Source organism: Scleropages formosus, chromosome 3 (genome assembly GCF_900964775.1).
Source record: "Scleropages formosus chromosome 3, fSclFor1.1, whole genome shotgun sequence".
In the NCBI taxonomy this organism is placed as follows: Eukaryota; Metazoa; Chordata; class Actinopteri; order Osteoglossiformes; family Osteoglossidae; genus Scleropages; species Scleropages formosus.
Genome location: NC_041808.1, coordinates 40,766,229 through 40,836,344, shown reverse-complemented (window position 1 = coordinate 40,836,344; position 70,116 = coordinate 40,766,229). Strand labels below are relative to the sequence as shown.

Genomic DNA, 70,116 nt, shown 5'->3' with positions numbered 1-70,116 from the left:
CCCAGCAACACAGGGCAAAGGGCTGGAGAGGGAGGGGACACACCCAGGACAGGACACCAGTCCATCACAAGGCATTCCAAGCGGGATTCGAAGCCCAGACCCACCCGAGAGCAGGACCTAGTCTAAACCACTGCACCATAGCAGTCCCCCCCTGCTTGAAATCACAAAAAATTAAGCGAATGACTTGAAAAGTCCCTCATTTTTCAAACACACTGAAGTAGAGTGTGAGTGGAAACAGCTGGTAGTGTAGTGGCTCATGCTGCTGCCTTTGCACCTGAAAGTTACAGGTTTGAATCCCCCCTCCTGCTGTAGTACCTATGTACAACGTATTTACCCTAAAAATTGCTCTAGTAAAATTACTCAGCTGTATAAATCAGTAAATAATTGTTGATACTTTAACAGTGTAAGTTGATTTGGAAAAAGCTAAATCAATAATTGTAAATGCATGGAATGCAACAGCTTATGTTGAGTGATGAATTTAACCTGTCACTTTTTTAAATAATTATTTTTAACCTATCATTTTTCTTTTTTACCCAGAACTCACATTTACACTTATTGTTTACAATTTTTGTTATCTGATGTCTTTCTCCAAAGCAACTTTCTGCGTTCCACCCATTCACGGCGGCAGCTCTAGCCCCTATGTTACGGTACCTACTAGTTCCAGTGTAACTGCTAGTGAGGATTTGACCAAAAACGTCCCGTGTTCTTACCCACTAGGCTGTATATGAGGCTTTCAATTAATGAATAATTCTTTAACTCTTGTTAGCCATTAAACAACTACATAGGCTTCTTAAAGTATTTATAAGGCTAAATAAAGCATTTTTACTATATAATTTTCACAAATAAAGGAAACATTTTGTTAACAGATGTACCTCTAACAGTTTCCAGTTTTTAGGTTTAGTCAACAACCATACTGAGCTCTCGACGAGCACATTCCATGTGAATCATGTTTTCAATTAGATCCCAATCAGGACCGAGCGCAACGAGCGCAGCCGGAGCGAAACCGGCGTAGCCCGCTCACCGGACCTCCGAAATGAGGGCTGCCCCCCTCTGCGCTAATTTAGACCCCTCGGGACTGAACCACCTCATTAGCAGTCCAGATCCAGCTAAACACTGTTTCAGTAAAGTGTGCAGTTGAAACACTCTGACTTCCTTCCTAAAATGTGAATGTGAATCATAAATTCATTCTATGACACCAGTTGGATTCCTTGTGCTGTGAGGCCATCGGTTTTGCAATGGAATTGTCTAACCTGCACTGCTTCTCACTGTGAATGGGTAAAGCAGACAACCAGGCACCTGGGCGGCACAGCAAGTAGCGCTGCTGTCTCACAGTGTGTGGGTGGTGCAAGACGACATGGGTTTGATCCCCACTCAGTCTGTGTGGAATTTCCATGCTCTCCAGGTGCTCTGGTTTCCTCCCACAGTCTAAAGACATGCTTTTTCAGGTTCACCCATAGATGTTCCACTGATGTATGGATAAGTGACCCAGTTTAAGTAGTGTATCTAGCAGTGTAAGTCACCTTGGTGAATAAGGTGTGTAGGCTAGTAACACTACACAGAGTTCATTGGAAGTTGCTTTCGAGAAAAGCGTCTGCTAAATAAAAGTAGTTATTCACACATTTAGTGAAGTCCATCAGCCCTAGAGTAAATAACTATAAAAAACTTTTCTTCAGCCTTGTGCATTGCATACAGTGGCCAACTGACCATCAAAGTAAAGAAGTTCTTCTCTCTCATGTCCAACTTAGTCATATCAGGGTCAAGAAGCTGTATTAATAGAAGTTAATGTCGGCTACAGACAGAAGACAACGTTTCCGCTATTACAACAGACTGCCGGCTGCTCTTGGCTTCCCACTCCTCACTACAGTGAAACTAGCAATTTTGTTACGCTGTCTTTTCATTGACTGCAATCAATGATACATACAATTTGAGTCAAAAGTTTAGACACACCTACTCACGGAAGGATCTTTCTTTTAATCTTTCCTATATTTAGAATTGTAGTGAAGACATCAAAACTTTGAAATAAAACATATGGAGTTATCACTCTCTCACACACACACACACACACACACACACACACACACACACACACACACACAAATGTGTGCAACTGCTTGTCCAGAGCAGGGTCACGGCAATCCAGAGCCTAACCCAGCAACACAGGGCACAAGGCTTAAGGGGGAGACACAACCTGAACGGGACGCCAGTCCATTGCAAGGCACCCCGAGCAGGACTCGAACCCCAGACCCGCCACAGAGCAGGCCTCGGCCAAACCAGCTGCACCACTGCACCACCACAACCCCCTATCAAATGTAATTATGCAATGACCAAAAAATGTGTTAAACAAATCAATGTAAAATATAATCACTCTAAAATATCTTATATCCTTCAAAGCATTCTTGATGACACTTTCGATATTCTCTCAACCAGCTACACGAGGAGCCACCTGGGATGCTCTTCAAACAGTCTCAATGAAGATCCCACACAAGCTGAGCACTTTACTCTTCAGTCCAGCTCATTCCCAACACACACACACACACACACACACACACACACACACACACACACGCACTTTCTGAACCGCTTGTCCCATACGGGGTCGCGGGGAACCGGAGCCTAACCCGGCAACACAGGGCGTAAGGCCGGAGGGGGAGGGGACACACCTAGGACGGGACGCCAGTCCGTCACAAGGCACCCCAAGTGGGACTCAAACCCCAGACCCACCGGAGAGCAGGACCAAGTCCAACCCACTGCACCACCGTGCCCCCCCACTTCATTCCAAATAAATAGGCATAATTTTTGGCTGGTACTATAGGTGCATTGACTTTCCGGTCATTCTCTTCTTTTCCAGAATACCTATCACAATTCTCCAGTGACAGCAACTGCGAATGTCTACACTGGCAACCAGTGCAACCGGTTTGTGTTACGAGTTTAAACAAAAGTTTAAACTTAAATATTTTCCTGCTCAGATGAATGTTAGAAAATTAACCGTACACTGAAAGAAGAAGTTTGAAAAAAAAAAAATCCTCAAATTGCAGTACTGGTGCAGCAGTGTTAGTCTGTGTCACATCATGAAAAACAAGCTAAGCATATACATTTGGAACAGTTTGGACCTTAATTTCCATCTTTTTTTGGAAAAAAAAAAAAAAACAACTTTTCTTTAAAAACTCATATTTTGCATTTGTGTTTTTGGCAAGCACCTGTTGTTTCCAAAGCTCTCCCCTTCTCTCACAAAACGCATCAGCTCAGTTGGATGTGATGATGGGAGGAAATATGTTGTTAAAATGCTTTAAATGGTTATGATTTGCAGATATTTAATGTATCTTTACAAACATGTTCCTTTTTTCTTCATTCCTCTTGCTATATTATTAAAAAACACTTAGGATTTACTCTTTCCTCTTACGCTGTCCCTGACTCTAATTTTGATCCCTCCAGCCCTGGCTTTACTGTCAAACACTTATGGTGAACAGCCTCCGCCTTGTCAGCTGGAGCCCCAGAAGCGCAAATACAGAATCCCAGGACCCAGTCTCCAACCATTCTCCTCCATTCTTCTCCAGTCCAGTCTCATGCATTCTCCACTATCTCCTCCTTTCCAGTCTCTTCATTCTCCTCTATTCTCCTCCATCCCCTCCAGTCCAGTCTCCTACATTCTCCTCTATTCTCCTCCATCCCCTCCAGTTCAGTCTCCTACATTCTCCTCCAGTCCAGTCTCCTCCATTCTCCTCCAGTCCAGTCTCCTACATTCTCCTCTATTCTCCTCCATCCCCTCCAGTGCAGTCTCCTCCAGTCTCCTCCATTCTCCTCCATCCCCTCCAGTTCAGTCTCCTACATTCTCCTCCAGTCCAGTCTCCTCTATTCTCCTCCATCTCCTCCAGTCCAGTCTCCTACATTTTCCTCCATCTCCTCCAGTCCAGTCTCCTCCATCCCCTCCAGTGCAGTCTCCTCCATTCTCCTCCAGTCCAGTCTCCTACATTCTCCTCTATTCTCCTCCATCCCCTCCAGTGCAGTCTCCTCCAGTCTCCTCTATTCTCCTCCATCCCTCCAGTGCAGTCTCCTCCATTCTCCCTCCATCCCCTCCAGTTCAGTCTCCTACATTCTCCTCCAGTCCAGTCTCCTCTATTCTCCTCCATCCCTCCAGTCCAGTCTCCTACATTCTCCTCCAATCCAGTCTCCTCCATTCTCCTCTACTTCGCGGACGCCTCGCTCTTTTATCGTTACATTCCCTCCCCTGTCTTTAGAAGTTGACCAACGGAATGCATATGCCGCACGCAAGAAAAAAAAAAGAATCCCTGAAAAACCGAGTAAGTCCGCTCGTTCTTCAGCTGTCCAAAAAAGTGACCGCGTTCTCGGGTACTTGGGCGAAATAGCCCCACTTTTTTTGCCGTTTCACCCTAGGCGCACCTACCACCAGGACTTCGATCCATTAGCGTGGCGCAGCGGGATGATCCGTAAACAGGGTGAGTCATTCCGAACTTAGACCAGGCAGGTTCGTTTTTACCTCCTCCACGTCACTCCGGAGGATCCCCCGAGCGACCAGACAATTCTCAGCTCATTCACGTCGATCCGCCCGTCTTTATTCAGGTCCAGCTGCTCGAAGAGTTCGGCCCATCTCTTCTCCCGGTCGGGATCGACAGCTCCGTTGTCCTGACAACGAGCCCGGCTCCAGGCGCGCAACAGCCGAGCCCTGCCTTCACCCCATGTGGATCGGGGCCAGTAGCACTTGCTCTTGCCTCGAAAACGTAGCGATGCCGCATAAAATGTTACCGTGTCTTCAGCATCCGATCCGTGTCGGGAACGAGCTCCAGTCTAAGTGCACGAGAAAGGAATCGCGGGGAGCAGAACCGGCCCGAGCCGAACCAAGTCGAAAGGGGCACCTTTGAGACCGGGGAGCCGCGGAGTTTCGCGGAATCGTGTCTCCACTGCCCTCGCAGCCCGATCCCGGTGTCACACTGAGGATGAGCCACTTCGTCTCGGGCATCTCAGGACCTGAGCAGCCGAGACCTTACATCTGTACCGTTAATCCCCGCATCCGTTTGTGTGCCCGCCGTGGACAAATCCACAGAGCTAATTCCTCAGCCTCCCCGTGTGACACGCAGCGCTCGATGCACGCGGAGAGTGGAGCACCGTCGCGGACGCGCTTTTACCGCATTTCAGCACAACACCCTCTCTCGGAGCGACTGCGCCGGCGAGGTTGGCGCTTTTTTCCCGAAATGCTGACTGTCGGCGGAGCTCGTCGGGCTGAAGCCCGTGTTGGGTGTAACCTAAGTAAATAAAGGGCGAATGTGATGTTCTCCCGCATCCGATCGAGTCCCTGTGCGATCGGATCATCAATATCGAGCCCCTGGCAACAACTTCTTCGACACGTACCAACCTCCTCCCCTGGATTTTCTGCATCGGAAAGCTGTATTAATTCTCAACGAGGCACAAATTATTAACCTTAAATGAACAATGCGGTAGTTCACATTATCAAGCACTAAACTAAGCAGCAAAAACCAGCTGGTGTTTCAAACACTTGAGTCGGAATGACAAACTGTAGTTACACGTAGCTAAAGGAATGTCTGTATACAGTGTCTCCCAGTGCCACCTTTTAGTTTTCTTTGTGCTCTTCGGGGATTTATAACCGTCCGCGCAGCTGTTTTTCGTTTGGGGGCAAAATTTTCATTAGCTAAAATATTCATAATGTCTGCTACAGTTATAAATGGGACATCCAACACCCGGGGCACCTGGAATTTCACGTCAAATTAAACCAATTCCCACTGAAATGAGTATTAAAAACGGGCACAGAGAGACGTTCTTCCTGAGTAACTTCTGTGTCGGTCACCGGTAAACCGGACGGACTCAACCGGAGCGCGGTAAACGGTTTGCCCCACAACGTCTCGCGAGGTAACCTCCGGCGCGCGCCGTCGCATTCGACGAAGAGGAAGGGCGCGCGCTGCGCTGCGCTAACGCGGCTCGTCAGGAGACCGCAGCGACTGTTTATTATTGTTCTTTAAAATTTGACTAAATGCGTCACGTGACGAATTACATGAGAAAGCGATATTGAAACGGAGGCCAGTGCCGAGTTATGAAATGTGTGGCGCTCCGATTAAAAGCACTGCGCGCATTTGTCGGATTGCAGACGGTGACTGTGACGCGCGTTCCCGCTCGATTCTTACTGGATATTAATAGTAGCGGCGCGCGACGCGTTTCTCTTCCCTCTGACGCCCGTTGGCAGGACGGTGGAAAGAGCGCAGTCAGCAGTGACGGGATACGGGGATTATTGTGAGACGCTGAGCTCCGGCTGGACCGTTTGCGCTCATCCCGGAGTACACTAGTGTATCTCACCCCTTCCTCGCACTCTTCCTCATAAAGGTCCACACCAAAGTTCAGTCATTCACATTTATTTTATTCAAAACAGTGCCTTTCTTTTTACATTTAAATGTGGAAAGTAATTCCTCAGGAATATCTCCATCTGTGGTGATGGAGAACTCACAACAGAGGGTGTAAATATTATGCCAACGCTGGGAGACACCCTTTGCTTCCCTGACAGAAGAGGTGTCCCCAAACTCGAAAAAGCTGGCGCTGTGCTGCTCCCGAAAGCCTCTGGAGCCAGCAGGCTGAGACACCAAGGATACAGTGATGCTTGAAAGTTTGCAAACCATTATTTTTGTATTAAAAATTATTCAAATAAACTTATAAAATGATAAATGGTTATGACTGACACACCTGATTCCACACACCTACTTGCTTTAACCAATAAAACTTGGGTTTCACCTATTTTTGCACCCGCACCGCTTAAATTTTTCTGCTACACAAAGATTTCCTCTAGAGCAACTTATGGAATTGGCCATTACACACCTGTTGGGTCACATAAAAAACACCGATTCTCATTAAATAACCATTTTGTGGTAAAACTGAGGGACGCAAGGGTTCCCATACTTTCAAGCAGCACTTTGCTTCGCCGAAGTTACTTTGTTTCGGCTGCACGGATGCGTAGGCAGCGAGCTGCAGGAGCAGTGCTGGTGGACCGTACAGCTCCGACTCTTGCAGCAGTGGATGACGCCACACAAACACAAGGATTCGTAAGTTCGCCTTCCCAAGATTCCACCGAACAGCCTGCCCCAGGGAGTGGAGGGCCACACAAGTGTCATGCAAAGCCTTCCATACACCCTGCATGCTTTCTACACGTTTGTACTTACTTTCCTTTTATCATCGCTGTAAATGCAGTTACTCCCTCTATGTCGTTGACCGCGTGTCCAAGTCAGGGTCACGGTGGTCCGGAGTCTATCCTGAAATCACACAACACAAGGTTAAGCAGGGTACGCCCAGGATGTGAAGACGCTCGATTGCAGGGTAGCCACACACACACACACACACACACACACACACACACACACACACACACACACGCATTACAGGCAATTTTAGAGTCACCAGTACATGTGGACACACTGGACACACTCAATAGATCTGGTCAGTAGGGCTCTGATGTGACAACACCAATGCTGTTTCGATTGTGTTGCTCATCACCCCTCATCTTGTCAGGAGCTTTGTGTACAAAGCCTGAATTTTAAACATGTAGTGATGCCTGTTTGGCCATGTTCAAAGAACATGTACTAGAGGAAAAAAAAACTTAGTCCTTTATGTGACTCCCTTATTGAGAATCACAGTTTCACACATCATTATCTTAATGAAGACACTTTGGTAAACCACCTCAAGGGGTTTTACCGCACAACGTTTCCAGCGACCTTCATAAACGACACGCGTGTTAAGCACCACACTTTGTGCTGCTGTCCTGACAAATTCTCATATCTGCCTTTTTCCTTTTTACATAACTGAGATGCTTCTGCTCCCATTTTTGTAGAGGTTAAAATGCAGAAACTTATAAAGCTCAGTCTGAATGTGATGCACATTTGTACATCATTTTAAAAAAAATCACCAAGCAGCGGCTCTCATACTTTGGTCATATCATGCGAGCTAATTCTTTGGAAACAACATTAATGCTCGGCATAGGCAGTAGGTGTCACGTCCACGCCCACAACACAAGCGACAACACCTGACTCTGCGCTAGCTCCTGATTAATCGCTCACCCTATAAAGACCCTCTTCAGCTCCTGTACCATTATGGAATCTCGTTTGGGACAACCGCCCTTCCTCGCGTTACTTTGCACACACGCTTACTCTATTCTCTGTTCACGATATCCGGTTTTTGACTCCTTGCTTTGTTTTCTGACCATGTCCATGGATCCTCGTTCCTGTCCTGTTTGCCGATCGACCGACCCTTTGCCTGTCCCTTGTTTTTAGAACTTGCCTCTTCCCTCAACTTCAGACAAACAACACTGCATTGGGTTCAGCCGTCCCGGCTCCCTGTGTTCCGCATGACAGCGGGTTGAGAAGAAGAGGACGTCAAAGAACGCACTGGCTGAACAAAATCAAGGCCGACATGAACATGCCCATGAAAGAATTGAAAGAAGTGGTCAAAGATCATAAAGCATGGAGAATGATGAAGTGACCGAAAGTCGGCCTCAGCTGAACGGTTAAATCGTCATCACGTCATTTTAACATGTGAAAATTAATTTGATTGTCTTACCTCCTGAATTTTGGCACACTATATACCCATCCCAAGGGGAAAGCAGTCTCAGGATACTGGGTTCGAGATCATTAGGCAGACTTATGATCCATTGTGCTTAAGGACACACACAGCCACCGAACAGAGCAGGCAGGCCTTTGCCCTTAGTTACAGCCAGTGCCGTGTTCCCCGGTCAGAGAGGGCAGGTCTGACAGAATGGGCGATGTGTGGAATTGCTCATCTTGTCATTCATGAGTCCAGGCTGTGGACCAGCAGTCCAGCTGACTTAGTTGTTGGGGACTAATAAGCACTTTTCAGTCTTGCCTTCTGTCAGTCTGATAGTCAGTGGGGGCAGCCATGTGTCTGTGTGTGTGCGCTCATTATTCAGTAAAGCACAAATCATTAGGTAAGACTGTCCATACACACCGAGGATGCTGTCAGTCTCCGGGTGCCTCGGTGTATCCACACGTAAAGCAGACTTGAGATCTTCACATGCAAGCAAATTCAGTTCCACCGTCATAAGTAATCATGTAACTTCAGTCCTGATCCCTCATATTTTAATAATTCATCATAGACATTGAGATTCATTTCCAGTTATTTGAATTCTGAGTGCAAGATTTGGTCTACGCATATGGAAAAAGAAACAATAAGTAAATCATTAATGAAAAAGGATAAGTCTGCTTTTCCAGCTCTGTGCCTCCTGTGAACAGAATGTACTAGAAGGGAAGTCAAATAACCTCTTTTAAATAAAATTAGAAGCAGCCCATACATCTCTCATCATTGTTCCTTTTTGCCAGTATAATATGTGCGTAAGAATAATATTACACAACCCTAACCCGGCAACACAGGGCACAAGGAGGAGGAGGGGACACACCCTGGATGAGACACCAGTCCGCCACAAAGCACCCCAAGCAGGACTTGAACCCCAGTCCCACCACAGAGCAGGCTCAAGCCAAACCTGCTGCACCACCATGCCCCCCCGCTAGAATAATATTATTTTTCAAAGTTCTCAATACTCTGCTTCACTTCCAACACGCTTGGAAGAATTCTCAGTTGTTTAGGCCAATTTGCCAGAGTTAGTGTGACAATGCCTCTGAAGCTGGAGCCACCGTTGATGTGACTGTAAACTTGTGAAGTGTGAAAAAACCTGTCCTTCAATTATTTAAAAAAAGAAGTTAAACAAGATGTAATGGAAAAAACTCAAAAGGGTAAGGCAGTACGGCCGTGCCATTGATGACCTGGCCTTTCCCTGCCATTGTTTGTCTTCTAATCGATTTCAAGCACATAAAAAAGGTGGTCAAAGCCATTAAGGTGGCTTATGATATTGTAACGACCCGCGTCACTGATTTTATGTAAATAATTGCATTGTGGGAAATCTGTAAATAATGTCTGTAACCGCTGGGGCCACTTCGTGGGGAAATGGTGGGTTGACTGTGTCTACCACTGTGTTGGGAGAGAGCCTAGGAGTGCTAAGGCAGGCTAGGAAGCTTGATTGTAAGCACAGGTCCTGGAGGAAATGGGGTCCTTGGACCGAGAGCATCATTTCCCTTGTGCCGGTGTTCAAATAAACTGTTTGTTATGAATGCTACCGCCGCGTCCTCCTTCGCCCCATCCAAACCCACGGCGCTCCGCGCCACAATATCTATCATTAGATATTTTGTTTATTTGTTGCCTTTAGCAGAAGCAGTCTGAAAAGAAATGGGTCACACAAGGGATTTTAAGGGTGGTAGAGGCATGCAGGTGAGCAAATTTACGGTATTGACTTACGTTGTACATCTCTGTTAGTGCTCCTCAGGGGAGACAGTTTGCTGAGGTGTGCGTTATTGACATTCTCATGGTATCTGGGCCTGAGGCACTGGATCGGTGGAAGAAGGAGTCAGGAACGGAAGCATGTGTCCACTCAGGCAACACAACTTTTATCCTATAGCACACAAATATAGTCACTCATGATGTACTGTGGTATTGTCATTGCAGGCCGAGAGAACCGGGACGGCAGGACCCAAGTGCGGAGTCGTTCGCCTGTAAGGCAAGTTCTCAGTGTTGGGGACAGGCGAATCGTTGGTCGATTGGCGGTCGGGGTCAGAGTGGGAATCCATGGGTGAGGTCAGGAGACAAAGCGAAGTAGAGTCGGTCGGCGCTGAAACGATGATCTGTGGACATAGTCGAGCAACAAAGCGAGGGGTCAAAAACCGGAGAACGTGAACTGTGAACTGGAGATGCGTATGAACGAGAAGTCACAAGGAAGGGCGGTTGTCCCTGACGAGATTCCGCAAAGGTATGGGAGCTGAGGAGGGTCTTTTAAAGGGTGAGCGGTTAATCAGGTGCTGGAGCAGTCAGGTGTTGTTGGATGAGTTGTGGGCTTGGACGTGACAGGTATAGCCTCTTTCACATTATATCATATTACATTTTCAAAGCAAGAAATTCATCAAAGAATCCCAGGTTGGGTGTCCACGCTCACAATCAACCAAACTTCACCAGGCCGCAAAGATCACGGTCAAGTGTTTAAACCGTTTATTAACATCACACGTAAACACGTAATTTGGATGCATAATCAGAAATCAGAATCAATTTACACTTCAGAGGGTGCAGCTCACTTCATGCTCTCAGTGATCGATAGCATAATGCATGCCTAGTGTGTACACAGTTTGTCTTGAAATTTACACCTGCCCTGTTTAAATTTTACATTAATTACCAAAAGTTACACAGAATGTGCATCTACAGTAAGTATACCATCAACAAATACATTAACAAGTAGTGAATACAAATTACCTGAAAAAGTAGAATTTACATGATTGTACTGTGGTCTGCTCTCCAAAGCACCTGCCGGACTTCTGGCAATAGACACTGTGTTAAATTAAATATATTGATTTATTGATTGCAGACTACCCCCCACAGGTTACAAATTACAGTATTAATACACATCATAAGCTTTAATAATTCAGAACATTTTGAAAATCTCAACACGTTATTTCACAGTGAATGACATTTACATGTCCCGCCCCTCAAATTGCCAAATACTAAGGATGCCAGGAAAAAAATACAGTGAATAAAGACAGAATAAAGAATATTTAAAGGCACTACTGGTGACCAAAGGGGTAACCCAGTCAAGGATTGTGATTTAATACTTAACAGCCAGTGATTTAGCATAATGGTCCCAGTAAGAAAATGAGAATGCATAATACCACTTTTGCACTGCTGGATTTAATGACCTCCTGCACTGTCATCTATTAGGAAAATAAGAGCTTCCTACCGAAAGGTGTGTCTGCATTCAGACTGAGACTTGCTGTATTTGTTAATGACAGAGGCTACAACCCCCGCTGTTTTAGTGGTTCATGGAAAAGCCGGCAGTTTGTGTAGTCAAAAACACGATATTTGCCGAAGATAATTTTAATTTTATTTTGTTCACACTGGTGAACAAAAGAATATCACATAGCTCTGTCTTTAACAGCATCCCACTCCATGGCCCCCAGCGTACCTCTCCCAGGATTTCGGATCCTTCTGTTTACATTCCATTAACTCAGCTAAGTGGGAAAATTGACCTTTAATTGGTGAAAGACCTTCATGGGGTGGAGATCCTCGAATCCGATGGATCGGATCAATTCAATGGATGTGCTTTCACATGCCAAGGCCTCGCCTGTGTACCCTCAGGTTTTACCCGCAGTCGTTCCAGTTTTCCCTGCGATATTTGCACATTTAAATTCCGGACAAAGACCAGGCTGAGGAAGTTGTTATAAACAAACTGCATCCACTGTAAAGAAACGTGCCAGGATTTGGAGGAAAGACGTCTCAGTTTTCATTCATTGTCTGGTGAGTCGCGATCTAAGAACCCACTGACAGCAATGAATGTGAACCGGGAGCCTCTCATGCACTGCCTGCATCTGCCGCCAGGGGACGTGTCGTCGGGTCGCTGTTCCCTACGCACAGGGCAGGGAGCTGTTGCTCTACAGCAGCCATCTTGGCTCAAAGAGCTGTGTTCCGCATATATTTAAATGCACACACACTTCCTGAACCGCGTGTCCCATACGGGGTCGCGGGGAACCGGAGCCTAACCCTGCAACTCAGGGCGTAAGGCCGGAGGGGGAGGGGACGCACCCAGGACGGGACGCCAGTCCATTGCAAGGCACCCCAATACACACACACACACACACTTTCAGAACCGCTTGTCCCATACAGGGTCACGGGGAAACCGGAGCCTACCCGGTAACACAGGGTGTAAGGCCGGAGGGGGAGGGGACACACCCAGGACGGGACGCCAGGCCGTCACAAGGCACCCTAAGCGGGACTCGAACCCCAGACCCACCGGAAAGCAGGACCGTGGTCCAACCCACTGCACCACCGCACCCCCCACCCCAATACATTTCCGGCAAACTGAGGAACTGAACTTTTGACGGCTTTGCCGTCTAAACAACTGCATGAATAATGCCTCTGAAGTCTAACGTTGAAACCTGGCCAAATACATTTTTTTACGCGAGTGTGGGATTAAGTGATATATATATAACACGCGTGGTTTCCCTGCACCCTGAAGTGCGCGGATGCTCGAGACTCAAGGCACACTCAACGTTCGATGGTTTCTCCACAAGCAAAACTCACCGACAGCGTTGAATGTTCGCCGAGACTCGGAATACGAGGGCACCTCTTCCCCGCAATTCCGACTTCGCGGAGTCATAAAATCCGGAAGCACGGACGCAATGACAACGCACAACGATGGTGACTCTCGACGCCCAAAGACACCCAAAGCGAGCGCTCGTGCTGGGAGGCTCAGGAGAGGTGCGTCGACTCATTGATGAAGACTCCAACGAGAGGCCGCGCCCACGCTGGCACGTTAACCGTCACGGCAGGCCCATGTGCGGACCGACTGCAGAAACAAAGGGCCTAAGTGCACAGTTCACTTTGGAGGGGGCCGCACTGGACACTTCTGCAGTTTTCATCCGGCGTCTTTAACAGAGATGCTGACAACTCTTCCCACATGTCTACTTTGCGACCACCTAATGACGAACCTGCATTAGACAGGACCCACGCTGCGTGTGAACCTGCCGCTGATTGGTCTGTTGGGGGGGGGGACTGCAGGGGTCCGTGGGGGAGGGGCCTATGGAGGCAGCGGGCCAGAAGAGAAAGAAGCGGGAGGAGGGGTGGAAGTAAAAGCGCCTGGGGAGGAGGGGAAAATGATCGATTCCAGGCTCCGCACTGCCAGACAGAGGGAATAGGAAAGGTCAGAAGGTGTCACTTCCCAGGAAAGAGCCCCTGTCTGGTCTAGCGTTCGGCCTGCACGTTCAACTGTCCCGGACACTGTCCGCTTGCGCGCAGCACACACACCTCACGCTTCCGCGCATGTTAGCAGAAGAAGATCAGTGGTACTGAAGTACCCGCCTACAAGTTTCCAGATGGCGACAGGAAACGGACTAATTAAACAACCGGAACAGGAGTGTGGGTTCTTGACCGTGCTCACGCGGTCTTGCCTTTTCTCGCACACACGTATGAGTCTTAGCTAAAGTAAACCGCGAAGGCTGAGTGCTGCAGGGGACGAAAAGCCCGCCGAAGCCAGTCCGTATGAACAGAACGCCGGGGGGAAAGACCGCAATCCGGCGCAGGTGGGATGTGCTCTGGGGCGGATTGCACGGGTCACATTTAAGGACGGTCTTCTGACATCTCTCAGAACCCCCCCCCCCCCCCCCCAGCTGTCACTTACCCTCCAGAAGGCCTCAGAATGTTTGCAGGTGGCACGTCATCTCCAAAACAGGTGGCGTCGTTCACGGAAAGCAGCTCATGAGGTGAGAAGCTGCGGTCCTGGTGTGAGAAAGAAATTACTGAGCTCTGAGGTTCAAAGGATTCGGGGCTCGTGCTGTACTTCCCGGCTCACTTATCTTCCGATGTGCTTGCGGTCCGCTGTTAAGATACAAACTTGGGTTATCGTCTCTCTCTTCCTTTCTATTACGTCTTCAAGAAGCGGAGCCAAGCGGAGAAAGGCCTTTATTTAGAGGATGTCGTCACATGGGACCGGAACCCATAACCCTAAGTGCAAAGGTTCTGCGGCGGTGGCCTCTTCGCACATAGACAGGACGTATGTATGCGTGCGAGTGCGCGTGACAGACATAATGAGACGCGCTAACATCCCTGATCACCCTTCCCCCTCGTCTGGGTGACCGAGCCTACGTCTACCTGACCCAGACTGGATCAATACTTTAATCCAATTGCTGTTCACATCCAGGAGGATCGATACACAGTCCCCTCTCCCGCTATTCCTTTCACGCGCGCGGTGAAACGTTAGGTCGCGGCACTCCAGTTACCTCAGACACGCAGAAAGTCAGAAGTACGGTATCGCAGCAAAACAGAAAACACGACGACGGTTGTGCGTGCCGGTTCCGGTACGTGTAAGAGAGCACGACTCGGTTAAAGGCCCCTGTGAGGAAGTGAGAATTAATGCGTGCGGTTCGCCTGTCTCTTGATCGGCGCGGACAGGCCGTACAGGAGGCGCCGCAAAATAATTAGTCCATCGTGATGTGTGGACATACTCGTCGTGGAGTTTGCCAAACCCCCGGGCACTCGACCTTATTGCCTTAGGACGACAGCGTAACCAGGGGGAGTTCAGTTCCAGCGAAGTACGGAGGAACGCTCAAAGTTCACTCACATTTATGACATGCTTATGCGAAAAACACGTGTGCAAATGAGGGGAAATTGTCGACAAGCGGCAGACGGCTCCTTACCTGCAGTTTTCCCTTTTCTCTCGAGAAAGCCCACAGATGGACTTGCTTGCTCCCCTTCTTCCGCGTTGCTCCCTGTCTCACATGCTGCTCAATTTCCCATCCTTTGCACCCTACATCCTACCTCTCACCCAGCCCGTCCCGGTCCTCCCCGGGCTCTCTCGCCTCGCCTCTCCTCTCCTCTCCTCCGCCTCCCTTCGTGCCTCTAACGTGCTCCTCCGGCCCACGCTGAACTTACTGTGGCACCAGGTGGTCCGAGCGTGTTCGGCTCGAAGAAGGGGAGAAAGAGAGAGAGAGAGGAGAGAGAGAGAGTAAAATCCAAGACACACAGTGTGTGTGAGCCTGAATGAAATTGTGAACGCTCAGTTTTTCTCTCCCCCTTCTCTCTCTCTCTCTCTCTCTCTCTCTCTCTCTCGCTGTTGAACACGCTCCACCTCACACACTCTCTCTCCCACCCTCAGAAACGTTCACACTCCTTCCCGACATTTATTTATACGCTTGCCCCCTTCTGTCTCTGCCTCACCTTCTTCCCACTCTCCACATTCTCTCTCTCTCTCGCTCATCTCTTTCTCACACACACACACACACACACACACACACACACCATCCCTTTAACCATTTGACTGCTCCGGCCTCCTTCTCTTTATATGTTCCACTCGCGCGCCGTTAGTGCTCGGTTCATCCATCCAGAGAAAGCGCACGTTTCGGGTGCTTGATTTTAAATGTCCTCTTGAACAGCGATATCGAACCAAATGACCGGGCTCGTGTTTGTCGGGCGCGCTTGCGTTTCCGATGCCAAATCGTTTTAAGCATGGGTTGTAAAACAGGCTATACCTCGCTCCTTTACTGCACAGCCTCCTCTCGTTCCTCATAACTCTCCCGGATGTTCAGCGGCAAAGCGCGGTCCTCTTAGCCAGAGACGTCAAATACCCTCCTTTTCTTTCGCTCTGAGCCCCGGGATCCGGCGAGACGCCCGAAGTAGGGAGCTCGCTCAGACAGCACCGAAAGGTCAGAGGGGTCACCCGTGTGCCGCAATGAATAATGAATAACACAGACTGGCAAATGGAGAGCACGTGTTCGTCCCGACTCCCGAGGGCCAATAATATCAGCCAGCGAACGCGATAACGCGCTGCATCCTCCGTCTACTTTCTCACGGATTTCAAACGCCGCACAGAAGCTGGAGCTGTGATAGTGGTGCAAGAGAGTCTTCGCGAGCGCTTTTCCGAGCCCTTCTGTCACACCTGCATGCTGATCAGACTCCAGAGAGGCTTTGTGCGCCTCAGGGGTGAGGGGTCAAAGCTCAGGTCTAGGGCCCGACCCCACCCCACCGGCTTGTCTGTCAACCTGAAAGCCGAAGAGGGTGTTCCACCCCCCCACGAAGGGCCGGCTGTCAACCCGATCTTGCTAAATCACTGCTCTTGATCCACGAAACATGAGAAACGCAGGACAGGCGTGGATAGCACAGGGAACCGAAGCACCGTCCCTGTCTCATCCCACCGATGACTCGTCACAATAAAATCCGTAATTTGGCTTTTACGTGAAAAATACATTACAAAGAATGATGAAATCATAACTCTTTTTCTTTTGTACTCGTTTACGTGCCAAAACACTAGCGATACAGCAATCGCACGTTGAGATGAACGTGCAGCTCGCCATGTTGTAAGTAAACAGCATTGCTTTGAGCTGTTATGTCAACTCCAGGAAAGAAACTAAAATAAGAGAGCATGGAAGGTTTACAGTAAGCTGAGGCACCACGGTAAAACATGGTGCAGTCAGACAACACGACTGTCAGGGTGCAGGTTGCGGCTGAGTGCGGTGCGCACTTGACCCAAATAACGTTAATAAATATTTAGCGCTACACTTTTATTATTGATGAAGAAGGCTTGGGATAAAATGCTGGCAGAAAAAAAGAAATAATAAAGGGTACTAAAGCCTTTCATTTTCTTCAGTCAGAAATTGCATTCTGTCCGTACACACCAGAAACCACGCACTTTCCGAAAACATCTGTGGCGAGCGCGTGTATGAAGAGTTTGATTCATCCTGATGCTGGCACGAGGGTGAGCCGAAAACTTGGAAATACCGATTTAACGTGGAGTTCTGCATGCGCAGGGAAACAATTCAGACTTAAGTGCTATCTAAAAAGGAAGGAAGCGGACACAGATTTTTCAAAATGAATTTCCACTTGCGGAAACGGCAGATGCTTCAGTACGATCCTGCAAAGATGATATAATCAAAATGCAGAGGCTTAATAAGGATGGTACATCAGGCAGAAATGATGACTCCCGATGATTTCTCTCCAGACTCCAGATTTATCAAACCATAAGCTCATTGGTTTGCTGGCCAGAGTGGTCATTTGGACCTTTGGCCAAAGCTCTACTAACCCTATATGTAGATGGAGGGGTCCCAACGGACATCAGTCGAGGACAGCAAAGCCAGGCTGTTAGAGCCGAAGGAAACCAGAGCCATTGGGGCATTGCTGAAGGGGGAGTCATGCTGGCAGACAGTTGCAGTGAGTTAAGGGCACAAAGTCAGCATGAGACCGCAGCGACACCATAAACAGATTATTATAAGAATGTGTCAGATCATCAAAATGTGTGGTTAACTTTGTTCCAGAGTAAACATATACCTGGCATAACTGTCTATAGCACAGCATCCTACCCAGACCAATAACTCACGCACAGGACATATGATATTCTTGACAACCTGATTGTAAAGTGCACCCATTACATCACTAGTTCAACTCTGACCCCATTAAGGACAGTTTAGGTTTCCCTCAGTGCTTCATAATGGATTTGATTTTGCCTCAAAGGGCAGACCAAAGCAACACCGTACTCGCCAAGGGAGGCACCCTTTGAGCTTCTCACCAAGGCACTGGGCTCATCCTGAAGGATCACATTCTCCAGGATATTACTGGGTAGCATCGCATTGAAAAAGTTAATGTCTCACTGGTTTTGCAGAGCTCCGGGTGCGAATGAACACTGGTATTTGTGCAGATCAAAAAACCCCTGAAGGATCATCTGAACCCAACTATTAGATTTTTCTTAGTCTCCATCATGACATAATTGTAGATTCATAAAGAAAAGAGAAGACTGGATTGTTTGAAAACATTTAATTAGTTACAAAGACAATTCCGAGACTGCGCAACTGACCTGCACATGCAATACACTTTGCTTAATGCAAAACTCACTCTGGGAGACTCGTAACACTTTTTATAGAGCAGAGACTTTGTGGATGCCTGCTGTGAAGCCGACAGCTTCACGAGGTTAGAACGGGCATCTCTGCACTGTCTTCCACGCCGCAGCAGGGACCTACGCATATTATCGGACCAAAAAAAGAAAGACTAAATCATCTGTCGATCACCACGCGTCAGAGAACTGGCACTTGGAACAGATCACCTTCAAAGAACATCTAACACCAAAGCCACTGAAATGCAAAGAGTGCTACACTTTCACTCGCCGAGCAACATCTGTGCTGGGATCAAGTTCAAGTGCACGTTTCCGAGTGTCCATCATGACTGTATCCTGCCTCCTTCTCTCCTCTCCTCATGCTCTGCCTGCTCTATGTCTTCCGCTTTCATTTCCAGCGCCTTCCACGACTCCTGGTGCAGCTGCTCGTTCGTTTCAGTCTCACGGGCAGCGGGAGGCGCTGTCGCCAACAGCGCCGGGGGCAGGTGCTGGAATTCCTCCTCGTTCACATCATAGTCCCTCATCCGCGCATCCAGGAGCCACCAGCGCCCTGCGAAGCCCACATCCAGTACACGGCCCGGCAGCTCTGCCCAGGGTGCAGAGAGGAAGGAGCAGCGCGCCTCGTACAGGCCGGTTGCTGGGTCGTAGTCGGCACGGTACATCACAGAGGCCACGCCGAGACTGGCGTACCTCAGCCGGCCCTGGTTTCGCAGCTGCAAAAGGCCCTGCACGTGACTGTCGGAAGGGCCGCTTCGTATCCACGGCGACAGCAGGCCCAGCTTATTGGCCATCTCAAGCAGGCCGCTCTCGAAGGAGCCGTCATCTGGGTTGGTGCGGTATGAGACCCATGCTCCGGCAAGCAGGCCGATGTAGGCGGAGGCCTTCAGCGGTCGTTCCCAGGCCCCGACAACCACTTCGCGACAAGCCTCCCTGTAATCGCCGAGCAAGCTAGCGCACCATAGCCCTGAAAGAGAGCCACCAAAGGACCGAGTGGGGAAAAAAGAGCAGGCAAACAGTGAGTACAGTGACAACGAAGAGCAAACAGTGACCAGGGAGCATGAGCGGATCCACAGCTACCTGTCCGGCTTTTCTCCTGGGAAACATTCCTTACATTTCCGCTAAAGACGGGCGGTCATAACAAGGCGGTAGTTCTTACTGCCACCTTCCAGCAAAACAAGACCCTGCTGTATAAAACAATGAACTGCTTTGAATAGAGCGCCTCAGCTGAGTAGCAAATTATTATTTTTCATGATTACGCTTAATACGAAACATGATAGCTATCGCTGTAATCAACAGATACACCAATACTCTGATTTGTGTGGAAAGTTAACTTTTGTAATCGCAGAGGGACCAAAAAAAAAAAAAAAAAAGTCACGATAACATTGCTACTTTTGTTAACCTCCCCCAAAGGTTGCAGGTTCGATTCCCACCTCCGGCTGTAGTATGCTTGAGCAAGGTACTAATTCTTGCTCTAGTAAAAATTACCCAACTGTGTAAATGGGTAAATTACATTCTCAAATATTACAGCGGGTAAATATATTCTCACAGCACCTGGGTGGTGCGAGGAGGACGTGGGTTCGATCCCCGCTGAGTCTGTGTGAAGTTTGCACGGTCTCCCAGCGTCCACTTTGTTTTTTCCCTCCGGATGCTCTGGTTTCCTCCCACACTCCAAAGACATGCTGTTCAGGTTCCCCCATAGTGTGTGAATGACAGGGAGAGTGCGTTCCACTTATGAATGGATGGATGGATGAGTGACCCAGTGTAAGTAGTGTACCTAGACTAGGGGTGTAAGTCACCACGGTGAAGGTGTGTGGGCTAGTAACACTACATAGAGTTCATTGTAAGTTGCTTTGGAGAAAAGCATCTGCTAAATAAATAAATGTAATTAATGTAAATATAATTATAAGTACTTGGCAATGGGTGGAGGAAAGTGTGAGCTAGTAACGAAATCATGATCATCATGATGATGATCCATCATGATGCACGCTCAATCACGTCAACGTCGCATGCTTTTAAAAGCTAACTTTAGCGTGTGGAAGAACAAACTAGATCAATTACGACGTGACTCACCGAGGCGGCTGTTCCTGAGCCGCTCCCACCTCGTGCCCTTACTGCGCGCTGCGCTGGAACACAACCTCCTAAGCACACGGAAAGCGGCCATGTTCACCGCGAACACCGCTCTGACGAAGCGGACGTTCACGCAGACTACATCCGGAAGGAGAAGGGTACCATTTTGGCTCCCAATGGCCCATTCAAGTCACTTATTAAAACAGGGTAAAGACATGAAACATAAGAACCAAAATGGCGCCATTGCTCTCAACGTGTGGGCTTGTGTTATCGTTTCGGCAGGGAAACATTTCTCGCGTGTAATGCCACTGATCCAACGGTCTCCAAACCGTGATTTAAGGCGTATTTGCAAATAAAACTGCGTATTATGCACTTCTTCAGCTTACTAAAAATGAAACCGACAAAAACTGCTTAGTGGGGAAAAACTGTTGAAGAATAAGCGGAAAAAAAATAAATGGAATAATACTGATAGTGTACACACAACATTTCTCTACTCTATATTCTTGCGTTTTGTCCGGTGTAAATTGTGTTTACTCCAAGTGGTCAAAGGCGGCTACACTTTCAGGACATTCACAAACAACGAGAGGGAGAAACAGCACGCGCACGTTGGGACACGACGACATCGCTCCCCTTCCGGTTCTGGTCACATGACCTGCGGAGGCTTTACTTGAGCTGCTAGCGCAGTTACGGGTGACGTGGAGAGCGATGGAAATGTTGTCTCTCTCCGGCCGCGGTGACATCGTTGACATACACCTGTGTGGAGTTGGGCTGATCGAAGTGGCAAGAACGATAAATATCGGGAGCATTTAAATGAATTCACAGGCCGCGAAAAGCAACGACGAGGGGTGTCTGTAGCTACTAGATCCAGATCCGCGTTTGTCGCGCGCTGGGGGGTGAGTCAGTGCTCGCGCAGGAAAACACGAGGCGATTTTTAACTTTAAATAAACGAGTGGCTGGAGCTACTTAGCACGTGTCTTGGGTGTGTAGTATTTTCCCTGCCTCTCTTATGAACCAGCAGATTAGTGTGGAATGCACTGCTTTGTTTGTCGCAAAGCAGATCATTACTCCGATTGTGTGACTCATTTAGAGCTCGAGACTGTAAATTAATGTAACATCATAATTGTATTTTATTATGGCTACGGTGTTACGATGCCCACTGGAATTACGGGTGTTTAGTAATTGAATCAGTTAAAAGGCCTGATGGTGCCTGTAGTCTTTTAAGCAGCTTCACCAGAAGTCTGTGCTCTCTGTGTGTTGTACCTTATTACTTTTATAGTACCTTTTACTTTAGACGTTTCACACTTGTTTCTCATCTTTTCATATGTTCCAGGTATAGCCGAGGAAGAGCACTCTTACCGGCCATGGCAACTCCCGATGACCTCCGATTCCAGGGTGTGTGACCTAGTACTGATAACCATTAGCCAATAGCTCTGTGAAAGATGGTGTGAATTATAGACTGTAGATTATGCATCCTATAAATTGGATCGTGTTGTAGCTCGTCCGTATTTTACACGCAGACCCAGATCCCGTTAGTTCTCTGCCTTTCCTCTAAATATGCCCCCGAGGTTATATTTGCATCTTCCTCGTCTCCCACAGAGTTCGAGGCGGCCGCAGATTTGCTGTCCGCCGATCCCAACGCCTCCACTGTCAGCGCGTTGAGCGTGAGTTCGACCCAAGCGCACGGAGACGTCAAACTGGATTTGTCGGAGGACGAGGGAGGCCAAGAGGAGAATTCGGAGGTCTCTGAGAATGTAGTTTTATTGCTGTACTGCAGAGCTGTAACTCATTCAGGAGACTACCTTTCCTTTGATGTATTCCTACAGAGTGGCAGCTGCTAAATGTCTAAGACATCCTTTCTGCTTATGATTAGCGAAAGATGAATCTCCATTACTATTATTCTTTTAAGAAGTGAGATGACATTTGGGACAAGTATACAGGGAATTAAGTGTCAGCTTAAGAGGTAAACCCTTTTTGCGCAACTTGCAGCTCCTTCGGGGAGACAAGAAAACTGGCGCCTTCTGGACATTTGAGTACTACCAGTCATTTTTCAATGTGGATACGATGCAGGTACTCAACTGTATCCCTTCATTTCAAAGTCCTTTCGTGACTGATGTCGATACTTCCTAGTCATTGTTTGGATGTCATGCGGTGCAGGTCCTGGACAGAATCAGAGGGTCAGTGATGCCTTTGCCAGGGAAAAGCTTCATCAAGAGTCACATCCGGGGCAACCCTGATCTCTATGGTGAAGACCGCAATGAATTCTTTTTTTTTTTTTTTTTTTTTTTTACTGAGAATTATGCCTTAAAGATTCCCCCCTCCAATATCTAGTAGTAGTATTCTGATCCATGACAGCGTTAAACAGGAATTTGTCATGTGGCAAATATCCCCTGACCATTACACCACATTTCTAACATCCCCTTATGGAATGCTGTTTTCCTGTCTGCCCCAATTCCCAGGTCCCTTCTGGATCTGTGCCACGCTGGTCTTTTCAATGGCCATCAGCGGGAACCTCTCCACCTTCCTGAGCCAGATGGGCCAGCCTCAGTACCACTACAGACCTCAGTTTCATCGGGGTAATGAAAGACTCTTACCCCCCTAGCCTCTAGAGCTACTGCTAACGCTATGCACTCCTAAGGGATCAACATTGCCTTCCAATATTTGTTCCAGACATGGTCAGCTTGGGCAGGTTTTACACCCTAACAACAGTGTTGTCTGTCTATATGCCACAGTAACCATTGCAGCTGTGGCAGTGTTTGCGTATGCGTGGCTGGTGCCACTCGGTGTGTGGGGCTTCCTGACGTGGCGGCAGAGTACTGAACGCCAGATCAGCGGGTACTCCTTTTTGGAGACGGTGTGCGTCTACGGCTACTCGTTGTTCGTCTATGTCCCCACCTCGGTGAGTGTTGGCATCCTCTGGGGGGGCACGGTCATCCACAATCGGGAGCATTCCCGCTTCTGTGAGCTTACCCTCTCTTGTTGGCCCCTCAGATCTTGTGGATTTTTCCTTGGGACTGGCTGCGCTGGTTGCTCATTATCATTGCCCTGCTCATCTCGGGTTCGCTGCTCATTCTCACCTTCTGGCCGGTGGTGCGGGATGACACCAAGTTGACTGCTTTTGCTACTGTGGCAACCATCATCGTGCTTCATGCTCTGCTTGCCATTGGCTGCAAGGTGAGGATTTGTTTAAACCTCCAGGTGAGGTATTTTTTTTTAATTCCAAAGATTAAGATATATATAGCTTTGGAAGATAGTTCAGTGGGATGTATGACTTCCTATGTCAGATAAGGACACCCAATGATATTTAGAATGACCATAAACTTTGGCACTGTGATGTTTTTGCCTAATCAGTACCTTCTTTCTTTTTTTTTTTTTTTTTAGCTTTATTTCTTCCAGACTGTGACACCCACAATAACACTTAATCCCACGCCAGCTACTTCCCCAAACCACACAGCAGCCGCCTCGGACATAGCAAAGGAACACTGACCAAAGGGGGTCAAATTAGGGCTGTAAAGGGGGGAGTCGGTGTGAGCCTTTTCATGTATAGATTTTTTTTTTTTCATGAATAATTCCATACCTAAATCTGACAAGATTATATTTGTAATCTGTATATAATGAAGAAAAATGTTTTAGAACAGATAGCAATTTTTGGACAAATTGAGAGATTTCTAGGGCCTAGGATATGCTAATGGTATTCATTTCCATTAGCTTTTCATAAAGGTGTCTTCACAAACACCAAGTAAGAGAAAATTAGCTTGGATTGAATTTAGACTGCTGGGGTTGTCCTTTCTTCAGCACGAGCACTCCTAGGTAGTAGCATTTACATGCAAACATTCCCCCTGAACATGAATTTAGCCCTGTGGTTTCACAGACTTCGCTGAACTGGCTGCATATCTACCATTATTTGTGGAATCAGTCTGTTCACTGAGGTGTAAATTCACACTGGGTTTGAGAAATGAACCAGTGTAGGGTTGTGTGGTGGGTTTTTTTTTTTTTTTTTTTTTTTTTTTTTTTTTTTAATATAAAAAAAAAAAAAAAAAAAGGGGGGGGGTTGGCCCAGGAGTTGGGGTCATGAGGACATTCAATTTCCAGTGCAGCATCCATGCAGCTGCTGGCAAACGGAGTTGACCAGCACAGGGCTGCAGGTTGGACATTTTGTGGAAAACACTGGTTTGTGATAATGGGACATTTTCCCAAGGGGGGTGCAAAGGCAGTAAGGACAAAGCCTTTTTCAGGCACGTCCAAACCACTGCTTAAAGTCGAGTCCACGAAGAGAGTAAGCATGTGGAACACACTGTGCTCTGGTTGAAACTTGTTTTAACTGTATTTATTAAACCCTCATTTTAATTTCACTGAGAATAAAAGTGAGAAAAGAATTTTGTTGTGCTATTGTCCATGGCTAACTAGAGCACAACTATGCATTTGATCAAATTGCTGACCGCTGATTTGGCCAATAAGATAAAACAATGGGCAACATACATTACTGTATTAAACCCAGCAAGTCTAATAACAAAGGGGTTTAATCTTAGGGCTGGGGGGACAAAATAAATTGTGGGGCTAGAGCCTGCAGATGGGGGTAGAAACTTTGAGCTTTGCAACTGAGTAGTCCCACATTTCAACTCCTGTTTACTACCAACTCAACTTTGCCAAATTTTAGATAACTAGCTGCACAATCTGCTTACTCTCATCACATTTGTCTATGTCTGGAATGTCAAAGCATTTCCCCAAATGAAGAGCTCTTTGGCAGGAACAGAAACTTATAACTGTCAGTTTTAACAGGAGCTGCATGAAAACTCAATTTTAGCTACATAATTTTAAATTCAGATGAAAATACAATGTCAGAATAAACATTTGGATATCAAAATGATTCGCAGAGTAGCGAGCAGCCAGCTCGGTTAGTAAACTGCTGATGTAACATGCCATACCCCCACGTGGTCCATGAATTTATAACTCAAATTTTTATTTCACATTAAAACTTCACTAGCTGGCTAGTCACAACAACTGTTTGAAGACAAATGAGAGCACATACAAAATAATTCTGGACATGATTTCAGTGTGATTCAACTGATCTTTGTAACAGCTTCATGTTGCATGAAGTGACATCATAGTTGCTTGCAACCAAAGCTCAACTCTGCATTATGTAACTCCAGCTTTAGGGATTATTCCAAACTTGGGGGCAGGAAGCAGCTTTACATAAAATGTGCTCCATTAACATTAACACCATGAGTTCCAATAGTAACGTTTTGCACAACCCTAATGGCCCACGACTTGTGCTTTTTGACAATGTCGGAGTAATGTCTACATCCGATACTCCTTATGGCGTAGAATGCAACACAAGGTGGCTAAAGGTACTTACCAGCTGGAAAAGGAAAGGAAAGGCAGGAAAAAAAATGTGAAGTTCCAGAGCAATCTCCAACATTTAATTGCCTAATTTTTTGAAAGGAAAATGTTCTCTACCAGCTACAGACAATTTCTCTTTGCTAGACCAATTGAAATTAAATGCAAAATGAGACTGGAAGTAACACACACAATAATTTCAAGTCTTAGTCCATGTCTTGGGCAGTAATACTACCCAAAAGGGGGATGGGGACAGGACGGAGGTCATTTAACGGGATGGGAAAAGGTGTAGGAACCTCTACCGCACCTCCAGCCACCAAGGTAAACCCACCAGTTTCACAGTCTCCAAACATGTAAAAGGGTTCAGGTTAGGTGGACAAGGGATGTAAACTAACTGGCGGTCCAAACCAATCATGTGAGCCAAGTTCCATTGCAATGCCTGCAGTTCCTATTGACCAACTGGCAGCCTACCCTTCTTAGCTTTTTTGGGTCATGTCAACTGCAGTCCAGCTGGGTCCTACTGCTGCAAACAAATAGACCATGAAGATATGATGCGGATGGCCCAGATCACTGTCTTGGTTGTGCTGGCACAGCATTCGACAGAGATGTGTGGATGTGGCACAAGAAGCTGGGAACGTAGAGTCAGAACAGTCTTCTCAAGAGAACCAGTGAGGTGGCACCCATGTGCTTGGAGGTGATGGAGACAATGAACACTCAGATGACAGGACAAAAAAATCAGCGGTCTGGGTTCTACAGCCAGGCAGAGAAACTAAGTGATATGAAACTTGATCGGACTTAAAAGGTTAATAGACTGAGGTACTGTACAGCTGTCTCCTCTTCCTTTGTCTCTGAACCATAATCCCCTGGAGGAACAGGACAAGTGGATTTGCTCAGTTCAGCAATGCCTAGGGATGGTAGTTTAAAATGCTTACGCAAACACAAACACCATCAGTGGTGACATGATTGAAAGGATGGAGTAAATTGAGATATGGGTGCCTGATTTGCCACAAAGAGAAACGAAGTTCAGTGTCCGGTAGCTGAATAAGCTTCAAGGTGCGTGAATGGAAAGTCATTTGAAAACAGTGTAATAGAACAGTTCTGTCTGAATAGCCTTGTATATGCAAGGCTGTCCATGCTGGTTTCTTTGGGCTTTTCAGCCCCTTGATGGGAAACTGTCACCACTTTGTGGGCAAACTACAGACTACAGCTATTAAAAACAGGAGGTGGAGGGAATCAGTCCAGACAGGAGACTTGGAAAGCAGGGACGGAGGTGTGAGATGAGAGTGCCTGATTGTAAGGAAAGAGATGAGACGATCCAACGGCAGTTCTGATTTTGGTTTTCTTTCGGTGGCGGTCAGTTGAGCATTGGGTTGAATGCCCAAGGTTGACGGATTTAGCTCCCATAGTGCACAGTGTTGCTGGGAATCGCCATCGGAGATGCCATGGAAATGGCTGGGCCGCCCATAGTGAACTGGCTGTTTATAGGATAGTAAGTACTGCTGCTGGGTGCTGGCTGTCCCGCAGAACCTCCTGTGGACGATAGGGCAAAAAAATATAAGACTCATGTTCTGTGTTGCTGAGGTTACATTTTACATTTACATTTATTCATTTAGCCAGCGGTATTTTCCAAAGCAACTTACAATGTTAAGCTACCTTCAATTATTTACCAATTTATACACACGTTGTCATTATTGTTATTTCATTCCTTGCGCTATGATTTCATCTAAAGCAATTTATGATTCCACTCCTTCCAAACAGCTTAAGCGTTTTAGTGGGACAATTGATATTAAGAAGCTTGCTTATGGGTGCTACAGTAGAACCCCTTGTGGGACTTGAACTGAGCCTTCAGAGTGAGTTTTTCAGACATCACATTACTTGTAACATATACATTGTACGGCCCTCTAAGGCACATATGACATACTCAACAGAAGGTATTCAGTGTGACTCCGAGGAAAACACCACTCTCGTCCCAATGTTCACAAACATGGTCCGTGTTTGCTTTGCAATAGACACCACGTCACCGTTTTCCCCCAAGCAAACAACTGGAGATTCAGGTTGGGCACAGGGTGTAACTGAAAGAATCTGACCATAAAATATGAGATACAGACTTACCCTGGACAATTCCTGTGCTCATAATGGATCCCATTCTGGAGTGGGTGTGGTTTACTATCCCTGTGTTCACTTTGTAGAAGGGAGAAAAAAATTGAGGGATGTTCACAATTAACTGAAAAGCAGTTCACTCCCCTTTTTGCTAGCCTGCAAAACCAGGTATTTACCGAGTGGGATAAGGCTGTTGTGAGAGGCTGTAGATCCACTTCCGATGACAGCGCTGAGGTCATAGGCTGTGGGCATCCCTGAAAACACCAATAAGACAAAGGTTTGGATGAGCAACAGGAAGAAAGGGACAAAAGAGAGGGAAGAATGAAGAAAGGTAAAATGAATGTGCCAGTGGTGTGAGTTCTAAGCCCATTAATCTTTCCACATCAGCAATGAAGTAAATGCTTAGGGACTGAATATGAACTTGTGTGAAGACATCGCGTTTGCATCTGAAACGAGTGCAAGACAGCAGCAGGTAGCGTGACCAGAGAACTGGACTTTTGACAAAAGTAGCGGATCAAGTCTTGTTATATGTGACCCTCTACTATTACTTCTAACAAGAACTGATTCCGTAGATGAGATAGAGTAGAAAGTACTGAACACTTTGACCCTATAAAGCCACTGGAATAAATGTGGTCATTGAGCAACCGAGTAATGTAATGCACTCTGGTCTGTATGTGTGCCAATTTTGGCAACACCCTGCGCGTTGGGTACGTGTATGTAAACTGGGAGGTTAGGCTGGGTCTGTGTACCTGACACGGTCATGCCTTGGCTCATGTTGTAGGCCCCCCCAGTGTTCCACATGTTCTCAGAAGGAGAAGTGTAGTGTGAGCCAGGAGGAGGAGCAGGTGTGGAGCCAGTGTACCTGACAGACACACAAGCACAGTCACAACACTAACCCAGCCCGAAAGGCAGAATTCAAACCCACAGCCACACTGGAACCGCCAGCTCACCTGAAGAAGGGGTTCTTCAGGTCTAGAAGATTGCTGGATTTGGAGCCGGTCTGGTCAACTTGGGCAACAATACTAATGTCATAACTCTGCCTGAAAGAGCAGGAGAAGGAGAGTGAACACGGGTGACACTACAAGTGATCCACAGAATGTGATTTTGAGAGCCAACCCTTACCTCTTATTTGCAATAAGCAGGGCGGTGCCGGACATGGTGTCCCCAGCCTTGGCGAACAGAGGTGACTGCAGCAGGCAGCGCACCTGGTACCAGTGGGTGAGAGGCTCTGTGGGAGCCGTGGAGAGCCACACCGTCATGCTGGAAAGGAAGGAAAGAGCCTGTCTTATCAAGATGCTAATGCCAACCACTCTATGGCTGTGGCTGTAGCTGTAATTTACAGTCTGCTAATGAAACAGGAATGCTCTCAACCAACCGGATGGACTGATGCTGGAAGACTCAGAAGCTAGAGACACAGACTTACACTGAGCCGATGAAAGCCACATCAAACCAAAACGCCAGTCCATGCACAAGCCCAGAGTTCACCATGTGGAACTTGAATGGAATCTCTATTCTAAGAGAGAAAACAGGATCAAAGAGTCAAACAGTCAACAAAGCATCAACCCAAAATTCCAGTCTAAGCAGTAAAACGCATGGGATCTGAAATCCCCCTTTTCAAGGGCTACACAAAATCTTTCTGTATGAAGTAACACTACCCATAGGTAATAATTCAAACAAAAAAAGGCCACAGGTCATCGAAGTCACACGGGGAGACAGACTAACCTGTACAAGTCGTCTTCTTTGGCTTCTAAGAAATTGACTGTGTACTTCACCGATTTGGCCATGAGGATTCGAATATCAAAAGTATCCTATAGCAGAAAGTGCAACATGTACTCAAAGCATTTTTTTTAAAGAAATGAGTTCATTTTATGCAATGAAAGAGAAAGCTGGATGGCTGTAGCAGGCTGGTGTTGGCCAAAAGAACCTGCAAGCCACTCTGACCATACACACTCCGTATAACATCTAGCAAATATTTGATCCTGCTGTGGTTCCTTCTCCACTTCTTACCACAATGGGTTGGCGGAAATACTCGTCCACAGCAGCGCCCCGCAGAGCTGAGAGGTCTACGCCATGGAAGGAGGGCTGGTACCTGAGAGAGAACAGAGGTGGAAGTCTGCATGAGCTACAAGTCCAGGATGTCAAGGCTTCCAACCGGCATTTACACCACAACAGCACTGCCTCCTTCTTGTGTCTTGGAACTGTAAACACGCATTTAAAAAAAACTGCAGCATTTCAGTACTAAAGAGATGATAAATTAATCACACCAACTAAAAATATATTTGTCACTGGCAACCCCGAAATATCCATTGAATGATGCAGACCTTGACAGACTGGACTGGTTCCCCATTTTCAAGACAGATACAGGACCCTCAGCTACATTCAACATGTTACTGAATCCCACAACTTTACATTCCACCCATGTATTACTGAACACTCAGGTTCAGCTTAGCACCCCTTGCTGTTTCCAGCCCCACGACTTCTAAATCCTCTAATGTCATTAAGTTATATGGCTCCCATCTGTCCACCTGATCTCTTCTTCCTCTTCAGCTTTTCCTAGTTTCTCTTCTCTGGTATTCCCCTAGTACATCTCCAAGCACTCACCAGAAGTTGGCCTTGGTGAACTGCTCCATGTACAGCTGCTCGTCTGTGAAAGGGGCCAAGTGGACGTCGCCAATGGTGGGAAACATGTTACCTAAGGAGGAAAGAAGAGGTTACGTTGGAGAAGGGAAGCCATAGGCCACGTTAACTCCTCTTAATTAAACCATTTACTTCTGAGAGTCATGTATCTGTAATACAGGCTACATTTAGTTCAGTCCACAAATACAGTATATACACCTTCTCCCTTACATCTATGCTATGGTCATTGAAAGACAAGGTTTCTAAAGTACAATTTTTTTTAAAAAAAAGCAGATTGCCTATTGACTTCAGTAGCATTCCCCATGTATTTCTTATGGCTGCAAAGTTTCCACACTTTCATTTTGAGCTTTATAGTTGCAGTTAGTAACTTAGATGAAACGGTATTCACACTGATGGACACCTCCCTACCATTGGGTTTGAGGAACTTCTTGGCATGCAAGTAGCTCTCAAGCATCCTCTCGTTGAACAGCATGTAGCCCATTGGCTCTGAGATGATGATGTCCACTTGTTCAGGCAGGGACACCTCCTCCACTTTCCCCGGGATCACAACCACCCGGTCTGTTAACCCATTGCTGTTCACCAGAACCTGTGGGGCCGGGTATGCTTAGCATGGATATTGTTGGGTGCGTTTTTCTGCTTGCATTTTTTTTTTATTACTTCATGTATGTGAATTCCTGCACCATCTGTGTCTGTACCATCAAATGGGAGCAAAGTGATTCTGCGTGTAAGTGGGCACCCGTGCCAACCTCGGCATGCTGGGCCATAGTGCTGGCCTCCACGGCGTAAACCTTCCTTGCTCCAGCCTGAGCAGCAAAAAACGAGAGGATCCCAGAGCCGCATCCCACATCCAGCACCACCTGCAAAGGATGGAGAGAAGTCAGGGAAAGAGAGAGACCCACAAAGAGAGAGATGATGAGAAATGGAATTTGACCTCCTGCTCAAGTAATCAATTAGTGAAATTAAATCACTTTCAAAGCTTAATGTGATTATTATGCATAAAATAATACTGGATTGTGGCTTCAAAGAGACCGGAATTGCATCCAGTGACAAAAACTAAAGTTTATTACCAATGAAATGATGCCTTTCAAAGATGCAGATTTTAAGGTCTTTTTTGAAAAAGCACGGTATGCCTCAAAGCTTACAAAGAGGAAATCCAACACCTGGTTTCCCATGCCAAAATGTTTTTGTTTTTTTGTCATTTATCAGTTATCACTACTCCCAGAAATAATGAAAAGCACATCTTGGTCACATACTGCTTGCTTTATGGGTTGGATCAAGATGTATCAAAGACTCCAAAAACTTCCATGCAGAAAGGAGGGACGTTACTTTGTCTTTGAAGTCTGTATGGTTCTGAAGGATGGCTCGCTGATATGTTCCGGTCCGGACATAATCCTGCATCATGTTCTGCTGCTGGGAGAGGTAGCCATAGAACTAGTGGAAGGGGAGAAGGGCAGAGGGAGTCTCTGTAACACGTTCATTTTAATACTGTCAATGTTACAATCCACACCAATGAAAAAACTAGGCAAAAATTTTACATTTAGTTTCATGTGTATAGTAAGATATATTCACACGCATACATACTACATGTTTTGCGTGATAGGTGTGAAAGCTAGTCCTACGTGTGCCAGAGGCACCTGCTCATTTAGGTATGAAGGCACGTGGAAGCGGTGACAAAGTACCTGGAAGTACTGAACAGCAGAAGACTCCTCCGTCCTTTCACTGAATGCCGAGCGCTCCAAGTTGTGCCCCCGGCAGTTCTTAAGGATGTTGTAGAAAGAGGAAAAGTCTGGGACATGGACAGAGGAGGACAAAGTCTAAATGTACAACACAAGGGCCCATTTCAGGTAAAACATGATAAGGTAAAGCTGGGAGTTTTAATGATGAAGCAGGTCTCAACACACTGCGGTCAAAACAGAAACAGCCCCATACAGAGGACGGACGGACGGAAATACGCATAGGTAAACACACACCGGACAGTGAAAACAGATGATTTACAGGCAGACTCACAGACAGGTGGAAAGTGTTAGACTTGGAATGTGTGTTTCGACATAGTGTGGGCTGGCATTTTTACAGAGAGATGCACAGGTGTGTGAGGCAGGCAAAGATTACCTGTGGGGGAGGAGAACTGAAGCAAGACGCTGTTGCAGCCCAAGGTGATGATGAAGGACTGCTTGGCCACACGGCTACATTCTGTTTCCCGTGTAACAGAGCACTTGAACACACACGTCTCCTCAGCTGCAAAGAGAGACATGGGGATATCAGACTGTGGGTAAGGTCTCTACTGCACACGCATAGACTGACACATACACTCCATGACACACCATGTACAGTCTCACACAGAGTCCTACTCTGGACACTGAACACAAACCGTTTCTGATCAGCCACCATACCATGAACGGCTCAGTGAGGACATCACTCAAAAGAAGACACGGCTCTCATGTTGGAGCAACAAGTCAGAACCACCAGAAACTATGACTCAGTGCATAACAGTTTGCGTGCGATGCTGGCCAGCACAAAGGACAGCAGACAAAGAGCTACAGACGTATTCATTTGGAAAGTACTAAGTAAAATGATCTTAGATCATGTTAATATGTAATGAGTGTGCATCCTCTATATTCCATTAGGACACCAAGCACTATTTTCATGGGCATTTTTAAAAAATGTCATATCCTGATTTCATTTAATCTCAGCTCAGCGTCACTGCTCTAATACATAGCAAATCTGTGTCTCAGACTGGATCCTGGAGGCCACGGAAAACAGACTGTGCACTGACACATACGGAGACACACACTACTGAGCCCCGTCCACATACAGCACGTCGTATCTGTTTCGATGGCAAGGAAACATTCACTGGAGATGCTGCATCTGTGAGGCATTAATGTCTTTGTTATTATCATTAATTTGTTGCTTTCCCGATGTTATTATCCTAATGCTGATGTTATTGGGGCAGCTGGTAGCGTAGCGATTAGAGCTGCTGCCTTCGCACCCAAGGTCGCAGGTTCGATCTCCACCTCCAGATGTAGTACCCCTGAGCAAGGTGCTTACCCTAAAATTGCTCCAGTAACATTACCCCGCTGTATAAACAGCTAAACGATTGCAGGCAGACTAACATTGTAAGTTGAACGATGAACCTCGGTGCAGGGAGTGGTAGGTACTACTCACAAAGCAGGTAACTGTCTTGACCTTGTATTTTCCCGCAACTGTGGCTGTCCCGTTCTGTCACTCCGCTGCATGTCTCTGACCACTTCTTCATTTCCTTTCAACCCTCCCTCACCATTAACTCTTTGTCTCTTCCTGCACCCGTTGTCACCTGTCGCTGCAACTTAAAATCTCTCTCGCCTTCCTGCTTTGCCTCTGCTACTCTGGCTGCTCTTCCTTCTGCTCCACAATTCTCAGATCTATCTACAGATGATGCCACTAACACTCTCCTCTCTGCCCTATCTTCCACCCTTGACTCTCTCTGTCCTCTGTCTTCCAGACCAGCACGCCCCATTGCTGCCCCATTGCTACCCCATGGCTGTCTGATACGTTACGTGCTAACAGGACCAAACTGCGGGCTGCAGAGCAAAGATGGCGTAAATCCAAAACTCCATTGGACCTGGATGCTTACCAGTCACTCTTAGCTGCTTTTCAGTCTGCTGTCTCTTCAGTTAAAACCTCCTTCTTCCACAACAAAATACAGTCTGCATCCAAAAAACCAGTCTCTTTGCTACCTTCTCATCCCTTCTGTGTCCCCCACCACCTACTCCTCCCTCTTCTCTCACTGCTGAAGACTTTGCTTTGTTTTTCAGAGACAAAGTCAAAGCGATCACTGATAAATTCTCACCATCAACTTGCCCGGTTCGCGCTGGACCTCCCTGCAAAGCTATCCTCTCCAACTTCAAGCCATTCTCTGAATCTGAAGTCGCTGACCTCCTGATATTGCGTAGAGCCACCACTTGTTCGCTTGATCCAATCCCGTCATCACTCCTTCGGAACATTTCCCCGCAACTCTCCTCCTTCATCTCTTCTATCATCAACTCCTCACTCTCCTCTGGCTGTTTCCCAGCTGCCTTCAAAACTGCTCTAATTTCACCTCTGTTAAAAAAAAAAAAAAAAAAAAAGAAAAAATCCTCCCTGGACCCCAACCTGGTTGAAAATTGCAGAACGGTCTCTCTCCTCTCCTTCCTGTCCAAAACCCTTGAGCGGGCAGCCTGTGATCAACTGTCCGATTTCCTCACCCGCAACCATCTCCTTGATGGTTATCAGTCTGGTTTCAAAGTTGGTCACTCCACTGACACCACCCTTCTGGCGGTATCCGACGCTCTCCAAGCTGCTAGAGCTGCCTCCCTCTCCTCGATCTGTCTGCAGCACTTGACACTGTAAATCACCGGATTCTACTCTCCTCTCTTAACCAGCTTAGGATCAAAGGTGCGGCACTCAGATGGTTTGAGTCCTACCTCTCTGACAGATCCTATCAAGTGGTCTGGCGGAGCTCTTGTTCTTCTCCTCTGCCTCTCTCAACTGGTGTTCTGCAGGGCTCGGTATTGGGTCCACTTCTTTTCCCCATCTACACCTCCTCCCTCGGTCCGGTCATAGCCTCCCATGGATTCAAATACCACTGCTATGCTGATGATACCCAGCTTTTCCTCTCCTTTCCACCTGGTGCGTCAGACATCTCCGCTCGCATTGCTGCCTGCCTGTCGGACATCTCTTCATGGATGTATGATCACCACCTCCAACTCAACCTCTCCAAAACAGAGATTCTTCACCTCCCAGCTGGCCTATCCTCCTATCACAACCTCTCGATCAAACTGGACAACTCATTCATTTCACCTAGCTCCTTTGCTAAGAGTCTGGGAGTTACGATTGATGCGAGTCTGTCAATTCTCTCAACATACTGAAGCCACAACCTAGTCCTGCAGATACATCCTGCATAATATTCGTAGGATCCGTCCCTACCTCACTGCTGACTCCACCCAACTACCTGTCCAGGCCATGGTGACTTCCCATCTGGACTACTACAACTCTCTTCTGTGTGGCCTTCCTGCTAATGCCATCAAACCTCTGCAGCTTCTACAGAATGCTGTTGCACGAGTTGTGTGTGATTTGCCAAAGCGCTCCATGTATTTCCTCTACTCATCTCTCTGCACTGGCTTCCTATAGCTGCCCGTATCAAATTCAAAACCCTGGTTACTATGTACAAATGCATCAATAGAACTGCCCCCGGCTATTTACAGGACTTGATCAACCGGTACACCCCAGCCAGGCCCCTTCGCTCATCTGCTTCGGATCGCTTTGTGGTCCCGCGCACGAAAGGCAAAGCTCGGAGGTTCTCGGTTCATTGTGGTGGAATGACCTACCCCTGTCTCTCAGAACTGCAGGAACTCTGTCTACTTTCAAGAAGGGTATGAAAACCTACCTTTTCCAGATCCACTTCGCCCAAGATCTCTCCAGCTCATCTATGGTGTAACTGTTCACGCATCGTAACTTCAGAAGCATCCCGAGATACAACCTTTATTCAGCCGTTACTCTGGTACTGTACTGCTCATTTGTGTATCTTATAATATTTAATAAAAAAAATTGGTGTGGGTATCGGGATTTGTCTGTGTCTTAAGCACCTACTTGAACGATGAACCTCGGTGCACCAAGTGGTAGGGAACAAACTAGGTTTGCTTGAGACTTTCATGTCTGCAGCTATGTCTCCTTCTCTCAATGTAATGCATAAATTGTACATTTTTACTGAGTTGTATGTTGCTTTGGACAAAAGCGTCTGCTAAATGAATAAATGTAAGCTGCTCTGGTGAGAAAGCGTCAGATAAATGTAATGCATGATCCAAAGTGACCTGCAACAACATGACCCATTTATACAGTTAGGTCCCGAGTACTGGAGCAATTCTGTGTGCGTACCGTCCTCAAGGGTACATCAGCGGGAACGAAGAGCGGGACTTGAACCAACATCCTTAACGGGACAAATCCATAGCCTTAACCGCTATGCTACCTACTGCCAATTCAGCAGAAGTCCCCAAGTCCACTGAAGCTGGCCATGTTTACATTCATTTACTGAGTCATCTCTTCTCTCAGAAGCAACTTACAATGTTTTACTCATTTACACAACAGGGATTTGGAGTGAGGCACTTTGCTCGAGGGTACTACAGCAGGAGGGGGAACTCAGACCTGGGTCCTTCCAAAAGGAAGAGAGCAGCTCTAATCACTGCACCACCTGCTGCCCATCAGACCCCAAATCCAATGAATTATAATTACATTTGTGGTGCTAGAGCCTTGGGATCCATGAGTGGCTCCGAGCCACTGCGCCTGACTCTGTGACTAAGTGTCAGTGACAGCTGAGTGTGACAGTAAGTGTGAGCGAGTGTGTAAAGGCAGCCCGACCCCCAAGCAGCGCTATAACGCAGCCAGGGGCCTCAACAAAAGCAGCGCGCGCTCAGCACGGAGCGCCCCATTGTTCCCGCTCCCTGGAGGTCCGCGGTCACACCCTCCACGGAGGGCGCGCGACTCGGCGCAGTAACGCTAACCCACGTGACTATCCAACATGACTCTCCTGTGTGTGTGTGTGTGTGGGGGGGACACAGGCACACACCGAAAACACAGCCGTTCGCTGCGCAGCCCGTATTTACTCTCGGCTGAGCTCCAGCGCCACGGAGTAAAAACCGTGTAAACTTGACTTTATACTGACACTCACGTAATTTTATGGGGAAAACGAACGACATACTGTTAGAGAGAAAACTTGCTGCCACAGACAAAGTTAACGCGCTACCTCGTCCTGCTCAGGACCCAACTAACTAACTGCTTGCTTTCAGTCAGTCAGTCTCGCTCTCTCACACTCACTCACAGACAGACACGACACGTCGTTATATACAAACAGCAGAGCTCGAGCACCTGTGTGTGTGAGATGTGTACGTACACACACACCAGGGGGCAGCTAGTGACTAATTCGATTGAGGAGACACAAAACCAACGTGGTGCAGTCCTGGTTCCTCTCAGGAGTCTTAGTTAAAGCGCCTCATCCGTCAGTATGAAGCAGCTCGCAGCGTGTACCGCATTTTCGCTGCGTTTTCTGTCCGGAGCTGCTCTTCCGCGCGATTAACCCGCTTCCCGTGCAGCCGTCGCGCGGCAAAACTCGTTTCGCGCGGAACAAGCCGAGTCTCGAGGCGCCGGGGACACACAAAGCGCGGCGCTCGCGCTCTCCCCGAAGTCCCCCCCACGTCCGTCCGCTCGCTCGCTCGCTCACCGGTGGAGAGGCTCAGCAGGGCCGCGTCCTGCGTGGTCTTCACCTCGAGCCGCAGGGGCTGCTGCTCCGAGTGCCGCTGAATGTCCCCGTTCGCGTCCCCGATCGAGAGCAGCCGCACGCCGGAGAACAGGGACACCGCCATCTTCGCTGTGGTGTATGAGCAGCGCGCACCGCGCACGTTCTCCAGTCTCACGCAGCAGCACTCGCGCGTCGGAGCGGGGAAAGGCCTACAGCTGCTCAGTGGTGCCGCGACGTGGCGGACGAACGTAACTGCAACTCGCCAAAGCTCGAAGGGACTCTGGACCACCAGCTTTGGTGGACCAACTGATGGAGGAAAAAAACAACAGATTGCAGCCATGCCATCTCTTTCTCCTTCTTCTTCTTCCTAATAATAATAATAATTTAACACTTGGGTTACAATAACAACTTTTTGCACTGATTCACAGTGGTTATAAATCAGTTCAGGATAAGTACCATGATTGGATTCAAACCTTCAGCTGCCAAAGCCAGAGCCCTAAATGCTCCTCTGCTCACCTCCCCTAACCGCTGACCACATGTGAGTGGATCACGTTCACTGCAGTGTCGCAGACGTGTGGCCGCCAGAACCTGTAATCCGTGTTACCGGTCATGTGAGGTCACAGCCCAGGGAGCATTAGCTGTAACGGGAGAGCAGCGCTGCACATGATGATTTGCACAGGATGCTTTGCGATGGACCACAATATACATGCACCAGACACTGGAAACATAATAAACCAAGACATCTGTAGCAGCTGCAACGACTGCCTGAAAGCGGCTTCTTCGTATTGAGGCTTGTTTGAAGTCTTTAGCGTGTATTTTCCGAGTCTTTTCCTTCCTCCAGGGCTCCTCTAAATTTGCTCGCACACATTAAGCACTCGCACAGCAGGCCTCGCATTTACGGGGTGATGGGTGCATTGTGGCAAGAATGCTACAAAAAAACAGCTGTCAACATTTAATGCAAATCACACATCTGCAGCTATGTCTCTTTCTCCTAATGTAATGCATACATTGTATTTTCTGTGAGATGTATGTCACTTTGGAGAAAAGCATCTGCTAAATGAATAAATGTAAATAAGTTACAGCATGTTGTTGGCGCGCATATTTCGTTTTCAAGAACAGACTTACCCTAAAATAGAGACAGCAAGAACTAAGAATTGAACAAAAACACCCAGCATTTGGTCAAGCCTTTCTGGAGACTGAATGTATTATTTCCACAATGATTGCAGTTTAATATGTCTAATTAAAAGTGGCTCTTAAGGCACTGGGTATTTAAAAAGCCGCATTTCTTCCGTTCAAGAACTGGGGGAGATTCTGACAAGTTCGGCAAGCAACCCAAACTTTTATTCCCGCTGAATGACTGTTTTACTAAAAAACATCTGCTTAGTGAAATAAGTCCCTAAAAACTCAACCTGACTGGTCACGGTCCTTCTAAATGTTAATCCTGCTATAAGAAATCACTTATGACGAAAATAAGAGTAAACAGGGGCAGACTCATTATTCTCCTGTCATTCTTAGCTCCTACTAAAACACGAACATTTGCAAAATTAAGAATGATTTTATTAAGGCATTAACAGGTTTGGCACATAGTTCAATATTTCCCCTAAATGAGAGTTTTTGCTGCCAGCAAAAGCCAGTTGAATTCACAAAGGGAATGGATTTTATGTATAATGTGGAAAAAAATTAAAGTGAAGGCAGAAAGACAGATGTTATAGAAAAGGAAGACGACAGAGGACCAAAGCAGTCGCAGTACGCACAAAAAAAGCTTTTTGAACTTCCAAAGCCCATTCAGCTATGTTGATTCCTGCATTGACAGCTATATATGCTATGCATTGCTCAGCTACTGTAGTAAATTCTGATAAATACCTCACATAGAAGGTAGCAAATTTAAGATATAGTACCTAATGTGTTTGTGCCCTGCTGAAAATTGCATAGTTTTGCCACCAATCTTGCAAACTCAACCACAAAGTCATATTTGAACCTGACATCATATTATTACTTTGAGAAACAAAATGAACACACAATTCGCAATGAAAAAAAGAACCTCAAGCTCTTATCACTTTATTTGAGCTCAATAATAATTAGTGTCGCACGCAATGAAAACGTCACCCTTTGTGAAAGGAAGAGGCAGATTGTGTCCTTACTGCGAAGAATCTCCATGGAAAAAAAAGCAGAAAAACTAAATGTACAGTAACAGAAAAGAGCAGCTACATAACTGCGAAGGCTTTAAGTGTCAGAGAATAATGTCGAGGTCCTTGAATTTTAAGGCAGGACGTTGAAGGGCAGAAATCCCCCTGCGTTACTGGAAGATGCGTTCGCAGGGATCGGCGTCTTCTACGGGACAGTGACCGTGTGAAGACAGAAACGCGCCCCGGTACACACAGGCCTTCAACGCCATCTGCCCCTGAGACAGAAAAATTAAGAATAAACACGTCACCACACGCTATTGTACATTTACATTCTTCATTTGGCGGCACTTTTGCCGTATCGATGAGTTCGTGTTCTCTTTGAAGAGGCCTAAATTCGACCAGAAAATACACCGATCGCAATGTTTGTTAAAATCTATAGGACATGCCTGACATGGTGTGTAAACCATTCTCGGTTCTGGCACTGCTGTGGCGGAACGACCCCCCACTCAGAACTGCTGAATCCCTGTCCACATTTAAAAAAAAAAAAAAAAAAAGAGGCTTAAAACTCACCCCTTCCAGACTCCCTTCACCCATGATCTCTTAAGTTCATGTAAGGTGTAAATGTTCATGCGCCGTAACTTTAAGATCATGCCCGGATAAACCTTTACGCAGCTACTCCTGTAATGTAACGTAAATGTTTATATATATTATACATGAATTACTAGGCTGGTGACTAGGACTCATAGGTATTTGGATAAAACTTTATGCAGCTACTTGTGTGATGAACATTAGTTCATATGGTGGAAAGAAACTAACTTTACTTAAAAATCATGCATCTGCATCTGTCTTTTTCTCCTAATGTAACGTACACATTGTATTTTCTACGAGATGTACAAATGTAAATGTAAACAGAGCAACTGGAAGCCACAGTGTAGATGGTCAGAACAGTAAGGGGTCTGGAAGGGGGGCAGGTGGACAGTAAAGATGCAGCCCAGGCCAAAGAGGACACATACCTCAGAAAAGGACGCACGACTTGGGGGGGCGGAAAGGGTTGTCGCTGGACGGGACTCCCATGAGGAGGGGGTCTTTGTGCGCATTCTGGATGCAGAACGTCTTGAGGTCCGCAGCAGCCTGGGACACCTGGAGAACACACATTAACAGTGTAGAATGGGACAAATGGACTACAGACATGGACAGATGGAGTAGGATCTTCCATGATCCATATACACGGCAATCTACTTACGCTTGCTCGCAGCTGATAATGTGCTATAATTTCTATCAATGGATGAAAACAGAATCAAGTAATGCCAGCAAAAAAACAAAAAAAAAAAAAAAAAAAAAAAAAAAAAAAAGAATTAATGCATCCATTACTAATAACTGCTTGCCCCCCGCAGAGGCACAGTGGTCTGGAGCCTATTCTGGAAGAGAAGTGCATAAGGTAGGGTACACCTTGCATGGATTACAGGGCCATCACACACAAACACACACACAAACACACACACACACACACACAGCCCCGTTCACTTGAAACAATGTCCTTGGGGTGTGGGAGGAAACCAGAGCACCCGGTGCTATAACCCCCACAAACACGGTTACTCTGCGTTGTCCCATGTTGCTCAACTTAAGATGGTAATTCCCTTGAGTAGCAAAGTACTTTCAACGCATCAGTTATAAAAGATTGTATACGCAGTTTTGAGACAAAATCTTTCATGAGAGAATCCCCCGCCAGGCAGACGGATGTGAAATGAATCAGCAAGCCCATGACCTTCAACTCCGACTTACAGAACCGACGTTTTCCGCAGACCTTTTTTTTTTTTTTTTTATTCTCCAATGGTTTATGGAAAAATAAGTGGGAAAGTGCACCCACAACACGGAGCACCTCAGGCGGGTACCAATGCGGGAATACAAGTGTGATCTTTCCTAGTCATCCAGCTCCCTCGGAGTATAAGGCTGTGTGTCGTGGAGTAAATTAGGAAGGAGGCAGTACTGTATAAAGCGGGAGAAATGCTGCCGATATCCCATCCGATGGCAGTGGCTGTGAACTTCGCTGCCTCCACACTAGAGCTGAACAAAGAGGTCCGTTAGTGTCTCATCCTCACATGACTGTCCATGCAAATAGAGAGAAAACAACACACGTCAACGGCTCTGTTTGTAAATATCCGTACATCAGTATCTCTCTCTCCCTCTCTCTCTCTCTCTCTCTCTCTCACACACACACACAGACACAGGATTTGCACGCACCTGTGTGTCACTTGTCAACATCACTCCCTTTGTCACTGTGGTGTGTGTGTGTGTGTGTGTGTGTGTGTGAAAGCCTCCGAACTGCCCGGTGGGACCAACACCTTTTACACCTTTTTACACCGCTCATGTAAAGATCATCTGTGGACAATACACTAGAAACACTCTTTCTATTGCACTTCGGGACTTTCCAAAATATGCAAAACTATACAAAGCCTAGGGGTTGGGGGGGGGGGGGGCGTGTCTCCCAGGATTTGTGCACAACTTTGCTCTGTCCTAAAATAACTTCTAGTTCTCTCACTGGCCGAAGAATTGTCACGACTGTGGACAAAAACGTGTACAACTTCACAAGGGGAAGAAAAGACAATATTTTAAATGTAGTAATAATAATAATGATAATGATGATGATGAATAAAAAGTGTCACAAAAGGATTATACATTTATTTCGGGAACCCCGGCAAGGCAGCACGTGACGTGTCCTTCGATAGACCGGCGTCCCGTCCAGGCCAGGGTGTGTCCCCCTGCCTGTCTCTCGCCCGTATCCCCTGTCATGTCCAGAACAGGCTCCGGACCACGGCCACCCTACCGTGGAAAAGAGGTGTGTGTGTGATGCTGGGAAAAACGGCACGGTTTCGGCCTTTTTATTTCGACAGCGCAGCCTCACCTTGATCCTCCGCACACTCGCCTCGAGCCGCAGCTGCTTCACCGCTTTCTGCGCGATCACGAGGCTGCTGCTGCTGCTCGCGCTGTTGTTCGACATCGCGCCCGTGGACCGCTGTTGGACCCAAAAAAGGCTGGAGCGGACAGGCTGGAAAAGAGTCGCTCTCGAACCGGCCGTCCCGCGACTCACACTCCGACCGCACGGACGCTGTCACAGACACTGCTGCCAGGGCCACGTGAACGCGCAATTAACAAAGTGGCTATTGTGAGCGCGCCTCGCGGCCCCACCCCCGTCGCAGGCGGCGGCGGCGGCGGCGGAGTGAGCGGGAGCGCGGCGAGATGAGGCACGCGGACTGCGCGAGGACAGACAAAGCACATTTCTGGAGCATGCAAGAAAATCCACTCTCAATAACCACGGAGCAAGTAATTAATTGCTTCATAAAAATACACAGAATTTTATTTTAGGGGCATCGAGGAAAACGTGGAGCAAAGCGGTAAGGTTTTGGGACCGAACACGCCGCTTGACAGACACACACACTGAGGACACGCCCCCGGCCCTGTGTTACGCCTATTAAGTACAGTCATTTCGCCGCGGCTCTTTGAAAGAGTTTCCGCTGAAATACTACTTGTTGCCGTGCGCTTTAATGTCAGTGTGCTACACCGACAGAGAAAGGCCGCATTGTCCTCTCCCTGCAACGTGATTCTCTCCTCGCGGCCTCGTGCCCTTCATTACATTACATATATTATATTTAGCACTGCGATCAGGCGCTTTCCCAGGTGGTGCTCCTCTTCATTTATTCACAGTGAAAATCCGCGGTACGACTTGACTTCCACAATAATTTTTGAATAATCCAAAAATAATATGTATATATGTACAGTATATGAAACAAAAATTGGGCAAAAACTATTCCCCAGTTATGTGAATAAAACGCCCACTTTTTACTGTCTCGTTCGGGTTACATTTGCTAAGCTCATCACTGCCACCTAGTGAAACAGGAGTAAAAGGGCAGCTTAATGCGACCTTGTCACGTGACCGCGGCGCGCTTGCGAGCGACTTTAGAGGAGGATTATGGGTAATAGTTCTTTTCCGGGTCATACAGAGGGACTCACGTTTACAAGGACTAGTTATGCTTATTCGGGTGAGTTTGGCTTTAAAGAAAAATGCAAACACTGGGAGATGTATAGTTAGATTTATGAAGGACATTGGATGCCAACTAGCTGCTGAATTGAGACCTTTATTTTATATTATTGATGTAATGCACTCATTGCATTGTATTTTCAGTTGCTTAGACTTAGTAGTTGGTCCTCCAGGACAAGTTGAGAAGTGAATTGAATATGTATATATATTCAAGTGTTGAGAATTTGTTTTATGAGGTTAACTTGTTACAAATCAGTTTCTGTTGTTATTGTTAGTTGCTAGGTTGTGGGCTGCCTCTGTGTCTAAGTACCTCTTTGGTTATATTTGTGTCCCTTTCAGCGCTTCTTGACAAATGGGCTCAAGGTTGTCAGGGGGAGCCGATTTGTCCACCACAGCCCTCCATGGAGAAGCCCTCTCATCCCCATTGTGGTGGAACAGACGGTGAGGGGTTGGCACTTTTTACAGATTTAGTGACGGCTCATGGATAGCAGTCATTGTGCTCTTTCATTCTGGCGTCAGGAAATTGCTATATATCACATGTTCAACATTGTCAGAAATTCTTTCTTAAAAAAAAATTCAACAAATTCAACGTGTAGAACATGCAATCCATTCTCTTTTCTCTTGTCCAGGGCCGAGGTGAGCGTGCCTATGATATTTACTCAAGGCTGCTTAGAGAACGGATAATTTGCGTCATGGGACCGGTAAGCCTACCAGTGCCTGTAGGGTGTGTGTTTGGGACCTTGGCATCTGCTGCTGGTGTTTGCTGTCTGGTGTGAATATACTGGTAAGTCTTCATGCAGTTACTGGATAACTTTCTCTGTCTCTCCGAGATTGATGATTCTGTGGCCAGCCTGGTTATTGCCCAGCTACTCTTCCTTCAGTCAGAGAGCAACAACAAACCCATCCACATGTACATCAACAGTCCTGGTGAGTGAATAAGTACAGGCAGATGGGCCTCTCCAGTTGGCAAAGTCTTAAAAAAATAAGGATGGGTAACTCAGTACAAGGAAGATACTTTAGACTAAATGTCTGCAGTAAACTCTTTAACATGCATTCCTACTATTATACAAACAATTGCAATCTGTATGCTATATAAAAAAAAGTTAAATTATAGGCAAACACTGTGTAAAGGCAAACATTGTGGATGAATGCTTCAGCATGTGCAAAAGGATTCTTTTTTTTCTTCATAGACTTGTATAAAATTTTAACGGTCATCTGTGCTGTGTGTCAGTGTATTCAAGCCTTGCTCCTCCTCTTTGTTCCAGGGGGTGTGATCACAGCTGGCCTGGCCATCTATGACACCATGCAGTACATTCTGAACCCCATCTCCACCTGGTGTGTGGGGCAGGCAGCCAGCATGGGCAGTCTTCTGCTGGCTGCAGGCACCAATGGAATGAGGCACTCACTTCCCAATGCCAGGATCATGGTGCACCAGCCTTCAGGTGGAGCAAGGGTGAGGCAGCTTGGGGAAAGATGGCACTGGCAAAAGGAGATGTGACATGGACCCATAACATGGATTACAAATGTGGTTGTGGTGTTTGCACAGGGTCAGGCCACTGACATTGCCATCCAGGCTGAGGAGATTCTAAAACTGAAGAGGCAGATCAATAACATCTACTGCAAACACACGGGACAACCTCTGGAAACCATTGGTAAAGAGGATTTTAAATACAGTTTGAGATGGATCCATTATGGATCGTGCACGTGTGGTTTTCTGCATAAGGCAGACTGGATGCAGAGTATCAAGATATGGATGTTATTGTAACTCACCCCCTTCCTTCCGCTGTGCCGCACCTCTCAGAGAGTGTCATGGAGAGAGACCGCTACATGAGTCCCATGGAGGCCCAGGACTTCGGCATTATTGACCGGGTGCTGGTTCACCCACCCCAGGCCGGGAAGGACGAGCCTGAGATTGTGCAGAAGGAAGCGCCCACCTCCACCAGCCCCTCTGCCCCCTCTGATGCTGCTAGGCCTGTACAGGGTTCTGTAGCAAGCAGCCCGCCTTCATCCTACAAACCTGAACCCTAAACCAGCCCAGGAGAACTGTGTCTGTACCTCTGTACTGAGTGTTGGGGAACATTTAAGTAAATGCTAAATATTTAAATGTGAAAAAAAAATAGAAGGTCAATACCTGGTAGTCTCAATTGTGAAATTCTTATTGAATTACGTTGTAAAATGGAAAAAGCAGACCTTCACATGCAAGACTGAATAAATACAGGTCTTGCCTGGATTTACAAAGATAGTCTATAAATGTGTCTCCATGCTTTTGGCAATGTCTCACACTTGTTTTACTGGTGACCTCTTGTATATTTGAATATGCTGTTATTTTCTTTCACTTGCTACTTCTACCCTCAGTTTCACATTTTTGGAGATAATCATTTTACATACTGCTTGAGAGCTTTTTTTTTTTTTAAATTAACTGTTTCCATTAAGATCAGGATGTTTTAAATGTCAAAATTAAAATTTGTATAAGAGACCAAAAGAAACAGTAAATGACAGTAAATAAAAGATGACACTGTTAAACTCAAGAATGTTCATGGAGAATGGGACCTACTAAAGAATACCATGAAACACAAGGTTTACATACATGATTGTGTAGGGCTAGCTACTAATGGCAAGAAAGAGGTGCACCTTCAAACAGAACAGTTTGTCAGTACATTTTATTAAAATTTAATACTTCTGACAAAAATATATGTACTCTCATACCTTGGCTAGTTTATTTGTATAAAGCTAGTGTTGAGACCCCATAAAGAACAAAGACAAATGTGTACATCAGAGTATCATAAATGCCTATAATGCATAATTTGAGCCACATGTTAAATGAAGTGCAAAGTGCTACTTCTGACTCCACCATGAAGAGATGGTAAAACCAGAGTATTTCGTATGAAAGGAAGAATCCTGTAAGGACAAAGGCTCAAAAATGGTCCCTAAGTAACTTAAGATTATGAAAGGGATCAGCTAATTAAATCTGCAGTTGCTGCAGTAATGACCTTAAGCCTGTATGTAAACACTTATCTCCTTAATGTAGAACAGATTTCCCCCAAGAACTGAATACAATACAAGTGCATGGCACTTCAACCAAATGCAACCCTTCACCTTCATGTATTCTAAACATCAAGTGTCTACACTGAAAGACTATACCGTAGTAGTCAGTCAGCTAAATCAAGAGGAAATTCATGAGAATTCCATCTGTGAATAAACTGATTAGCATCATTAGCAAATTATATAAAAATGTAAGTAAAAAAGAGGCCTTGGCAGCTTGTTAGCATTCTGCAGTAATGGCACACAAGGTCAGTGCTCTGTTGCACGTCAGCTGAGCTTCACATGACAGAACAGCCCCAGCCCTGGCGTCTCGCACCTGTGGCCCAGCGCAGCCATCCTAGGTTGCTCTCAGTGTATGGAGGGTAGCGCAGAACGTTGACCCGCTCTAAGCCCCATCCCCTCAGCATGCAGGCTCTCCGGTGACTGAACGTCTCAAAGCCCCACCGTCCATGGTAGCTGCCCATCCCACTGTTGCCTATAAAGAACGGAATTATCATACTAACAGTGTTTTGTGAAAAATTCCTGTGTCCTATTAGCGTGAGCTATCCAAAAAGCCTGAACAGAATTTTTCTGGTTCCACTACAGGTTCTTAAATAACATCCTGGTTGAATCATGGAGGGACTACGGAGAGACCAATTTCACTGATTAAAGGAATGTCATGGCAGAATCTTGTGCAGAGTTCAGAGGCAAGTCTCTTAGACACAAATAAAATGGTTAAAGGACGGAAGGACACAGTCACTTACCAACTCCTCCAAAAGGCAGTCCTGGTAGACACATGTGGACTATGCCGTCATTAGAACAGAAACCACCACTGCTGGTTTGCTCCAAAACTGTGTGGACCACCTTATCAGGAAGAAAAAAAAAAAAAAACCCTTTTTATTCATTATTCATAACCACTTGTCCAAAGCAGGGCTCCTGTGGTCTGGTGCCTATCTCAGAAGAACAGGATCATAGTCTAGAGAATATCCTGGACACAATGCCAGCCAAGGTTTTTTTTTTTTAAAAAAAAAAAAAAAAAAAAAAAAAAAAAAAAGATTTTTGCTTTCATCAGATAAAGTAAAGCTATAGGATCAGACATTGTTATTGGCAGGTTTTCTGGGTGGGATTAAGTTACACTTTCAGAGAGCTCACCTTAGATTCATCTGAGAAAACATACAGAGCGAGAGGCTTCTCTCTTGCATTAACAAAGCTGATAGCATCTGCAAGTGTGTCAATAGAGATGATGGGCAGGATGGGGCCAAAGATCTCTTCCTCCATGAGTGCATCTGTCTCCTTGACATCTACCAACACTGTGGGGGCTGCAGAGGACCTCCAGTTTAGAATCGTGCTAAAGGTGACACACTACAATGCCTACCCACACATCTACTTGTCTTCCAAACATATACATCTGCAAGAACACACACCACTGTTCTTCTGCGGCACTGACCAATTTAAAATGTTTATACTATCCCGCTCAGACCCAACAACAAACAAGTTTCTACATGTATTTCTAGATTTCTAGCTGTACACACCCCCCACACACACACACGTGATGTAATTTAAAAACACAAAACCTCCTAAATTGCATTAAGGCTCAACATAATACCATGTACAGTTAGGCAGATACACTTAAAATGTGTCCTCTACAGTGAACACGAATTAATGGATTAAGGTATTTGACTGGCCTGTTTTCACTCCAAAGTGGCTGTTACCATAACTTACTGAACATATAAAAAGAGAATATCAGACAAGAGAATTAAAAGTGTGGTAGTCTCCTGCAACAGAGATACTGCAAAAGACAACTGCCCATGCCACAGTAGTCCACACACTCCCATTATAAGTCACAATTCACCCTATCCCAAATGAAAATATCTTATGATCCCCATTCTCACCAATATACTTTTCCTCCTTATCGGTTTCTCCTCCAATTACGACTTTGCCAGTGGATCTCTCCAGCAAGCTCACTAGCCGGGCACAGTGCTTCTGTGACACTATGCGGCCCATGTCGTCACATTCCCGTGGTCGCTGACCATAGAAAGCCTCTAGGGCTTGACGAAGGGCGGGCACAAGGGCCTCGCATGTTTGGCGGTTGCAGAGTACATAGTCTGGTGCCACACAGCTTTGGCCCGCATTGAAGAACTTTGCCCAGACAAGTCTCTTGGCAGCTGCTTGGATGTCCAGCTTGCCATACATTAGGCAGGGACACTTCCCCCCCAGCTCCAGAGTGACGGGGGTGAGATGCACTGCTGCTGCCTGGAGGACACTGCGACCCACAGCCTGGGAACCTTAGCAGGACATGGGGGTGGAGAGAGGAATAATGCAGTGTACAACTGAAATCAAGTGGTGGGGAATTAAAAGGTGAAGATGTTCAATTAAGAATTTGAATGGTGCTGATACTTGGGATGTATCTTAGATTATCTGGATTACTGACAGATTGCTGATTACGGATTAACATGTTCTGCTTAAAAACACTTTTACAGCAGCCAGACAGCAACTAGCTTTCAGTTGTTACATGGTTTCTTTTTTAAAACCTCAATCATTACGAAATACCAACTGTATAATGTCAGTAAACATAAATCTGCAAATAACAGAAAACTCAAAATCTTTAAAGAAATAAGATGCTTGACACAGGCACAGTAATGCAGAGAGCTTAGATGTAAAATTTATTGTGGTTCACACTGATCGCAGCAACTTCTCTTTGCCTTTTAACCATTCAGACTGTACCTGTGTAGAAGATATGATCAAATCTATTCTCCAGTAACTTCTTTGTTTCTTCAATTCCACCACATATTACTGCATAGCATTCCTACAACAACCCATGGATATGAATGAGAAAATGGGAACAAAGTCATAAAGCTGCAGAATCGTTGGAGTCACAGATTTTAAAAAAAAAAAAAAAAAAATAATTTTTTTTTTAAAAAAGAAGAGAAAATGCAACACAGCTTATGTTGCATACCTGAGACAGGTACTTCGGAATGAGGTCTGCAAGAAGCTTTCCTGTTGTCACACTAATTTCAGAGGGTTTCACAATAGCACAGTTTCCTAAACAAACACATACTTGTTAATTCACCGCATAGCTGCATTTGCCTAAACAATACCACAAGATGTACATAAAAATAAAAATGTGTACCTGCAGCTATTGTCCCAATCAAGGGCAACAAAATTAGTTGGAAAGGGTAATTCCATGCCCCTATAATCAATACTACACCTAGGGGCTCCCTGCGGACAAAGCAGTCATCCAGCTTCGTTGCCTAAGAAATTTGAGGATGATTATGGAGAGAAGATTTATAGAAAAAAAATATATATAATTTAGAGGTTTGGTGTGCATAGTGCTTTTCCTTCAAACACATTCCTCCACCATAATATGTCTAATAAATCATATTCAACATGGATAGCTGGGAAGAATCTGCAAAGAACAAAACGGGATGGCGCACCTCCATACATAAAGGCACGATGTTGTACGAAGCCAATAAAACAACTTTAGCCATGCAAAAACGACAGGCACGGAAATCTCGAGGCACTCGTTCCCAACAGAAGGGCACAATCACACATCCACAGCGTCAGAGAACATTTCGAGCGCAAATCGGTCTAATTAGTCATCTGCGCACGCACAACGCACCCGCGCCCCAACCCGAGTCTGACTAGATGGTCCTCGTTGACAGCGACGGACAAACAACACAACAATAAATCATATTTATAACTGCATTTCTCACAAAACGCTGGGTTACACAGGTGTACTTTTTCATGCAATACAGAATTTAGTACAATGCAGAGATGCAACTAAACATCTGAAATTAAATAACTGTGCTAGCCAAACTGTTTAAATAGAAATCCTGTATGCAAAATAGCATCTGAGGCCTGTTTCCCAGACAGTGATTTTTTTTTTCCCCCCCCCCATACACACGTGCCTTAACAGGCCATGCCTGTGCTCTAACAGCAGCACTCTAAACACCTTACCAGATTTTTCTCAACATATTCTGGTGCCATCCAGGATTTCAGGTGACTTATGGTGTAGGACAGCTCGTTTATAACCATGTCTACCTCTGACAGAATTGCCTCAAACTTGGGCTGTGAGGAGAGGATTAGCAGACAACAGTTATACACAGTTTATGGTTATGCACATTTACACAGATATGGCTGTGGGAATGGATCTGTACCTTGGCGAGGTCCTTCTGTAAAGCCTCCAAAATTTGCTGTTCATTGTCTGTGACGAGTGTTAGGAGGGCTTTTAGCTGACCCAGGCGAAACTGCTCAGGAAGGGAAATCCCTGACCGAAAGGAAGCTCGCAGCCTGTCGATCACTGCCTGCTGCCCGTCCATTTCCACACACTTGACAGCAAGAGAGAGAGATTAAATAGCATCCTTAGTGTGTTGTACATTGTCGAAGCACATCTGACACAGCTGAACGTGGATTTTTTGCTCAAATTTTAAATACTAGGTCAAATTTTCACTGAAAAGTTTTTGCAAAAAAACATTCAGAGAAAATGACTGTGAAACACCTCCTGGAAATTCTCATCTTCTGCTCTTCATGAATCATGGGGCTGCAGGGCTAGTCTCCCAGACTCACACAGTACAGAAAAGACATGCATAAAGAACCAGAAAACACCAGTGTAGATGTATAAAATGGATAATTTTTGCTTTTTAACTCCAAAATACTAAAGACATACATCATCAACCCACAACCTTTCACTCTGTTTAGTTAAAGCGATCATCTGCTTCGTCTGCAGCTGCGACAGATGCGGTGTGTGACATTTTTAACCTTTTCGTTTTTTACACCAGTCAGAATGTATAATTTTGGAGCTTTATAGTTTCACAGATTCATACACTTCGCCACGTTAATTAGGCAAAGTTTATACAACAGCTGTACTTTGACGACTTACCAAGCGTAACACAAGAAGCGGCTTCTCTGTTCAGCACTCCAGTTATTTCCACACACTTCCAGTTTATGAGTTTCACTTCCGGTTTATGAGTTTCACTTCCTGGTGACAGACGTTTCTTTCTGGCATTTGCTGTACAAGTGCCATGACATAATAGAAAAAAATATGTGCGTCTAAACCCGTGTCAGTGAAATGAACACACTTTCAAACCACCACACGTTTACACCTGCAGTCACACATACCATCTCAGCAATATCAATATCATTTTTTGTTTTCAAACGCAAAATCAAACAGTAATGGCCAGTTAGTGTTGGATACTAACGAGAAAAACGATTTCTGAGTTCAGAAATTGTCTTAATTATACATGTTTATCAAAACTGACAGAAAAAATAACACTATGTTACTTAGTGATGCTGCCTTTGTGAAGTTTGCGTTTAAATAAGCAGGAAAAAAAGACCACTGACATATTTCCGAATAATATGAGTTAAATTATCATCGTCACCATGGTGTGGCGCTGTTGCACTGTAGATACGGAATAAAAACATGGAAAATTAATCAGTTTTGAGAGTAATACATTTTGGCTTTCTTATGGGAGGCTATGATTACATCCATGTAACAAGATAAATTATATACAAACAGAGAACACCAGTTACAAAGCCTAAATGATACTGAAAAGAAAAACAACGCCCCTAAATTAAAAATGAGTTGGAGGCCAAATAATCCAACCTTTTGCTTAAAGGAGCCAAATGAACTGGCTCACTGAAAAGACATCAAAACCCATCACTTGTAATAAGTAAAACTGCATTTTCTGATAAAGCAGCAAACTACCAGTAGGTGGACAAGTGCAAAGATCTGCCAGATGATTCACTGGCTGCTTCAAGTAGCTACCTTGACATTCTGACACGGTTTTTATGAAGATTCATTCATCTTGTAAGTGTAAACCAAGCTCTTTTGGCCTGATTTGGTCTGCTTCTACTCAAGGGCTATTTCTTCAAAGTATATTCATCCCTGGTTAGCAGACACTAGACTGTCCAAAACTAGTTATTGCAGGCTGAACGCACACACATTTTCTGAACCGCTTTCTCATACGGGGTCGCGGGGAACCGGAGCCAAACCCAGCAACACAGGGCATAAGGCTGGAGGAGGAGGGGACACACCCAGGACGGGACACCAGTCTGTCACAAGGCACCCCAAGCGGGGCTCAAACCCCAGACCCACTGGAGAACAGGACTGTGGCCCAACCCACTGCACCACCGCACCCTGCAATAATAATAGTTTGTGTTATTTCATTAATGTTCCGCTCAACCCTTTTCAAAGAAAACGTTTCACATATCTTTGTCACTGTTATTTCCGAATATCGCTCACATGCTGCATAGATACAAGAATACTGTGATTATGGCTGTTAGCCTGGTTGCAGGAGCTCCTGATCCCCCCCTGTCTTACTGACTGATATTTTCAGTTTTTGACTCAGCCCTTGCATTTCACATATCTCCTGGGGGTCTTCAGGCACAGCTGCGCTACTCTATGTAAAAACAGAAAGAGTGTGTGGTTGACACAGTTGCTCTCTCTTCACTGTGGGTGCAGGTGGAGAGGAGGGTCATTTCTGATACCACACTTCATCTATGACCTTAATATCTGATGCACATCTCAGCTGCATACAAACATTACAGAGAAAAATCTGAATTTACTTAACTGAATAAAGGTTTTGCCTGTACCAGTTAATTAATTTGCTTATCTTAATGGCATTTGGACTGTGGTGTGCATTTTGTGTATTTTTAGTGATTTAGGTATTTTTTGGATACCCTTAGTTATGTGTTGGTTTGGATAAAAAAAATCTTGAGACCAGCAATTAAAACTTTAAATATAAAGTTCATGCTGGTTTAGTTTTATTTTCAAATGTTTAATTTATTGTTGGTTGCCATAATAATTTGTTCTGTCAGATCATTTTGCTTCACTTCATTTGAATAATTTCACCTTTGCTCATGGCCAAATGTTTGAATATTAATGTATGCAATGCACTTAAGTCAACGAATCAAGCAATGAATCCATCTCCCCATCCGTTCATTCATTCCATGGCCAGCTTATCCAGTACAAGATTGGTTAAAACCTTTTGAAGAAAATGTAAAAATAATGACAACTTTGTTGAAATCTATGAACACATAATACATTGACAGTCCACAACATTGATGACCAACAAGAAAGCATTAAAACAACTTAAGTAATGAAAAATCAACCTTATATTTACTTATGTGATGCCCTTATCCAAGGCTATGTAGTGTATAATGTTTAACTTGGATACTAAGGTACTTACAATTTTTCACCTATTGATACAGGTGGGAGTGGGGGGGCGCAGTGGGTTAGACCGGGTCCTCCTCTCCAGTGGGCCCGGGGTTCGAGTCCCACTTGGGGTGCCTTGTGGCGGACTGGCATCCCGTCCTGGGTGTGCCCCCCCGGCCTTACGCCCTGTGTTGCCGGGTTAGGCTCCGGTTCCCCACGACCCCGTATGGGATAAGCGGTTCAGAAAATGTGTGTGTGTGATACAGGTGGATATTTTTTCTGGAACAATTTAAGTACCTTGCAGCTCAAGGGTTCCACACTGGGTCTTTCTGAATGTAAGGCAATGACGCTAACCACTATGTTACCTGCTGGCCTGCCTGATATTTACAATTATCATATTTTGTCACGATCACGCCCATTACCCAATCTACAACCCTTGACTCCAGTTCCTGACTAACTGCTCACCCTTTAAAAGACCCTCCTCAGCTCCCATACCTTTGCGGAATCTCGTCAGAGACAATTGCCCTTCCTCGTGACGTCTCCTTCAGACGCATCACGGTCTCCGGTTTTTGATCCGTCGCTTTGTTTCCTGACCACGTCCACGGATCCTGTTCCAACGCCGACAGCTGCTCGACCGTCCCAAGCCTTCACTTCGTCCCCTGACCACGCTCATGGATCTTCACTCTGACCCCGAACACCGATCGACCGACCCTTCGCTCATCCCCGACACCAAGAACTTGCTGGATCCTTTACTCCAGACGAACGATGGATTATATACTATTACTCAGTCACTATCCATAACCGTTTGTCTGAATGCAGGGTCATAGTGGTCTGAAATCTATTGTAGGGGAGTTGCAGTAATATATAGATACAGGCTGGGCAGGCAACTACTGAGAAGGCCAGTCTCAGGATACAGCTGAACCACCCGTACGCAAGCAAGCACACACACACACACACACACACACACACACACACAAACACACACACACACACAAACACACACGCTGACTGAAACCGCTTCTCCCGAGCAGGATCGCGGCGAACCGGAACCCAACCCGGAAACACGGGGCGCAAGGACGGAGGGGGAGGGGACACATCCAGGACGGGACGCCAATCTGTTGCACGGCACCGTAAGCCGGACTTGAACTCCAGACCTGCCAGAGAACAGGACCCGGCCAAACCTGCTGCACCACCACGCCCCCCTACCATCTGTACGGTATATTAGAACAAAAAATGTCACTGGAGGCTACTGTAGGAATGACACACACAGCCTCCTGCCACAAGAGGAGACCAACTACTTGTACAGTATATTATATCCATGTGACAGTGATGATGAAGTACAACGAGGATGAAGTGCCTGCTGTGAGACCTTCCATGTGGACCTGCCTACAGCTCTGAATCCTCCTTTTAAACTCAGTGTCACCTGTCCAGTCAGAGGGAGGAGTTCATGCAAACTGAGCTCTTCCTTCTACATTTATATCTGTGCACTGAGCAAAGAGGGAACAAACGCCGAGTCCTGGCTGCTTTAACTGACATTTTACCACAATCACACACATCCACAATGACCTTCTTTACTGCTCTCCTCATAATGACAACATGCTTAACAGGTACATTTTAATGACACATATAAGCTGCGTCTGCTCTTGAGTACTGAGATGGAGGTTTAATGTTCATTTTCTTTCCACAGGTGTTACTGGTCAGACACTGACTCAGTCTGAAGCAGCAGTTAAAAAGCCTGGAGAATCTCATCGACTCACCTGTACATTCCCTGATTCACTTTCAGTAGCTATGCTATGAGCTGGATCCGACAGCCTCCTGGGAAGCCACTGGAATGGATTGGTTATATTAGTGATGACAGTAGTGACATAGAGTATGGCAGCTCTTTTAAAGGCAGATTCACCATCTCCAGAGACAACAACAAGAACCAGCTGTATTTACAGATGAACAACTTGAAGGACGAAGACACTGCAGTTTATTACTGTGGGACAGACACAGTGAGTGGAGACACTGCAGGGCTGTACAATAACTGCTCCAGTACATCTCACACTGAGAGGCACTCAAGTGTGTCTCTGCAGCACTGTCTTGTACTTCTTGTCCACATCGTAGAACTAGCTGAAAATGGTATCTGCTCTAGTCAACTAAAAAAAAATATGAGCCGCTTGGAAGATAAATATTTCAGTACAGTAGATTAATTTCTGTTTTTCATAAAAAAAATGTTGAGGTGAAGATAATTTCTTCCTTCTGGCTTCTTTTTTTGAGCCCACTGAATAAACCACCCTACTTTTCAGCTTAATCAAAACACACACGCACACATTTTCTGAACCGCTTGTCCCATACGGGGTCGCAGGGAACCGGAGCCTACCTGGCAACACAGGGCGCAAGGCCGGAGGGGGAGGGGACACAGCCAGGACAGGACGCCAGTCCATCGCAAGGCACCCCAAACGGGACTCGAACCCCAGACCCACTGGAGAGCAGGACCCGGTCCAACCCACTGCGCCACCATGCCCCCCTTCATCAAAGCAGATTTGTAATAATAGAATTCCACTCCACATTTTATTTCTGAGCTCACATGCTGTGGAAAAGACATCCTTTCAACATCACATGTGCTCCCAGTTTGATTTCAGAAACTTTTCTTCATGCCATTTTGTAGGTATTTAGCTTCACCTCTACTGTGTCAGTGGCCTTTTGTAAAGTCTGTTTCACTGCATTCATGTTAAGAATTCCATTTTGTAACATTTAATTTAAGAATTTAAAGTTTATTTTGTTTGACTTTTTGTATAATAATTTGTGTTAGCAATAATTCCACGTTATTTCTATTGTATTCGTCAAACACTTCTTTATTACCAGTTCTGACATAATAAGCAATCTGGGAGAGAAACACTTTGAAAACCGTATATCAGCAAAATTTCATATAAAATATAACAAAATGTAATTTATCAGTAATAATGTTAGAAAAATTGGAATAGTACACACAAGCTTCCCAGAACAGTTTTATTTTTCACACAGATGTGTGCCTGCAGGATGCCTTCCTCAACATACTTGTGTACTGTGTACTATCTACCCTGCTGATGTCTGTGACAGGTATTGACATCATACCTCATGGACCAACAGGAATTATATTTTGAAAATAGATCTATTTCACTCGAATTGAATGAACCCCATAGGAGAGTGTGATGTTTGATGCAAACACTTTCTCCAGAATGAAAGCTTTTCTTCTGTCAGAACCTGTCTATACTTTGTTATTCTACAGTTTCAAAACTTGTAATTATATTTTAATTATATTTTGAAAATAGATGCATTTCGCTGGTGGGGGGCGCAGTGGCGCACTAGCGCACTAGGTTTGACCGTGTCCTGCTCTCTGGTGGGTCTGGGGTTCAAGTCCTGCTTGGGGTGCCTTGTGACAGATTGGCGTCCTGTCCTGGGTGTGTCCCCTCCCCCTCTAGCCTTATGCCCTCTGTTGCCGGGTTAGGCTCCAGCTTCCCGCGACTCTGTATGGGACAAGCGGTTTCAGATGGTGTGTGTGTGTGTGTGTGTGTGTGTATTTATTCACTTGTTCATGAGGGAATTTCAGTGCAGTACTATCATTGGCCAGAGGATGTCACTCTAATAAAGACTGTGAGTGGAACAGACATGCAGACACTCACACACACTCTCACACTTTGACTGAAACCACTTGTCCCATGTGGAGATGTGGCAAGCCGGGGCCTAGCCTGGCAGCGAAGGGCATGGGGCTGGAGGCACACCCAGGATGGGACACCATTCCATCACATGGCACTCCAACTGGGACTCAAACCCAAGACCCACCAGAAAGCAGCACAGGCCAAATCAGCTGCACCATCACACCCACTTAAGCAAAGAACAGTGTCTTTCTTATTAGCTACAGCACTGAGCTGTATTTCCTGACCAGGTATTGCATTACATTTTATGGCTCACTGGGTGGGAATGACCAAGAATTATACATAATTTACTATTTTCTCTTCAATACCATCTGTAAGGAGGGGGCGCAGTGGCGCAGTGGGTTGGACCGCAGTCCTGTTCTCCGGTGGGTCTGGGGTTCGAGTCCCGCTTGGGGTGCCTTGCGGCGGACTGGCGTCCCGTCCTGGGTGTGTCCCCTCCCCCTCCGGCCTTACGCCCTGAGTTGCCGGTTTAGGCTCCGGTTCCCCGTGACCCCGTATGGGGCATGCGGTTCTGAAAATGTGTGTGTGTGTACCAGCCGTAAAACGGCTTAGGTCTATTCGAACCCGCACAGATAGGTACAGGAACAGCTTTTACCGCGCTGCTGTAAAAATGTACAACACTAACCATTGTGCTGCCTTTCAAACTAGAGTTGGACTGCTCCACCCAAGCACATTGGTAAATTACACTGCCACTTTAAGCATTCTCATTCTCATCCTCTCGTTCTGAGTTCTCTGATTGTCAACTGGCATTATTGTTAGTACTGTTACCATTATTTATTGCTATTGCTGTTGCACTACTCACTGTCATTGTCATTCTTTTGTTTGTGCAGTATTTCTATTGTCTTTGCCCATAGTCCGTGGAGAAGCATTCAGGAAGATTTTCATGATACATGTACATGGTACTGGAAAACTTTAACTATTATTAATTTCAAATTCATAATTATGATGCACAATTGACTCAATAATTTTGTTCATAATTAGTAAGCATTAATGATCTTAATTAAGAATGTATTATATGCTGATACTCAATCACTATCCATAACCGCCTATCTAAAGGCAGGGTCGTAGTGGTCTGGACCCTATTGTAGGGGACTAGTAGTCATATTTGGAGACAGGCTGGTGAGGCTACTACCTTGGAGGTCAGTATAAGGATACAGTCGAACCATCTGGACAGTATATTATATCCATGTGACAGTGATGATGAAGTACAATGAGGATGAAGTGCCTGCTGTGAGACCTTCCATGTGGACCTGCCTACAGCTCTGAATCCTCCTTTTAAACTGAGTGTCACCTGTCCAGTCAGAGGGAGGAGTTCATGCAAACTGAGCTCTTCCTTCTACATTTATATCTGTGCATTGAGCAAAGAGGGAACAAACGCCGAGTTCTGGCTGCTTTAACTGACATTTTACCACAGTCACACACATCCACAATGACCTTCTTTACTGCTTTCCTCATAATGACAACATGCTTAACAGGTACATTTTAATGACACATATAAGCTGTGTCTGCTCTTGAGTACTGAGATGGAAGTTTAATGTCTTTTTTCTTTCCACAGGTGCTACTGGTCAGACACTGACTCAGTCTGAAGCAGCAGTTAAAAAGCCTGGAGAATCTCATCGACTCACCTGTACAGCCTCTGGCTTCACTTTCAGTAGCTATTACATGGCCTGGATCCGACAGCCTCCTGGGAAGCCACTGGAATGGATTGCTTGGATTAGCAGTGGCAGTGGCAGTAGCACCTACTATGGCAGCTCGTTTAAAGGCAGATTCACCATCTCCAGAGACAACAACAAGAACCAGCTGTATTTACAGATGAACAACTTGAAGGACGAAGACACTGCAGTTTATTACTGTGCGAAAGACACAGTGAGTGGAGACACTGCAGGGCTGTACAATAACTGCTCCACTTCATCTCTCACTGAGGGTCACTGATGTGTGTCTCTGCAGCACTCTCTTGTTCTTCTTGTCCATATAGAACTGTTCTAGAAATAGTCCACTCCTGTGTAATGATGACCACTTTACCTTATTTTATGAGGAATTATAACTACTGCTGTTCAAACCACATGGATTTGATGAGATATAAATGTTTCTGGTGTCAATCTAATACAGAGCTGTATTAATCACCTTGTGAATTATCTGCTCAGATAACTGGTCTGTCTAATTTTCCCAGAACAAATGAACTAAAGGTTTGCTGTTAGTAGAAAATCCAAGTTTCAACAAAAAGCTGAACATAATGGATGGAGGCTGAAGTTGACGCTGTCCGAGAAGATGAAGGGAACTTCTGGTCCTCACAGTTAAACACACTGGTGTATTATTGTGCAACAGATGCAGAACGACAAGAGTGTGTGTTTGCGGTGAACAAGAACAGCGGAAACCAGTGGGAGCGTCACTGTTTCACAGAAAGGAAAGCATTTCAAGTCCAAGATGTACAGTACAACACATCAGTAAATAAGGGAGAAGAGAAGTGATTCTTGGTCCTCTTATATTCTCGATTTGTTTGATTCCTTAAATAATAATGATATCCTCGCATGGCTTCTCTTATCACTGTTATCCAGAGAACCCTAAAATCATCACCCACTAATTCTCATCTTGAACACATCAGATCTTATTACCCTTTATATATAAAGCATGGCTTAATTTGTAATGTTTGTCCCTCAGATTCTCACAATAAACTTCCAATAACCACATTTTATATTCTTCAAATGAAATATCATGTAATTTCCTAAAGATGTTGCATTGTTTGTAACAGAAATCAATCATCGGCCCAATCTTCCAGAAGATGATTTTATCTTTATAACATTCAGGCAGGACCAGGTATCTTCAGAACTAAGATACAGCAAAAATATTATTAGCAAAGACTAAAGAGCTGTAAAAGAGTTGTAACTGAAGAAGAGATAATAGATGTAAGACTACAGTATAGGAAAAGAAATTGCATGAAATGAAGCACAGAACTGCCACTGAGGATCTCTGAACTGCAGATGACTGTGCACCTATAGTATATAGATATTATATATATATTATGTATGAGTACGCTATACATTTATTATATGTCACTTTCCCCGACTGAGGGAGACAACTCCTTCGTCTACCGTCTGCGTTTCTCTCAGTGTAACTTCATTATCATGCGAAGGAAAACAAACAAACAAACAAACAAACACACACACACACACACACACACACACACACACACACACACACACACACACACACACACACACACACACACACACATTTTCAGAACCGCTTGTCCCATAGGGGGTCACAGGGAACCGGAGCCTACCCGGCAACACAGGGCGTAAGGCCAGAGGGGGAGGGGACACACCCAGGACAGGACACCAGTCCGTCACAAGGCACCCCAAGCTGGACTCGAACCACAGACCCACTGAAGAGCAGAACCCAGCCCAACCCACTGCGCCACTGCGCCACCGCGCCACCACACCCCCTGAAAGGAAATAATGTAATGTAATTTATATACCATAGCTGTTATACGTGTAACCTTTCTTTCCAACACAGTGAATCATGGTTATGACAGTGTAATACACTGAATTACCTCAATTAACTGTTTACTGTTTTGTCAGGTTTTCTGAATTTTTCTTTCTTGTAAGGCTTTTCATTAGGAGGTGTCCATCAGGTACATCCTGTCTCCTGCCCTGTGCTGAACCACTCACCCACTCACAAAGGTTATAGTTTGTATTGCATACATGGACATGATTGTGCTGCTACAATTATGACTGTTTTCTTGACTTTTGGTGCTCCTCAAACTACACCTCTCAGGCATGGTATTAACGTTAGTTTCATACTCATCTTGTGTATCTCGGTTCTCCATAGTGTCTCAATCACAGGTGCACGACATAAAAAACAGAAAAAATTTCTTCAGTGTAGTTCCAGGCGCACAGGAGTGAATTTTGAAACACCACACTCAACATATGACCTTGATGTACAGTATGATGCACATCTCAGCTGCACATATCTGTGGATATTAAAAAATACTTGCTGAAGTAATTGATTGCATAGGAATAATCTTGGGCCATCTAGCATAAGCATCCATCATCACCAGAAACAACTGCTGGTGATCCTCAGCAAAATGTAAGTGGATTCGCTCCCAGGGTCCCGATGACCATTTCCACGTATGTACAGGAACAGGAGCAGGCATGTTATGCTGCTGCTGACACATGTCACACTGACTAACTACATTTTCAATGTTCACATTAAGAGCAGGTCACCAGAAAAAATTCCATCCTTACCATACCGCAGTGATTGTCATGAAGTTCCTCCAATAGTCTGTCATGTAATTTTTCATGTATTACTGCACAGTACCCCCAAAGAAGGTAACCACTGAACTTTTCCATGGAAAGTTCAAATTTATTTGAAAAGTATGGCTTAAGTGCTTCTTCAGATGTATGCTGTGGCCAACCACACATTACATATTCCTTAACCCTTCTAAGCACAGGGTCAGTCTCCGTTTCTTGTGCCAGTTGGAGTGACAAGTAATTCTTCAAGATAAGACACTCTATATACTGGACTGGACGTAAGAGAGTTGTCATCGTTCATGGGTGGTGCTGATAAGGCATCAGCATTTCCATGCTGTTCTGATCTCTTGCACTGGATTTCATCTCTGCATCCTAGCTGCAGTGAGGGTAGGTACCCCCATTTTAAGACCTAGAATTTTCAGCAGTGGCTTATGATCTGTTACTAACGTAAACTGTCTACCAAGCAGATAATCATGGAATTTCATTACTCCAAATAATAGTCCTAAAGCCTTTTTTTTCAGTTTAGGAGTAATTTCTCTCATTTTTTGTCAGCATCCTTGAGGCAAAGGTGATAGGTCATTCACAACCATCACTCATTCTGTGGGAGATTCTGTCATGGGCTGTATGATGGTGGAAAGATTAGGAATGAACTTGCCATAATAATTCAGCAGGGCTAAGAAAGACCTAAATTCTGTCACATTTGTGGGAGCAGCAACCTTTTCAATTGCATCAGTTTTTTCTTTCATGGGGTGAAAACCCTCTACATCAATGACATGCCCTAAGTGAGAGACGTTATTCTGAACAAAGGACCTTTATGTTGTCTGTCTCAGATTATATGCTTGTAGCCTCTTTAGAACTTCTAAAGCTTTCATATGCTTTTCAGTGTCACTTCCTGTGATCAAGATATCATCCAAATAACATATTACACCATCCATGCCCTGTAGTACTTTATCCATGATTTTCTGAACAATGGCTGGTGCACTAGCAACCCATACAGTAGCTGATTGTAGGTATATAACCCTTTTGGTGTATGAATGTTTAATTTAGTGTTGGTTGACATAATAATTTGTTCTGTCAGATCATTCTGCTTCACTTCACTTGAATAATTTTACCTTTGCTTATGGCCAAATGTGAACACTGATGTATGCAATGCACTTAGTCAATGAATCCAGCAATGAATCCATCTCCCCATCCGTTCATTCATTCTATGGCCAGCTTATCCAGTACAAGGATGGTTAATACCTTTTGAAGAAAATGAAAAAATAATGACAACTTTGTTGAAATCTATGAACACATAATACATTGACGGTCCACAACACTGATGACCAACAAGAAACCATTAAAACAACTCAAGTAATGAAAAATTAACCTTATATTTATTTATTTATGGGATGCCTTTGTCCAAGGCTATGTACTGTATAATGTTCAGTCAGTATACTAAGGGACTTAGAATTTTTTACATTGACATTACAATTACATTTATTCATTTAGCAGATGCTTTTCTCCAAAGCAACGTACATCTCAGCAAAAATACACCTTGTGCATTACATTAAGAGAAATATCTTTCTGTATTTTCAGAGAAGATGCATTACATTTTGATGGAATCAACCCAGTGGTGGGTTAAATTTTTAAGTCAAACAAATTCTGCATTGTTTGAGAGTCCTGATCAGTCTGGTAAGACAAAACACATATGGACACAGAACATTAGTTAAAATCCCCAAAATGATAATACTGTTTCATCAGATGGCTAAGTTCATTCTTTAGTGCAGTCCTGTCTACAGTCCAGCAGCACAGTAAGTAAAGTTTCCTCCTTTATACATGTAATTTACACACAGTTACTATAGTACCACACCCCCAGTGTATGCAAACCTGACTTAGTCCTGACTCTTAAATACCAGTGATGGACACAGACCCCAGCAGGAGACACTCATAGATCTTCACACCAGTTCAGCTTCAGCACAAACATGTTCCCTGTGTCTCTGCAGTTAATGCTGGCAGTGTCTCCTGCAAGGTAAATCCGTTGCTAACAGTTACTACAACCTGACATGTGAATCAAACTGGTAACTTAATAGATTCAAATGCAGCAGCCCTAACCACTACACTTCTCCTACTCACAGTCTGTTTAGACACCTGTTAATGTATCAATATTACATAAAAAACTTTTCTATTTCAATGCTTGAAAAAAGTATTTAATATGCATTTATTGCTGCTTTAAACCTTAAGAAATCCTTTCTTTGCAATTAATTACACACACATTTTCAGAACCGCTTATCCCATACAGGGTCACGGGTAACCGGAGCCTACCCGACAACACAGGGCGTAAGGCCAGAGGGGGAGGAGACACACCCAGGACGGGACGCCAGTCCGTTGCAAGGCACCCCAAGCGGGACTCGAACCCCAGACCCACTGGCGAGCAGGACCCGGTCCAACCCACTGCGCCACCGTGCCCCCATAATGTTCAATCAGTATACTAAGGGACTTACAATTTTTTACATTGACATTTTACACACACACACACACACACACACACACACATTTTCAGAACCGCTTGTCCCATACGGGGTCATGGGGAACCGGAGCCTACCCGGCAGCACAGGGCGCGGGGACACACCCAGGATGGGACGCTGGTCCGTCACAGGGCACCCCAAGCGGGACTCAAACCCCAGAACCACCGGACAACAGGACTGTGGTCCAATCCACTGCGCCACCGCACCCCCTCGCAATTAATTAATTTTAATAAATTCTAAACTTGCTTGAAATGTTTAAAGAATACAGGAAAAAAATGAATTTAAATTTTTTATTGTTTTGATGAATCATCTGGAGAGCAAATCAACAGTTATACACTTCCAACTTCCATTTGGTTTTTGTAATGCGCTGTAGTATCTGAATCAATGTAAATGGAAAGAAATTAATTTACTTCAAGGTGAGCTCTGAATTACAGTGCAGTAATACCACTGGTCAGAGGATGTCACTCTAATAAAGGCTGTGAAAGGAGTACAGTGTCATATAAGGTCTACAGCACTACTAACCCTGCACTGCATGACATTTTATGGGCCACTGGGTGGCAATGACCACAAACTATACATAATTTACTATTATTAAGTACAAATTAGAGGGGGTGCGGTGGCGCAGTCCTGCTCTCTAGTGGGTCTGGGGTTCGAGTCCCGCTTGGGGTGCCTTGCGGCAGACTGGCGTCCCATCCTGGGTGTGTCCCCCTCTGGCCTTACGCCCTGTGTTGTCGGGTTAGGCTCCGGTTCCCCGCGACCCTGTATGGGACAAGTGATTCTGAAATGTGTAATTACAAATTCAGGGGGGTGCATGGTGGTGCAACAGGTTTGGCCAGGGCCTGCTCTCTGGTGGATCTGGGGTTCAGGCCCTGCTTGGGGAGCCTTGCAGTACACTGGCATGACTTGCTGGGTGTGTCCCCTCCCCCTCCAGCCCTGCACCCTCTCTTGTCAGGTTTGGTTCCAGCTCACCACAATGCCACTTAGTGCAGGCAGTTTACATTTACATTTATTTATTTAGCAGATGTTTTTTCCAAAGCAACTTCCAATGAACTCTATGTAGTGTTATCAGCCCACACACCTTATTCACCAAGGTGACTTACACTGCTAGATACACTACTTACACTGGGTCACTCATCCATGCATCAGTGGAACACACTCACACACTATGAGGGAACCTGAGCAACATGTTTGGACTGTGGGAGGAAACCCACACAGACACAGGGAGAACATGCAAACTCCACACAGACTGAGTTGGGATTGAACCCACATCCTCTTGCACCACCCAGGCACTATGAGGCAGCAGTGCTACTTGCTGAGCCACTGGTTTCAGACTCTGTGTGCGTATGTGTTTGTGTAATTACAAATTCATAATTATGATGTAGATTTGACTCAAAAATTTTGTTCATCATTACCAAGCATTATTGATCTGAATAAAGAATGTGTTTGGCTTACGGGGGGTGCGGTGGCGCAGTGGGTTGGACCGGGTCCTACTCTCCGGTGGGTCCGGGGTTCAACTCCTACTTTGGGTGCCTTGCGGTGGTCTGGCATCCTGTCCTAGGTGTGTTCCCTCTCCCTCAAGCCCTTCATCCTGTGTTGCCGGGTTAGGCTCCAACTCCCTGCGACCCCGTATGGGACAAGCGGTTTCAGATGACGTGTATGTTTGGCTTAGATTATATGCAATTTGTCAATCACTATCCATAAACACCTAAAGGCAGCTGGTCATAGTGGTCTGGAGTCTATTGTAGGGGACTAATAGTAGTATATGGAGAGAGGCTGGTCAGGCTACTACCTAGGAGGCCAGTGGAAGGATACAGCTGAACCACCTGCACAGTATATTATATCAATGTGACAGTGATGATGAGGTACAATGAGGATGAAGTGCCTGCTGTGAGACCATCCATGTGGACCTGCCTACAGCTCTGAATCCTCCTTTTAAACCGAGTGTCACCTGTCCAGTCAGAGGGAGGAGTTCATGCAAACTGAGCTCTTCCTTCTACATTTATATCTGTGCACTGAGCAAAGAGGGAATGAATGCCAAGTTCTGGCTGCTTTAACTGACATTTTACCACAGTCACACACATTCACCATGACCTTCTTAACTGCTCTCCTCATAATGACAACATGCTTAACAGGTACATTTTAATGACACATAAGCTGTGTCTGCTCTTGAGTACTGAGATGGAGGTTTAATGTTTATTTTCTTTCCACAGGTGCTACTGGTCAGACACCGACTCAGTCTGAAGCAGCAGTTAAAAAGCCTGGAGAATCTCATCGACTCACCTGTACATTCCCTGACTCATTCAGTAGCAATTATATAGGCTGGATCCGACAGCCTCCTGGGAAGCCACTGGAATGGATTGCTTCTATTTATGACAGTAGCAACATATACTATGGCAGCTCTTTTAAAGGCAGATTCACCATCTCCAGAGACAACAGCCAGAAGCAGATATATTTACAGATGAACAACTTGAAGGACGAAGACACTGCAGTTTATTACTGTGCGAGAGACACAGTGAGTGGAGACACTGCAGGGCTGTACAATAACTGCTCCAGTACATCTCACACCGAGGGTCACTCAAGTGTGTCCATGCAGCACTGTCTTGTCCTTCTTGTCCACATGGAACTGTTCTAGAACTAGTTGAAACTGGTAACTCCTGTTTAATGAACTGATGTCCGCTTTAATTTATGAGGACTTAGAACTACTGCTTTTCACATCATATGGATTTGATTAAATATGAATGTTTCTGGGGTCAGTCTAGTACAGAACTGTATTTCCAGTTCACACATTTATGCAACAACTCTGTCATGGGCTGTATGATCGTGGAAAGACTAGGAATGAACTTGCCATAATAATTCAGCAGGGCTAAGAAAGACCTGAGTTCTGTCACATTTGTGGGAGCAGCAACCTTTTCAATTGCATCAGTTTTTTCTTTCATGGGGTGAAAACCCTCTACATCAATGACATGCCTTAAGTGAGAGATTTTATTCTGAACAAAGGACCTTTATGTTGTCTGCCTCAGATTATATGCTTGTAGCCTCTTTAGAATTTCTAAGGCTTTCATATGCTTTTCAGTGTCTCTTCCTGTGATCAAGATATCATCCAAATAAGATATAACACCATCCATGCCCTGTAGTACTTGATCCATGATTCCCTGAACAATGGCTGACACACTAGCAACCCATACGGTAGTTGATTGTAGGTATGTAACCCTTTTTTTGGTGTATGAATGTAAGGTATCGTTCAGAGCTTTCCTCTAGTGGTACTTGTTGATAAACTTGAGACAAATCTAATTTAGTGAATTTCTGATCTCCAGACAATTTAAAAAACAAATCCTTTGTTTGAGGTAAAAAATACTGCTCTATTTCCAACCAAGGGTTAAAAGTAAACTTGTAGTCTCCACATATCCTTACACTATTGTCCTTTTTGGGAATACACACAATAGGAGCTGCCCATTCACTGTAAGTGACAGGAGAGATTATACCTTCTGCTTCTAGCTTACATAACTCTTTTTCAACATTATATCTCACAGCACAGAGCACAGTGCATAACTTGCAAAATTTTGGCACAGCCTTTTTCACTGCATGGAGTTTAGCACTGATTCCCTTAAGCATCCCTAAATCTGACTGAAACACTGAGGAGTATCTGTCACACAACTGCTCCACTGTCTCACTCGTCACTTTCTTTATGACCAATTCAGATTCAGGTGACTAATCCAGTCTCTACCCATTAGAAATGGCCCATTACCTTTCACAACCATCAAGTCCAGCATGTGTGTTTGTTCCTTACTTTTCACTCTTACTGTGATTTTCCCCTTATGCTCTAGGGACTCTTTGCTGAACGTTTTCGAAACACAATTAGCTGGATATAGTTTTTTTTTGTAGAATCTATGGTGCTACAACTTCTCTGAAATCACAGAAACAGCTACCTCTGTATCTACCTCCATTTTCCCTCGCAGATTATTGATTTGAACATAATTACATTGTATGGTTTGTTTACTTTGTCCACATTCGTGTCAATAGCAAACAGTTCTGTCCCTTGCATGTCGTTTCCTCTGTGAACATCACTGACTTGTGACTCTTTAGTGCTGTCAAGTCCATCTTTCTGTAGCTGGGGTGCATTGCAATGTCCTCTACGCCCGCTCCCGTGTGCGATGCAATCCGATGCACAGAGTTCGTTGTTCCTCACGGTCAGTAGTGGACTCGGTTGTGGCGAAACGCCGTCTTGTAACGCGGTGGCATGTAACGGTGCGTTGTCCACTTTGCTTGCGCGGTGTCATTTTTTCCTTCCTGATGTGCCCGGCAGGCTCGCGCAAGATGTCCCCTTTTTCCACTTTCATGGCAGTCAGCATCTTTGAAAAGGGAAACATCTGGCTTGTGGCCCATAGGCCTGCCATTACATGTGTAGCACGTGTAGCCCCCTGCTATGTGTTTGTTGTAGTGCTATCTGGTTGGTTTAATTGAATGAATGAATGAATGAATGAATGAATGAATGAATGAATGAATGAGCTTTATTGCCAAGTATGTTTACACATACAAGGAATTCGTCTTGGTGACAGGAACTTCCACAGCACAGACAGAATGACAGTGACAAGACACAGATAATAAAAGTAGAGTGGGCTAATACAAGCTAAAAAAGAAAAAATATATAGAGTATAAATTACACAATATACAAAATAGACACTAGACATTATATGTTTCTACTGGTATGTTATATACAATGCAAAGGAAAATAAATAAGAGATATGATGTGAAAAATAAATATAAATATAAAATAGCGTTGTTTATTGCACCAGTTTACTCCGTAGGGAGCATTTAGCTGTTCATGAGGTAGATGGCCTGAGGGAAGAAACTTTTCTTGTGCCTGGCTGTCCTGGTGCTCAGTGCCCTGTAGTGCCGGCCGGACGGCAAAAGTTCAAAGAGGAAATGGCCTGGGTGCGAAGGGTCTAGGATGATTTTGCCAGCCCTTTTTCTCACTCTGGACGAGTACAATTCTTGGAGAGTGGGGAAGGGTGTGCCGATGATCCCTCCAGCCATCTGGACTATTTGCTGTAATCTTCTGAGATCTGATTTTGTAGCTGAGCAGAACCAGACAGTCATAGAGGTGCAGAAGACAGACTGGATGACTGCAAAGTAGAATTGCATCAGCAGCCTCTGTGGCAGATTGAACTTCCTCAGCTGGCGAAGAAAGTACAACCTCTGCAGGGCCTTCTTCACAATGGAGTCTATGTGGAGCTCCCACTTCAGGTCCTGTGAGATGGTGGTGCCCAGGAACCTGGATGACTCCACTGTTGCCACAGTGCTGTTCATGATGGTGAGTGGGGATAATGCTGGGGTCTTTCTTCTAAAGTCCACAATCATCTCAACCGTTTTGAGCGTGTTCAGCTCCAGGTTGTTATGACTGCACCAGACAGCCAGCTCTTTAACCTCCTCTCTGTAAGCAGACTTGTTGCCATCCTGAATGAGGCCAATGAGTCTGGTGTCGCCTGCGAACTTCAGGAGCTTGACAGAGGGGTCTTTTGCAGTGCAGTCGTTGGT

At 45.5% G+C, this 70,116-nt stretch overlaps 7 protein-coding genes across 8 annotated transcripts in view; 2 read left to right on the top strand and 5 right to left on the bottom strand.

Moving 5' to 3' along the window:
• The window catches only part of LOC114910238 (calcium-binding mitochondrial carrier protein SCaMC-3-like), an 11,691-nt gene extending 7,119 nt beyond the window's left edge, over nt 1-4,572 (bottom strand). For both annotated transcript variants that reach the window (XM_029250442.1, XM_029250441.1), the window contains exon 1: nt 4,496-4,572. The gene's annotated coding sequence lies outside the window, so the exon portion shown is untranslated. The remainder of the gene's footprint in view (nt 1-4,495) is intronic.
• A 13,805-nt stretch (nt 4,573-18,377) lies between these two features.
• On the bottom strand, nt 18,378-20,610 carry timm29 (translocase of inner mitochondrial membrane 29). Its single transcript, XM_018738582.1, has 2 exons — nt 20,498-20,610; nt 18,378-19,391 (listed from the first exon to the last, which is right to left on the bottom strand). The coding sequence occupies exons 1-2, from the start codon at nt 20,586-20,588 to the stop codon at nt 18,751-18,753; spliced, it is 732 nt and encodes a 243-aa protein (XP_018594098.1). The 5' UTR covers nt 20,589-20,610; the 3' UTR covers nt 18,378-18,750.
• A 532-nt stretch (nt 20,611-21,142) lies between these two features.
• LOC108926159 (protein YIPF1-like) lies at nt 21,143-24,501 on the top strand. Its single transcript, XM_018738707.2, has 9 exons — nt 21,143-21,387; nt 21,825-21,886; nt 22,091-22,233; nt 22,481-22,561; nt 22,649-22,736; nt 22,951-23,067; nt 23,224-23,390; nt 23,483-23,665; nt 23,873-24,501. The coding sequence occupies exons 2-9, from the start codon at nt 21,856-21,858 to the stop codon at nt 23,975-23,977; spliced, it is 915 nt and encodes a 304-aa protein (XP_018594223.1). The 5' UTR covers nt 21,143-21,387; nt 21,825-21,855; the 3' UTR covers nt 23,978-24,501.
• Nucleotides 24,502-24,864: 363 nt separating this feature from the next.
• Nucleotides 24,865-38,015, bottom strand: carm1 (coactivator-associated arginine methyltransferase 1). The gene is made up of 16 exons (XM_018738706.2): nt 37,794-38,015; nt 32,675-32,800; nt 32,245-32,351; nt 31,892-31,996; nt 31,312-31,422; nt 30,974-31,151; nt 30,530-30,620; nt 29,936-30,017; nt 29,651-29,736; nt 29,352-29,441; nt 29,051-29,188; nt 28,879-28,968; nt 28,678-28,790; nt 28,105-28,182; nt 27,941-28,009; nt 24,865-27,358 (listed from the first exon to the last, which is right to left on the bottom strand). Exons 1-16 carry the CDS (start codon nt 37,933-37,935, stop codon nt 27,222-27,224), a joined length of 1,743 nt encoding a protein of 580 aa, XP_018594222.1. The 5' UTR covers nt 37,936-38,015; the 3' UTR covers nt 24,865-27,221.
• A 1,380-nt stretch (nt 38,016-39,395) lies between these two features.
• Nucleotides 39,396-43,323, bottom strand: LOC108926080 (guanine nucleotide-binding protein G(I)/G(S)/G(O) subunit gamma-5-like). Its single transcript, XM_018738552.2, has 3 exons — nt 42,840-43,323; nt 40,951-41,077; nt 39,396-40,212 (listed from the first exon to the last, which is right to left on the bottom strand). The coding sequence occupies exons 1-2, from the start codon at nt 42,933-42,935 to the stop codon at nt 40,952-40,954; spliced, it is 222 nt and encodes a 73-aa protein (XP_018594068.1). The 5' UTR covers nt 42,936-43,323; the 3' UTR covers nt 39,396-40,212; nt 40,951.
• Nucleotides 43,324-43,905: 582 nt separating this feature from the next.
• clpp (caseinolytic mitochondrial matrix peptidase proteolytic subunit) lies at nt 43,906-46,074 on the top strand. The gene is made up of 7 exons (XM_018738572.2): nt 43,906-43,974; nt 44,313-44,414; nt 44,603-44,674; nt 44,804-44,900; nt 45,239-45,426; nt 45,520-45,625; nt 45,775-46,074. Exons 1-7 carry the CDS (start codon nt 43,963-43,965, stop codon nt 45,999-46,001), a joined length of 804 nt encoding a protein of 267 aa, XP_018594088.1. The 5' UTR covers nt 43,906-43,962; the 3' UTR covers nt 46,002-46,074.
• A 415-nt stretch (nt 46,075-46,489) lies between these two features.
• On the bottom strand, nt 46,490-51,949 carry aldh3b1 (aldehyde dehydrogenase 3 family, member B1). The gene is made up of 10 exons (XM_018738367.2): nt 51,874-51,949; nt 51,152-51,322; nt 50,952-51,062; nt 50,125-50,245; nt 49,951-50,036; nt 49,719-49,800; nt 48,887-49,279; nt 48,147-48,313; nt 47,759-47,858; nt 46,490-47,490 (listed from the first exon to the last, which is right to left on the bottom strand). Exons 2-10 carry the CDS (start codon nt 51,311-51,313, stop codon nt 47,294-47,296), a joined length of 1,419 nt encoding a protein of 472 aa, XP_018593883.1. The 5' UTR covers nt 51,314-51,322; nt 51,874-51,949; the 3' UTR covers nt 46,490-47,293.
• Between the last annotated feature and the right edge of the window lie 18,167 nt (nt 51,950-70,116).

Coding starts and splice junctions, on each gene's coding strand:
- clpp (XM_018738572.2), top strand. Junction 44,901..45,238: donor CATGTACATCAACAGTCCTG/GTGAGTGAATAA, acceptor TCTTTGTTCCAG/GGGGTGTGATCACAGCTGGC. Junction 45,626..45,774: donor ACAACCTCTGGAAACCATTG/GTAAAGAGGATT, acceptor CGCACCTCTCAG/AGAGTGTCATGGAGAGAGAC.
- LOC108926080 (XM_018738552.2), bottom strand. CDS start 42,935: ATGTCGAACAACAGCGCGAGCAGCAGCAGCAGCCTCGTGATCGCGCAG. Junction 41,078..42,839: donor CGAGTGTGCGGAGGATCAAG/GTGAGGCTGCGC, acceptor TGTGTTCTCCAG/GTGTCCCAGGCTGCTGCGGA.
- timm29 (XM_018738582.1), bottom strand. CDS start 20,588: ATGGCCGCTTTCCGTGTGCTTAGGAGGTTGTGTTCCAGCGCAGCGCGC. Junction 19,392..20,497: donor GCTCAGGAACAGCCGCCTCG/GTGAGTCACGTC, acceptor GCTCTCTTTCAG/GGCTATGGTGCGCTAGCTTG.
- carm1 (XM_018738706.2), bottom strand. CDS start 37,935: ATGGCGGTGTCCCTGTTCTCCGGCGTGCGGCTGCTCTCGATCGGGGAC. Junction 31,423..31,891: donor ATACAGACTTCAAAGACAAA/GTAACGTCCCTC, acceptor CATCCTTTGCAG/GTGGTGCTGGATGTGGGATG. Junction 29,442..29,650: donor AAAGAAGACGACTTGTACAG/GTTAGTCTGTCT, acceptor TTTCTCTCTTAG/AATAGAGATTCCATTCAAGT.
- aldh3b1 (XM_018738367.2), bottom strand. CDS start 51,313: ATGGACGGGCAGCAGGCAGTGATCGACAGGCTGCGAGCTTCCTTTCGG. Junction 49,280..49,718: donor TGATCATATCTTCTACACAG/GTACAGTCTGAA, acceptor TGTCCTGCTAAG/GTTCCCAGGCTGTGGGTCGC. Junction 47,491..47,758: donor ACTGCCTTTTGGAGGAGTTG/GTAAGTGACTGT, acceptor CGTTCTTTATAG/GCAACAGTGGGATGGGCAGC.
- LOC108926159 (XM_018738707.2), top strand. CDS start 21,856: ATGGCAACTCCCGATGACCTCCGATTCCAGG. Junction 22,562..22,648: donor TCAATGTGGATACGATGCAG/GTACTCAACTGT, acceptor CATGCGGTGCAG/GTCCTGGACAGAATCAGAGG. Junction 23,068..23,223: donor CAGACCTCAGTTTCATCGGG/GTAATGAAAGAC, acceptor TATATGCCACAG/TAACCATTGCAGCTGTGGCA.